Genomic DNA, 60,948 nt, shown 5'->3' on the forward strand with positions numbered 1-60,948 from the left:
ATTATGCACAGGCACGTGCACACCCCTCCAGCATGTCCAGAGCCTGCCTGGTGAACACCGGTGTGTGATTTGTGAGCTCCCAAAGTTTTGGCTTGCATCCATGCTGTGCTATATGTCCCCCCCATGGTGACATGTGCCTTCAGTACACTGGGTTCCTGCTCTGGCTTGTGTGCATTTAGAGACAGAGACAAATGATGGAGCCTGTGACAGTGTGGAGGAAAATAAATGAACCTTCAATCTGAGAAGAAGAAACTCCCCCCCAAAAAATAAAGAAAGAGGTGTTCCTGTCTTGGAATTAGGTGAAAACATTTATTCAGCAGCTATTTAGTTTCTTTTGCTCTTTCTTTGTCTACTCCACTAGCATGTTTTAAAGTTAATTACAATATTCAATAGCCTGTTGACAGCATGTCAGCAAGACTCTAGAAAGGACTCAGTAGAGGGTCTCTGGTCCATGCTAAGGCCAATTTTACAAGCGCTTCCCTTCTCTCCAGGGATAATAAAAGATCTTTCCTCCCTACACTGCTACTAGAGACAATACATTACAATTTTGCTTCACAACAGCAGTTCTGAGTCATCTCCATGCACAGAGGCTTTCCTTGTTGAATAGAGGAGGTTCATTAGCGTACACAGCAGCTACTCCAGTCCAGCCACCCAGGCTGTGGTGCTTAACACCCTCAATCATTTGATTTGCCTCTTCAGATCAAATTACTGGAACTCTACATTAATAAAACTAGTGCTCACCCTTGGGTGGATTCCTCATTTTCCTAAATCTTGTCTCTTTACATTCCAGATTCTGGCTGCTCTGAAAGCTATTACTTCCAATAATGGCCCCTTAGGGCAACTGACTGCTTTATTTAGTTCTCCTCTGCCGTCCTGAACTACGAGCAAAAGGGGTTTTAATCAATATCTCCCAGCTATGCTAAGCATGGTGTAAAAAGAGGTGCAGGGAGCAGCAGCCAGACACTAAGGTGTCGCATGTTAATTTGGGTGCAGGCAGACACATATTTGCTTACATCAAGACGTTGAGACATGAAGAAGTGGTGGATGAGTGAAATGGGAGAGAGCCCCCGTTCTTGGCCTGGGGCTCTCTCCCTTCCTGCTGCCCTTCCTTTTTTGCCAGGGTTTTTCCTTCATAATCTGACAATGAAACCTGTCTGTGTGAGTGAGTGAACAGCACCCCCACCACATGTCCCTTGCAAGGTGGTAGACAAGCAGCAGATGGAGGGAGCACAGAAGAAAACATATCTTCCTGGGGAAAAAGACTGGGGAATAAGAATTAAGGAAATCCCTCTAGCAATACTACAGATTCATAGTAGCCTTCACCAAAACCATCTGTTTTCATCTCTTCCTGATCCAGGCAAACCCCATGCTGAAGAGGCTTCAGCACAAGAACAAAGCACCAGCCACATTCGCATGCCTTTGCCCTTTCTCTCTGTCCTTTCCCTGCTGTACCAGACCTTAGTCCCAGCTCATGACGGCATATTTATGAAGGACACTGACCTACTCAATTCAACCCTTGAAAGACCTACGATACTGTTGTGCCAAACCACAACTAAAAGCAATCTTTGAAAAACAGATTTAAAAAAATCCCTCCCTAATCCTTCTGTCTTGGCAGAACTTAAAAACATGCTTTAATGCATGAGGAAGTCCTTAGGCATCTCCATGCATCCTATTTTTCTCCTAGCCACCAGCATGATGTTTAGAAACCTGTCTGTTTTGCACTGTGCAGCGTGAGGAGCCAGCTCTGAGACCTGGGACCGTGCTTTGCCATGGCCTTCCAGGAGCCTGGGGATGGTCCCTGGGTGTCACTCCCTGCAGAGACGGTACCTTGCACAGTTGTCATCTCCGCTCTTTGGGCCACGAGCTGACAAGTGCTGGTCACAGTGACACTAAAAGGGCTTTAACTCCTCCCCTGGCTTTACAAACTGCTGTGCCAGGTGAAAGTGAGCTTGAGAGAGGTGTCCAAAGCCAAGGTTTCCTTGGGTGCTATCAGATCTTCTACTGTGCAGAGATAAAGGACACTGCCAGCATGCCCTTCTCCCCATGGCTGGCTCTTGGTGTCTCCTCACTGTGTGTCAGACGAGTCTCACTGAAACTAAAGGCCATCCCGCCATGTGAAAGCGGTTTTTGAGAGAAGCAAATCAGGCTTGTTACCGTCCGCTGTCAGCCGGCAGCAATGGGCTGAGCTATTGATGATTCAGCTCTGCAGTTGCCGCTAGATCCTTTTCTTTGCTTGTTTTCCCAGGAGAGCCCCCTGGACGGAGTAGAACAAGCAATCACCCTTCATTGAACAATTGCACAAATGAGAGCTGTCAGCAACATCTCAGACCATTAAGGAACCCTGGCTGCCAATAGGCCTTTAAGAAACCCATGATTTATAATTTGCAACAGGAGCTACGCGCTCATTTTTTTCCCCTTGGGTGAAGGATCCAAAGCTAACAATGCTGTGTCCTTATCAGCCGCAACATTTGTTGGGGAGTGGTCCAAAAGTGACTGACGCAAAGCTCCGTTCTCTGAAGTGCTTTGTCCTATTCCCAGATGAAGTACGTTTGCATCCACTTAAATCCTTTGAGCTTTATCAATGGGTGTATATATAGATGTGAGTAAGAAAACAGTGATGGACACAGTAGTAAAAAAAAAAACAAACATAAGGCTCCTGCATTCCTTATTCCAAATTAATAGGTTACGTGGCAGGTGGCTAGCCATATTTGAGCTGTGCTATTAACTGTAATAACCATGTAAAGCATCCACTTCCCTAGCCACCATCCTAGAAGCAGGAGTGGATACCTACTATCAATTATCCAGTAATAGCAGAGATAGGAGGCTCCAGAGATGAACAGACCCTTTACAGATGAAGAACAGATGATTTGGCTCCACTGACAACCCAGACAAGAAATTCAGTAGTGCTTCCACCAGTAGGATAGAGGGAACTACAGCAGATGCATTAAATATGTGCCATTACTTTCCAGTCTTGGGTGTGTGGGTTTCTAAGCAAGATCACAGGTGCCAGTGCACCATTGGTCATGGCAGATGGCTACCAGGTATTACAGCTGCTCAGAGCAATAAGGAGTTCGGATTATTGAGCCTCTGCCTCAATCACCTGCAATGGCACCATCATCGCTGAAGTCAGAGGCCTTTTTATTTTAAATGGTTGCGTGTGGCTTGTTGCAGGATGAGCCCATTGCTCCTCAGTCTTGCTCAGCTGCATTGCTGGCAGGCAGACATTGCCCTTCGCATCCTCGCACCCTGCAGCTCTGCCAGAGCCTTGAGTCCCAGGGAGTTCTGTGACATGGGCAAATGGGTCATGGGTGGGAAGGTGCAAGATCATGGCTGCTGCTGTGCTGCTGGGCTGATAATGTGTCACCAGGGCTGAGGGGCTGGTGCCCCCTTGCTTGATACCACTGCGAGGCAGAGGCACCCTGGTCTCCAAGGCTATCCTGGGAGAAGGTTCAACAAGGCCAAGTGCCGGGTCCTGCACTTCGGCCACAACAACCCCATGCAGCACTACAGGCTTGGGGAAGAGTGGCTGGAAAGCTGCCTGTTGGAAAAGGACCTGGGGGTGCTGGTCGACAGCCGGCTGAACATGAGCCGGCAGTGTGCCCAGGCGGCCAAGAAGGCCAATGGCATCCTGGCCTGTATCAGAAATAGTGTGGCCAGCAGGAGCAGGGAAGTGATCGTGCCCCTGTACTCGGCCCTGGTGAGGCCGCACCTCGAATACTGTGTTCAGTTTTGGGCCCCTCACTACAAGAAGGACGTCGAGGTGCTGGAGCGTGTCCAGAGAAGGGCAACGAGGCTGGTGAGGGGTCTGGAGAACAAGTCTTATGAGGAGCGGCTGAGGGAACTGGGGTTGTTTAGCCTGGAGAAAAGGAGGCTGAGGGGAGACCTCATCGCTCTCTACAACTACCTGAAAGGAGGTTGTAGCGAGGTGGGTGTTGGTCTCTTCTCCCAAGTAACAAGCGATAGGACGAGAGGAAATGGCCTCAAGTTGCGCCAGGGGAGGTTTAGATTGGACATGAGGAAAAATGTCTTTACTGAAAGAGTGGTGAAACATTGGACCAGGCTGCCCAGGGAAGTGGTTGAGTCCCCATCCCTGGAGGTATTTAAAAGACGTGTAGATGAGGCACTTAGGGACATGGTTTAGGACATGGTGGTGTTGGGTTGATGGTTGGACTCGATGATCTTAGAGGTCTTTTCCAACCTCAATGATTCTATGATTCTATGATTCTAAGGTGAAGATGCTCTTTCCTTCTCCAGCTTTGCTGAAAATCAGTTCAGCAGGAGTTCAGGGAAAGTCCAGAACATGGAGGGAACCCCCTGCCTAGAAGGCAGCTTTCGAGACTACCAGGATTTTCCCTATTCTTCTGCTGCATAACTGATGGCAGTGGTGCCTTTCAGTCCTTTTTTCTGCCCCTGCTCCATGGCTGTCTCAGCGCCCTGGCTGTGTATTAGTCTGTGCACTGATACCGGCTTTGAAGTTGCAGTCGGTGGCAGAGGAGCAGGAAGCTGGGGATTAACGGGAACATTTCTTGGGAAGGGGATAATCACGTGCACATTGCACAGATCGGATAGCCCTCCTGCAAGCCAGAGCTACTAATGAGGTGTTTCCCCTGTGGTTGTTGAAGGGCCCATAACGAAGTTCCTGTCCTATTCCATTTCCCAGCACTGGTTATGACAATTGTCTGACAGAGGTCTTCTGTCAGAAATATTTTGTTTCTTGCCCTCCCCTGTGGCTGCCCTTCTTCATCCTGGGCACAGGCGGTGTGTTGAGTCCCCCACCTTCAAGCCCTGCATGGTTTCTGGGCTTAGCATACAGGATCTGCTCTGCAGCACAGCCTCTCCTGACCCTGTTCCAGTGCTGGGTCCCAGCACATCCACACTGACCCATCCCAGCCCTCCCACTCCCCTGGCCAAGGCTCACCCAGACACACTGCATGGCCACCTTTGCTGCTTGGCTACCTTTTTTTCTTGAAGGGTTGGACTATTTAATTTTAATTAGTATTTACATAATGAATAGCTAAGCAACGAGCTTGCTTTTCATTTAGGAACAAGGCCAGTGCTAAACAGCTATCGTACTTTTTATTTTGCTGAGTAATTATGTCAGTGGAAAGTAGGTGAGTAAAATGAAGATTTTGCCTTTATAGGATACGGAAGACACTGCGCATGGAGGGAAAATTGTTTGAAGGTGTTTTGGAGGTCACGTGGTAGCATTATATTCTTGGGTCTAATCTAAGGGTATCAATGGAAAGTGTGATTTGAAACAATACTCCAGGAAAAGGTCTGCATATGAAGAAATCCAGACCTCAGCAGGACTCTGCTCTAGTCCTGATAATGGACTTGAATGTGCAGGAGAGGGGCCTGAGAAGTGGCTATGAATGAGATGGTGCAGCCATGTAAAGGAGACGGTGGAGGGGCTTCAGACTCTGTGCTCAGCTGCACTTTTGCTTCTTGTTTTGCCTTTTTGGGTTCAATATGAGGCAACTGCTTCCTGACGTGGGCTCCCCTTTGAAAGATTTTAGCTTCAGAGAAGCAGCAACCAGGCATGAAAGAGCCAAGAACTGGGTCTCATGGGGCTGGGTCAGATGCCTTCATTCCTCCCCTCACAGCGAAGCTCCTGTGAACCAGGGTCTCCCACCTCTCCCACAAAAGCTGCTGACTTCATTCATAATGATAATAATAACACTGACTGTGAGGGTTGTTTAGTTAATGAGCTTCAAATTCTTGAGGGAAAAGAAAGGTTCAGTGACTTGGCTGGCAAAGTGAGTGATGGAGCCAGGACCCACAACCGCCTGGTCCCACACTCAGTCTGAAGGAGAAGGTTGTTACTCTTGGCACCAGAGACCAGCAAAAAGCAGCCGCTCTATATGCTCTGGACTGCTTTACCTGCTTCAATAAACCATCCACATCCACCCTGGCTGGGAAATACAACTGCTGAAGTCAAGCTGCTAGCAGGTGAAGGATAAGGGTGCTGTTTATTTTAGTTTAGTTTATTTAAAGCCTTATAATTACTTTTCACAGGGCTATATTTGTTGTTATTTATTTTGGACTTCAAGCAGGATTTTCCCTTTCAAAACTGCACCCACTTGGACTCGGCAGCTGCCTTAACTCATGCAATAGGAATGAACTGAGATTTACAAGGAAAGGGAATGCATACCTTCCTATAAAATGTTTCTGTCTTATCAGGGTCTATCAACCACAGTCACCCTAAAACTCTAAATTTGGAAAGGGACAAGGCTTTTTTCCAGGTGAAAAGTCTGGGATACGCTGCACGGGACAGTTATAGCTGGTGCAGTGGACATCAGACATGGCAATCCACCAGGTCTCCTCCACACCTCTGCTTTGCCTGTAAAATCACCCATGGTCTTTTAACTTTCAGTTCTTCTTTCCAAAGACAGTCTCTTTGGAAGCTATTTAAGTTGTTATGGAAACTGTTTAAAGGAGTGAGCTTCCTTCTCGAAAGGAAACCTTCACCTCAATCACCTATCATGTTTTTATGGGAGAAAGCCCTGTGCTGCATTCAGTTATTGGTGGCGACAGCTCCTGGCCCAGCTTAGTCTGCAGCTGAGTGTCAAAGCCATCCACAAAAGATGTGCCCCCAGTCCTAATGGGGACATTGTGCTTGGGTTGCTGTGACCTCCTCAGTCTGTTTTGTTCAGCTGCACAAATCATCAATGACAGGGACAACAGGTTGAGTGGGGAGCTGTGGTGACTCACAGAGAGGTTAAAAACTGTAATGAAAGCCCCTTATGCTCCTGCTGGGAAACACGTGGGCTCATCCCAAGCAAAGGAGGTGAGACAAGGGCAACACACACACCAGCTCTCTGCTGGCGTTGTGGTATGCTGGAGGAAAGTGCACAGGCCCTTCTAGCTGCCAGATCCCCAAGACTGTTTTATTTTAAGGATGAAGTAAATTCGTTTGACTGCATCTGCTTTTACAGCATCCCAAAAAAAATGTACAACTCCACAAGCTTCATGCCTGCTGCTCCTGTTTGGCTGCACAGCAGAGCTGCCAGTAACAGGCATGACCTTTTGGCAAGACCCTTCAAACCCTGACTCAGAGGGACCTGGCAGCAGTAGGGAGAAGAGCTCAGCATGATTTTCAGGGTAATGAGCATCTCGGCAGAGGAGCCAGGTGGGCTGCTAGAAACCCCACAGATGAAACTGCGGTGGCCTGGAGGGAGGACGTCTGCCCAATAAGAGGGCAATGGCATTTCTGCTTTCTCCCCTCCCTAATCCTTAACCCGGATCTACATTTACATCTAGCTCTGCATTTTGGAAATGCAGGATCTCCCTTGTTGCGCCACCTGCTCCTCCAGGTCTCTGGGACACCTCTCCCTGCTTTCCACTTCCATCAAAGGGTTACACACGTGATTATGAAACCAAATGGCTTTGACCTTTGAAGTGGGAAATCAATGGCTGGGCAGGGCTCAATACATTGCAGAAATATTTACGGGCACATCAGGAACATTGTATTAATTTCTTTCATTCTGGGGAGAAGGCAGCACGTTATGCTTGATTCATACATTAAGATCTTCATTATGACCCTTGGTTTACCTGCCCTGGCCTTCTGCTGTGCCCTGGGGAGCAGCTCAGCTGCAGTGTGGAAGTCAGAGACATTTTCAGGGAAAAATGTTTCTAGAACTGGAAATGTAAGTAAGTGCAGAAAACTCCAGCCAGGGGCGTCTAGTGGCATGGAGGTCCCCATGGACTCAAAGAGCTGGACACAGGTGACTGCGTGATAGGAGTGCAGGCACAGAGGTTGGGTTCCTGGAGAGCTACCCTGCTTTCTGTGCTGACTGCCAGGGCTGGACCATCGCTGCAGCAGCATCTCCAGGGATGCAATCAAAAAAGTCCTCAGGCTTCATGCACAACCTTTTTTTGATGCAAAAAGCTGAGCCTTTGATACTTTCCTGGTGAAGTGAGGGAGAACATGCCTGTTCTCTGGGGAATGGGGAGGAATTCTGGAGGATACAGGGTTCTCAAAACGTTGAGTCTGTGCCTCCATCGAAGAGGTTAATAACCTGAGTAGGAGAGAAAATCCAGGCTTGCAGGTTCTCTATGTACTTAGCTGGACTTGCAACCATTTTTTATCCCAAATGTTCTGCCGTGAGCTGGCAGAAGGGGCGAATCTGAGTTTGCCAAGGCTAATTTTAGCAAGAGACAGCCTTACACCATTTCCCTCAGGGCTAGCTACATTAAAGAAAAAAATCAACCACAGATTAAAATCACCCAATTACCATACTATAGCAAATAAAAACACTAGCCAGAGATGTAATCTCACGTGCTATTAAAATGCACTAACACACAAAACACCATTCACAGATACCATCTCCTAGATGAATGCCACACACAATAGACCATCTAAAAGCAATTACTTACATTGTTTAAGGAGTTACACACAGTATTTGTTCTGACATTCCAAAGTGGGCTGGGGTGGGTAAAGAGTCTGGGTCGTCATGAGACATGGTGCCTTGCACTTTCATGTGCTGCTCTGAATTTAGCCCGAGTTCATTAATAAGCAGAAAAAATGAGGACTCGTTGATATGTAGTAGGTGGGATATGTGATATGAGCTGCAAATGTGCTGCAAATTTCTCCCAGAGATAGGGGATAAGTTAAACGGGGTTCACGTCACATGCCATGACCAGGCTGAGAAGGGGCAAGCGATGTGCAAGCTATGGAGACTGAATTCTGCCTACCTTCTTCTGTTGTAGCCATCACCTTGATATCTTAGTGCTTACCAACCTTCTTACTGCTAGACATGGTCCCCAGTTAGGCAAATTTGTTGATGGTAACTAACAAAATAAGTATCTTTGCATGTTCTGGAGATGTTTGCGTCCAGGACTCTCAGTGTGATCATTTTCCTCAAATGCCTTCACTTCTAAAGGATCCTCCTGTCCCCCAGATCTTGCATAACACAACTACTGCTTTCTTTCAGGACATGGATTCACTTCCATGTCAGAAGCAAAATCTCTATGACAATTCCCACTGCAAATGTCCAGCCTCTGTATAAAACAGGAAGAATGATGCCTGCAGTCAGACTGAGGCATTACAAAGAAATGAGACAAGCCTGGGCTTACCTTAAGCCACTTCTGAATTGTGATTTCCTTTTTCTGGCAAGGTATTTAGGGAAACGATGGGACCATGTATGTTGTAATCACAGAGAAAAACAACCTTTTTAGCACTACCTTGTGAATTCTGCTCCAAAAGACCTGACAGACATTAGTGGATGTCCTGTTCAGATGCCTGTAGGAATAAGGATTAATTAATTCTGCCTCTTTGAGGGAAAACAGAAAATTAAGGGCACAATGACTGAAAAGGTCTATGTGATCTAGGAACCAAATGCCAAGGACTATAGTCTTTTCACCTTGTATGTCTTGACAATCAGGTCTGGAGCCACCTATGCAAATGTGAAGCACTTGCCCCAGGGCTCAGAAGACACTGAGCTCCACAGGGATTGCCTAGCTTTTGAAAGATTCCCACAGGATGGCCAGGCATCTGCTGGCCAGCATGGCAGACTTGACCTACCCATACTCTAGCCAGCCAGGGTGCCATAATCTCCAGCATGGGCTGTTCAAATCTGTCCAAGATCTTGGCATTGATGAAGCCCTTCCTTCTGTACCCTTACTGCTGCTGTTGGTCCTCCTGGCCACGCATACAGGGCAGAGCTACAGTCAGCCCCATCTCCACCTGGCCATCCTCGCCTTATGCATGTCTCAGCTCCCCAGCTGGCTCTGTCCTGCCAGGCACAGGGCATGCAGGCACCAGCTGTTGGTTTGGCCCCAGCACATGTCGGTGTACCTGCTTTCAGACCATGCAAGGGCCTTGCCCACAGTGGAAAAGGCAATTAAACTAAATTAAAATCCCTCGGGTTTGCACCAGATGCACACAGCAGCCGCCATGGCCATGCCACCCTGCAGCAGTGTGTTAGCATGTTTGAGTCACAAATCTTCCTCTAGCTCTTGAACCATCCCTCAGAGCTGAGGGAAAGCTTGGTCTGACCAGCAGCCACACAAGCTATTTTGGGTTTGATATGCAGCAGATTTGATAAGAAAGCTCTCAGGAAAAAACAAATTTCCTCTTGGACGCAGTAGAACTGGGCATATATTCCGGCACACAGAGTTCCCTTTCCTATAAGCTCATGAAGTAGCCTTCTAAAATTAGGAATGAGAGGTGAAGCCCTGGCCCCACTGCAAGCAGGGACCTCTATCCCCAGGACCAGGATTCACGTTCGGGGTACAGTAGACCCCCATCGATGGTGGAGAGGGGAAGAGAGTAGAGGGCCCTGTGCTTTCTGTGTTGTTTCCCTTGTGTGCCTCCTGAATACATGCCCATTATTTATGTGAGTCAGGGGTTTACATTGGGTCAGCATAGATGCCGTACAATTTGCCTCCTGCCTAATCATACTGAGGATTACCTGAGGAGCTCAGATCGCCTTGCAAAGGCGAGGGTAGGAAAGAGGCTGGAAGTGAGAAGCAAGGCACCTCAGCATTTGTGTTTGAATCAGACTTGTCTGCCTCACACTATGAGTGTGTAATTCAGCGTGGCTCCAGCCCAGGCTCCCGTGAAATACGGCTACATTTATGTAGCCTCATCTGCTCCATGGCCCCAGGTGCCCATTGCACCTGACTGGTGTCTCCTCTGATCTGCTGGGTGGGGGTAATGGAGCAGAAGCCACCTCGGTGCTGATGGTGCCTGGGGAACAGGGTGCATTTCGCACTCAAAAAACCTCCACTGTGTGGCAAACTCCCCTGTTGCAGCCTCACGCCACGGCTTCGCACCATGTGGGGAAACAAGATACTGGGCAGTGGACAAGAAAAGACTGCTGGCAGCATGGGCTCAGAGGTCATTGCCAGGGACAAGTTGAGAGGGAGGTGTGGGTTAGAGGCAGTGATCTCCTCTGCTTATGAAAATTATGTTCAACTATGGGAAAAACAGTAGTGAGAAGAAAACAAGTCTTGAAAACAATCTTTTATCTCTAACTATTATTCTGATGCTCTCTTCCGTTTCCTCTGCTGCCCTCATGTTGTATCATTTTGTAACCTGTATTCACCATCAGTATTGATTTACAGGCAAGCAGTTCAGTATTTGGCCCAGAGACAATGAATCTCTGGTGTTCAGCTGTTCCAGCCAGTGTCATGTTCCATATAAAGCACCTCAGTTTTCACTGGGGTCATTGCTCATATTCAGCAGTTTCCCTTTTCCTTGGTCCAGTCTAAAAAAAAAAAAAAAAGGACAATAACTGCTTCCCTACAAATGCCAGCACTTCAGAGATTAATAGCCATGATCTCCCACACTCAGCAGATGCCCTGGAGATGCACAGAGAGGACCAGAGGATCTTGCCCGCCTTGGTGCAAGATGAATGATATCCCCCGCGTTCAGTTTCCCTTCACACCTCCACGGTACCCTCACAGGAGTGGATGTGGGGACGGGCACTCTTTATGCGGTGGCACCTGTGAAAGTGTTAGGGATGCTCCCACGTCAGACCGGTGCTGTCTCAGGCACTTCTTGCCATCCTGCAGCCCCCAGAGTGGAGGAGAGCCCCTCCACAGCACTGTCCTTCTGTGCAGTGCTGGCTGGGCACGGTCCTCCAGGGTGCTGGGGCTGGGGACGGGTACCTGAGGGTGGAGGTGGCAGCATCTCCCCCGTGGAAAAGAAGCAGGAGTGTTTCTGTCCCTTGTGGTGTCCCTGCTGCAGGCTGGTGCCAAAGGGAGCCCTGGGCTCCTCCTTACTGCTGCAGGCTCGTGGAGCAAGGAGGCACCCCAGGGCTCCCACCAGGCCGTGCAGGGAGCTCCAAGAAAGAAACAAGCAAACAAAAAAATCACTTTATCACTCGAACCCTAATTTGTCATTGCACTGTTGTTCCAAACAAGCATAAACGAGTGATTAACGGGGAGCTGTGAGTCACGGGTGGCTCCCCCTGATGGTTTATAAAGCAAGAGAGGAAGAGAAATCAAGAGCCAGGAGGCTGCACTGCTGCTAGCACAGCTAGCCTGCCGACAGCTCCCTGACCCCTGCCAAGCGACTTTGAAGCAGGAGAATGAGGAAGCCAAAAGCCCCTAGAGGAAGGCAGAGGTGACCCACAGAAAGTGTCCCTGTCCCTCTTCCGCAGGCTGGTGAGCTGCCCCAGCACAGCACGCTGCTGCAGCACTGCCGAGTGCCCACTGACGGCAAAGCCAGGCACACGCACAAAAATGCAGCAGAAAAAAGGGGACAAGCAGAATGAAGCCCCTCCAAGCAGGTGCTGCCAGATTGTCCGAAGGGTGCCTGGCGTGGCTCAGGCCACGGTGGGCTGCTCACCTGCAGCAGGGGCTGGTGCTACTAGCAGCCATAGGAAGAGGAATGCTTCCGTGCTGTCTGCATGATGCTTCTGCTGCTCCACAGCCCTCCCCGCAGTGACATACCAGACAAATACTGTTGCTTATCAGTTCTCTGCAAGAAGACAATTTTACAGATTCCTCTCCCGCCAAACACTCTGTTGAAGACTGTCACTTCTGTGCGCTTGCCAAGGGCCTGATCTGCCCAGCTGTTTAATATCAGAGTGCTTCGTGCTTTCCAGCTTGTGATAAGCATCTGGGCAGGCAGGGTTAAAGCCAGCATCCCAGCTAGTCACAGTCCCGAGGAAGGTCTTGCCTGCCTGAAAGCCTGGCTGTTTTTTCCAATTATGTCAGTTGGGCTAATAAAAGTGATTACCTCTTTCTACCAACCCTACCTTTCTCATTGATCCCACAGGCCGTTCTTCAAATGTCACCCAGCAAGGAGAGAGCATACATCCAATTATAAAAAAAGATTAGCGTGATGACAAAGCAGCGGGGTCAGTGGTGCAGATGTGCTGCATGAAACAAATGAGACATGCCTAGTTTTGACACCCTCCAAGCCCAAGGAACCCAGAAGGGGGCATTTTGGGGTGGGCTGGGGCTCTCCCCAGCACTTTAGGCAGCGTAAGAAGTGCAAACTTAACTGTCTTCCTAACTGCTCCTCTGAGGTTTGGTATTATATTTGTTCAAATAAGAAGCCTTGAACATGCTGAAAAGCTAATAACTACTCAAAAGCACAGATAAAGGCCTGCAAATCTCAAAGGCAACTCAGACTTTGGGTGATGAAATTTATTTTTATGTGGGGCAAATTCCTGCCTTTATTTTGAACCTGTGGTCACTAGTCCCACTTGGTGCGGGTCACGGCTGCAATAGCCAAGGGCAGAAATCAGCTCAAGCCATGGGCCCACCCCGACACACCTCGCATAGGTGAACAAAGATTGCCAACACAAGCAAGAGCTGCAGAATCAAGGAAGAAAAATCAGCCTTTCTCTGCTTCCTCCACCATACCCTGTTAACTAAAGCAGAGGTTCAGGCTTCTCTGAACATAGTACAACAAAGACAAAATATTTAGATGTAAGCTGGGCTGGCTGATTTCTGCACCCTGGGCCAGAGAGACTTCCAGAGTCTTGAAGCAGGCTCTGGAAAGGGATGTAGGACTGTTACCAGGGACGTGCAGGACATACAGATGCCTTTGATAAAGCACTTGTATGAATCAGAGAACTTAGCTTTGACTCTTCCAGAGCTGGTGTTTCCCACCGAGTCCCCAAACCTGCTCTCCTCCTTTCAAGACTGAGTGCTTCATGCAAGGATGAACATTTGTATGTCTATTAGGATAGGGGACCTAGTGCTTTTTTAACGCTTCGATTTGGTGTCAGAGTATTCCCAGATGTTAGCCTAACCCACAGGAAACAGCACAGCAAACTTGCCAGGTTATTACCAGAAACTTACTTTGACCACATTCTAGACCTTTTTGATCAGCTCTTAAAAGGGGAACAGGGAGCTGGGACAACGTGTTGTTTCCACACCTCCTGCTTTTCCTTCCCTGTTCTGCTCTGCTCTCCCACTATTGCATCTCATCTGTACCTCTGCTTTTCCAGCAGTTTCTTGCCATGCTTCCTCTGCAAGGTGCGTGCTGCTGGCCCCCGGGCAGAGAGGGTGTGGGGGGCCCTGTGTGCATGGGAGCCGGGGAACGGATATTGCATCCAGCAAGTGCTAACTGAGCCTGCGTCTGTGTACGGACCAGATCCTCAGCTGGTGTGAAGTCTGTGAAAGCCAGTGGGGTGCTACAGACTCACACCGGCTGGTTACAGTTGTACGTCTTAGCACCCGTGTGAAACGTACGGCCCCATTTATCTCAACGGTGTGCAGTGGAAACTCTGGGTAATTAGCTAAGGTCATTAGCACTGCACACGTGGTTCCTCCAAATGCCCCTGCTTTCCAAAGGCTGCGCGTGTCTGCAGTGGGAAGGGGTGCCCTGTGGATCTTCTGTTCGCGTCTCTTCATTTTTAAAACCTCTGAAGTGTGCGGATGCAGAAGTGGAGTGTGAAAACAGCGTGGGGAAGCCACTAGTTGAGAAAGATCCCCGCCTAGAGAGAAACTTCATACCACTGAAACTGCATTTCATTTTATTTCCTGATTCCAGCACATCATTTGTCCCTCTGTTTTAAACCACAAAGCTTCCTCTACGTACACCTGGCTCTTCACTATAAATAGCCCGGGCGCAGCCGGGGCGCGACATGGACGCCTAGTGGGCCGCGGCGCGGGGCCGGCGGGGCGAAGGCTGATCCCCACCGCAGCCCAGCCACGGCAGCTGGTGCCTGGCCCTCGGCACCGCGGCACAGCTTTGCCATCCGGAAAAAACGAGGCAGAATCGTGAAGCCCCGTCAGACTCCAGCAGCTGATGTGTTTCAAACAAGATTTAACAGTAGTAACTGTTCAATTGCTAACGCAGGCGGGAGTCCTCCACTGCCTCTGCTGCAGGAGGGCCATGGTGCAGCACCCAACGAGAGACTGGGCAAAAGCCACTCTTTCTATTCTCCCTTTCTGCGGCATAAGGCAATTTTAGAACCACAACCTTCAGGCTTTGCTGTCACCTCCGCAAGCCCCCTGGGGCCTGCGGGCAGCGTGATGTCTCTCTGCAGGAGAGCAGCACAAGGCTGGGTGGTGTCAGTACAGAGCAATGGCCAGAAATGAAACTCCAGCAGCAGTGTTATCTCCCGTTAGGTTAAAAGGAAGTTTGCAGGATTCCTTAGTCCTTATTTAGCAAATTTGTTTGCTTTGGAGGGAAATACTTGTGATAGTGTCCGGGGCTAACCACATGCCTGGCTGCAGCATGGCAGTGCGCAGCAGTCGCACAGCCTCCCCGTCTGGCCGGCGCTCCTGGGACAGCTGGGGGGTGTCTGTGCCCTTGACCAGCTCCAGGGTTTCTGGGGTTGGGCTGCGGCTCCAGCACTCGGACGCACCCCACCACCCTGGCTGCCTGGGTGCTCACCGGGGTGCTGGGCTGGGGGTGAAGCCGCAGCAACGGTGCTGGGCTGGGGGCCGGGAGGGACAGAGACCTGGGTGACATCCTGGCGCAAAGTGTCACCGGTGAGGATGGGGGGTCTCGGGAAAGCCAAACCCGTGTCCAGCCAGGGACAAAGTCTCTGTGAGCACCAGAGTCCTCGGGGTTTTCCTGGTGCCATGTGTCCTGGGGACACCCCCGGGCAGGGAGCACACAGAGTGCACGGGTGGGGTGGGAGGTGTGGGGAAACCCCAGAGTGCACGTGGGGTGCGGGGTTACACGTGGGGCAGGGCGTGCAGGGACACGTGTGGCACTCGTAGGTGGAAGGCCGGGGGACGTTGCAGGGCAGGCAGCGCGTGTAGGGTGGAAAGCACAGGGACACCCTGGGACACAGGAGCACGCGTGGGCGGGGGGGGGGGCGGGCACACGGCGGGGCTGCAGCACGCACGGCCGGGAGGAGCGCGCGGGGTGGGGACACGCGTGGGGCAGGCGGTCGGGGCGAGGGGGGTGCGGGGGGGTGCGAGGTGCGCGCGGGGCGCGGCGCGGGCTGCCATTGGCTGCGGCGGGCTGATGTCACGGCGGGTGTTGCTATAAGCTCCGCGGCGCCTAACGGGCTGGGGTAGTCGGGCGGGCGCGCGGCCGCCGCGCGCGGGACCGGACGGGACGGGACGGGACGGGACGGGGCGGGGCGGGAGCGGAGCGGAACGGAGCGGTCCCAGGCGCGCGCAGCGGGAGCGCGCCCGCGCCCAGCCCGCCCCGCACCTGCCATCCCGTATGCGCGGCGCCCGGTGCAGCGGTGCCGCGGAGGAGCCCTAGGCAAAGCCAAGCCCCCGCCGCCTGCCCGGGGGGCTGCTGGGGGGCCATGGGGGTGGCGGGCGCCGAGCTGCCCGGCGGCAACGTCAGCGCCAACCAGAGCGCCGCCGACCCCACGCTGTCGCGGGACGTGTGGATGGTGGGCATGGGGATCCTGATGTCGGTGATCGTGCTGGCCATCGTCTTCGGCAACGTGCTGGTGATCACTGCCATCGCCCGGTTCCAGCGCCTGCAGACTGTCACCAACTACTTCATCACCTCGCTGGCCTGCGCTGACCTGGTGATGGGGCTGGCCGTGGTGCCCTTCGGCGCCAGCCACATCATCATGGAGATGTGGAAGTTTGGAAACTTCTGGTGTGAGTTCTGGACCTCCCTGGACGTACTCTGCGTCACGGCCAGCATTGAGACCCTCTGCGTCATTGCCGTGGACCGGTACTTCGCCATCACCTCCCCTTTCAAGTACCAGAGCCTGCTGACCAAGAGCAAGGCACGCGTGGTCATCCTCGTGGTGTGGGTGGTCTCTGCCCTCACCTCCTTCTTGCCCATCCAAATGCACTGGTACCGGGCAGACCGTGACGAGGCCATCCTGTGCTATGAGAAGGACACATGTTGCGACTTCTTCACCAACCAAGCCTATGCCATTGCCTCCTCCATCATCTCCTTCTACCTGCCACTCGTGGTCATGGTATTCGTGTATGCCAGGGTCTTCCAGGTGGCCAAGAAGCAGTTGCAGAAGATAGACAGGAGCGAGGGGAGGTTTCACACCCAGAACAAGGAGCAGGAGCAGAAAGGGGGAGCTGGGCACCGCCGTTCCTCCAAGTTCTTCTTGAAGGAACACAAGGCCCTCAAGACCCTGGGCATCATCATGGGCACCTTCACGCTGTGCTGGCTGCCCTTCTTCATCGTCAACATCGTGCACGTCATCCAGGACGACATCATACCCAAGTACGTGTACATCCTCTTGAACTGGCTGGGCTATGTCAACTCTGCCTTCAACCCTTTGATCTACTGCCGGAGCCCGGACTTCAGGTATGCCTTCCAGGAGCTCCTGTGCCTCCGCAGGTCCGCCCTGAAGATGTATGCCAACGGCTACTCAAACAGCAACGGCAAGAGCGACTACAACGAGGAGGACAACGGCTACCCCCTGGCATCGGATAAAACCTGCGAGCTGCTCTGCGAGGAGGGCTCCTTCCCGCACCCCGAGGACTTTTTGCACTGCAAAGGTACTGTGCCTAGCGGGTAGCTTCGAGACGCGATGGGCTCTGGCGTGGCACACATCGGTTATAAAGAGGAGCCTTTCTCTATAAGGAAAAACAAAACCCCCGGTAATAATAATAATGATCCTCTTCTAGAGCGCACCTAAAATCTAATGGCTGCAAGAAACCAAAACCTCAGCAAACCTTCTGCAAACAGGTGGGGGTTTGCCCCGGGCAGGGTCGGGCGGGCTGCTTGCAGTCTACCTGTTTAGGGGCACGACCGTGGGTCCCTTGAGCGGGGGGGTTGAATTTAAGGCTGTGCAGAAACCTCGTCCCCGGAGGAGCTTCCTGGCCGCGGCCGGTGTTGAACTACCTCATGACCTTACTGTTAGCGGCCGGCGGCTGCGGCGGGACCGCCGTGCGGGGCGGCGGGAGCGGGGTCGGGGCTGCAGCCGCCCGCCCCGGCGGCAGCACCGCCTGCGGAGCCGGGCGCCCCGCGGGATCTTGCCGGTTCCCTTCTCATAACCGAGCCGGTGGCCGTGGGACCCCTCCCCGGCCAGGGGGGCAGCCCCGGGCGGTGGTGCCGGTGTTGTCCAGCCCAGGGGACTGTGCGGAGATGGCACCCTGCGACAAAATCCCCGGGGAGGGGATGCTAGGAGCGGGGCTGAGCGCGGCTCGGTAGGGCTGTGTCGGGTCCGCGGCTATTGCCGTCAGTGGGACAGTTTAAACAACGCCCAGAAACAACAAATGCTTTTTTTGCCAAGTGCTATAGGACTTTCTGCTGAAAAAATAATAATAGAAATAAATGGACTGTTTGCCCAGACAGTGACTGTGGGACTCAGGAATGTGGCACTGGGAAGTTGGGTGAAATGCTGCTACAACTACAGACCATCCTTTTGTTGAGGCTCCAACCAAAGCATTTAAACTGCCCGGTTTGTTTAACTTCAAGCCTCGAATGACAGTGAGCCCGAGGCGGTGGGAGGGGAGGAGACGTTTCATTTTCTGTGGCGGAGTGGAAGCACGGCTCTGGCCGCGGGACGGCTGTAGGTCGGTTGGTTTGTTTGTTGAGGGTGTTTTTCCCCTTGCGGCAGGCTTTGCATTTTGTTCCCGGGTTGCAGGGGTTGGCGGGCGCGCAGGGCTGTCAGGGGGGCGGCAGACAGGGGCGGGCAGGTGTGGGCTGCGGGACGCCACGGGACGGGGACGGGGACGGGGACGGGGACGGCACTGCTGCCGAGGGCTTGCTCTCTCCAAGTCCCTAGCTCGAGGAAAGAGGCGATCGGGGTGGGAAGTGGAGCTCCCCCCGCCATTGCCTTCCCCAGCGGCTGCTGCGCGAAAGGGTAGACCCGAGGGGCGGGAGGATGTGCAAGTGCGGGGTTTTTTCAGAAACACTCGGGAGAGGCGGGGGGGAAACGGGGCTCACGGGACCCATCGGCGCTCCGTGGGGCCGTGGCGTCCCGCGAGGGAATGCTGGGGCACCGCGTGTGCGCGGGCTCTTCTCCCCCCCCGCAGTTCCACACACCTGCCCTGCACCTCGGGGGTTTTGCTTGCGCTGCTGCTGGGGACGTGTCGTGGTCAGTCTGGAGATCGGTGGGTCCCCGGTAGAGCTGGCTTTGCAGATCAGTGGGGTGATCAGCTACCCGGGGTGACCCAGAGCTGAGTCCCCTAGGGCTGTTACCCCCTGCTGCAGGCGGCAGAGGGGTTTGGGGCAGCGCTGCAAGGAAGCTGGGGAGGTCGGAGGCTGGGAGGGGGAATGGAGCAGGGTTTCCGGCTGCCGACACTTCTTTGCAGTCCACGTGTGGCCCTGGCTCTCACGGGTGCTCGAAAGGGGCAGCCCCAGGGAGCGATGGAGGGGAATCCCCTCTGGAACGGCAGTGTGGGGGCAGATATTGCCGCTGGTCTCTGCTGCTGCGGCTGCTGCAAGGTGCAGGGCAGCGACCAACTCTTCCTCGAGCTCTCACACCCCTCATGGTAAAGCTCCATGTGGCTTTTGTGGGGCTGGGGTATCCTTCTTTCTTTCCCAAAATGGTCCCCATCCTGCTTGGAGAGGGTGCTGGGAAGGAGGAACAGCTTTAAGAGCACTCTCCTCCTCTAGCCCTGTGACGGGTGCTGGCTCAGCTCCACTTGCCGCCTTTCCAGCTCCGGGACACCCTGGGTAGCTGGTCACCCCACTGATCTGCAAAGCCAGCTCTGCCGGGGACCCTGAGAGCCCTTCCCTCCTGCCTCTCGCTGGCTGCTTTGATGCCTGTGCCTGTCAGTGCCCTCACTTGCTGCCTTGGTGGGGTTGTCAGCAGTGCCTGAAGTCGTTTGAGCATGAGCCACTTGAGCAAAGGAAGGGTGCGATGGCATGGTGCGGTGTGAGAGGCCCTGGGTTGGCAAAAACATTTGCTCCTCAGATAAACATTAACAGGCTGTCCGAGCAGGAGGACACCCAGTGCGGGACCGGGACCGGCAGTCAGGTGCTGCTTGCTTCATATTGTACAAGGATTGAAATGCGAGAGGCCAGTGTGCTGTGGAGTCGGTGCAGGTACACACTCTTGGGCTAGAGATACACTTTAGGTTGGTGCGGGCCACAATTATTATGTAGCATTCAGGGGGAAGTGAAAATTAACCTTTTGATTTAGCAATTGATATCTCCTGTGCTGTTGTATCTCCTGCGTTTTTAATCTTGCCAGTCACTTGCCGTATTTTGCAACGCCCAGGGGCAGCATAGGTTAGCAGGTAGCAAGGGCACAGAGGGAGGAGGTGTCCCACAGTGATAGCCAGCTCCTGACGGGGGGTCAGGCCAGCCTCCAGCAGGCTCAGCAGCCAAACTACCACCGGCTTTGGGGCAGGAGCCTCTGGCACAAAGAAATCCAGTGTCCACACTTCAGTTGCTGTCTGTATTTTTACTATTATTATTTGCATTTCAGTAGCACATGTTGTGGACCAGGACTTTGTTGTCCAAATAATTGCTCTGATTGAGTGGCTGGCTATGTTCATACTTCAGATGTTGCGGCTGTATGTAGCCAAAGCTGAGAGACGAGCACGTGGCTAATGGCAGAAACACTACAGCATCCAGAGTACGTGGATGTGGAAGGGACAGGGGACGTTGGGCTGTTTGCACTGGGCGGTTGACCTCGGTACTCCAATGCTCAGCTACAGTGTTAGGAAACCTCAGGCTTGCAATGAAGTCTGAGTGTTGAAGAACTGATTTCTTTCCTCTAAGGCAACATTAGTAAAACTGGTGAAATACAAACTGCACAGTTCTGGGGACAGCTGGAATCGAAAGAGAGGAATATTGGAGGAAAAAATATTATAGCACCACCAAAGCCGAACCTGACAAACCTTTCCTGTTCCATGGTTGAAAAAGAAAAGCTGTGTAAAGGAATCCTTTGGCCTGTTAAAATATTTTATAATAAAAAGATAGTTTTATAGATACACGCTAGACTTTACAAAATGGAGCATTGACATCGGGACACTAGCTGCTTAAACTGTTTTTTAGGGTACTTAGGATTTTACATTAGGAGAGAGTTGGCTCAGGTTAAATACATCTGGTAAAACACACAGTGGTGACTTCATTTGAGGAAAATCACTGTGACAAAATACCAAATTCTTATTGCAAACAGAGCAGGCTACCTTCTGTGCTGCTGGTTTCTACCTTACGCCTCTGCCACAAAGTGGGTGGGATACTGTCCACCCCCCGGGCGTCAGTGTGTACAGCTAACTGTAGCTTTGCGGTACACTCACTGCTTTTAGCCACTTTGGGCAGATTGTTATTGCTTTTAAAGTCTTAGTCGAGACGAGCGTCACAAACGCAGCTTTTGTGTTGTTACAAAATACTGTCCTCCCCATAGGTTCTGCTTGTGATTCAGGCAGCTGTAGTGCCCACATCAGGGGCTGCCTTTGCTTTGTCCTCCAAAACATGCAGAGTATCGAGAGCTGCTGAGTTATGTCACTCCTTTGCCTCTTGGGAGCATTCCTGGAGAGCTTTTGCTTTCTGGGAAGCGCAGGCCTTGAAATATAACCTGCTGCTTGCTCCGGCACTGGGGAGGTGTGGAAGTATAAGGGGAGCTGGCGGAGGGGATGGGGTCTGGGTGCAGGTCCCCACTGGGAGCTTGACTCGAGCATCTCTTGAGGACTGGACGTTCCCAGAGTGCCTCATATCCCCAGTTGTTCAGCAATTCCTAACGCGCAGCATTGCCCCTCAGTGCATATCACGTTGTCATGGGGCATTGGGGTGGGCACACGGAGTTTGGCCTCGCCTGTGGAGCCAGGTCCACACGTGGTGGCCTCCCCTGTGGTTCAGGTGAAGGTGGGACCCTGGCCTAAGGACACTGCCAAGGCAGTGGGTACGGCAGAGAGTGAGGGAGGAGACTTAAGTTACCAAATGCAACCAAATGTTTGAAAATAGACCAGGGATTAGTAGTGTAGAAAGGAGAGCCCAGCTTCTCCGGAGAGGGAGCAGGCACACAACGTGCTCTTCAGCTCTCCCACGTCACAGCTGCTGGGCTTTTCAAAGGGCTTATTTATGTATTTATTTACTATAAGGGACATGTTTTTGCCGTAGAGGGGAGGGTATTGACAGGGCTGGCTAAGAGTAAACAGCAGGCTGCGATCTATCTCCCAGCATCTCTTGCTCTTCTGGTGTTACAATACTGCTGCCAGGAGTCTCAAACACCCACACTGGCTAAGGGAAGGGCTTTTGTCCCCCTCCCTTTGCCAGTCCTCTGCCTCTGAGTGTTTGTTTTCACTGGTATGATGAATCCATTTCCCAAGGAGATGGGTTTATGAGCATGTTCATTCCTCTGGCAGGAGGGAGGATGTCCTATCTTGCACGTTGCCTTCTCTGCTCTCTGTCAGCAGATAGAAAGTGCCATCCTTCTAAAAGCAGCAGGGAAGCAAAGGTTTCCTGACCGACCGTGGCAGTGCCTGGCTGTGTCCCTGGACAATGAGGATGGGAAGGGCGAGCCGGGGAAGGTGCCTGCTGGTCTGCTCACTAGCATCACCCCAGTCTTCCTCCTCCCCAGCTGCCTCTGCAGAAGCATCCAGCCCTGGTGAAGCACCTCGTACCTCGGCTGACCCACATCTTTTGCTAACTTGTAGGACAGTATCAGTGCCTGTGCTTCAGGTTTGCAGTGTGCGCGGTACCCAGGGTGGTTCTTCAGGTTCAGATGAGCAAAGGCTGTTTTGAAAAGTCACCCTGGCTTTGGATGTTGTTCTCGGCAGAGAGGTGATGTGACCCCAGGCTCCCTGAGACTAGTGTTTTGCAAGGATTAAGGTTCCTTTCATCACTGTTTTTACACTTGTGCTTGGTTTCTCAGGTCCATGAGTAGGACCACAGCCACTCTTTGGCATCTCCTCCCTGTGCAACAAAGTCTCTTTCAATGTGAAAGCTTGGCTCTTTCTGAGACTTGAACCCAGCAGCCTGAGCATTTCTTTCCCTTGTTATTTTTTTATTGGAGCTGTTTTGAAAGCGAGCATTAGTCCTAACCTTTCTTCCTAGGGGCAAAGAGAACATTTTGCAATGAATACACATCCCAGGCTGTGAGGACACCGTCATTTGGCAGCTGCGGTAGCTACACCCTCTTATCAGAGACATTCCTGTGGGGTGACCAGCTGCGTGGGGCACCCATGGGGACATGTAGGTGCTTTTTGTCATATTACAGAGTAGGGCAGCAATATTTCACCCAGTGCTGCCTCTCGGGAGATGCACTACAGCTGTTCCTCAAGGGCCCAAGCTGCAGCTGGTGGCACGGGCAGACCCTGTGGCACAACCGCTCCCTCTTGCACCCTTGGGCAGAAGGACTGAGGCTCGTGTTTGCTTGCCGCAGAACAAAGTACAGCCAGCTCAGTCGGGAGCACAGACGCTCCCTCGGGGTCTTAGTGACACAGCCTGGGTCTAGACAGAGCAGTGCACGCTCGAAACTGGAGTTTACACAGAACTTGGAAGGAGGTTATCTCTCTTGGTAAGTGTTGTAAGAGCAGGACACAACCCTGATTCACCTGGATTTGGCAGTGGGTATCTGCTGGAATTGCTGTGTGTAAGGGTGATGAATCAAGCGGAGTATTTCAGGGCGCATCAAGCCTCTACAAGTGTTCTTCATCGTGAAAAAAGTGGATTTGCTGCTTCTCCATGCATGCAATTTCAGTTTTTCTCCTGTTTTCTCAACCTCCCAATGGCAGGAGCATCAACTGAATTTCAGTGCAATATTGCCAGTGCCAGCGAGAGTGGATTGGGAGATATTTACTTGTTTACTGTCCTTGGTAAGGTCATTTTTGCACAAGTGCATATATATTTAGATATATGTATGTATATGTGTGTATATATATTTCCATTATCTATATACAGTGATACATAGATCTGTATATAAACAAGGAAATGTAAAGGTGTTTTGTTGTGTAAGGTAGATACATAGATGAAGATCTGTATGTTCAAAAGTTCGAGTATTTATTGCAGGTCCTATTGATTGACATTGTGTTTAAATAAAGAGTATTTATTGTATGCTTGTAGTCAAGTGTCCTTGCTTAAAGCTGTTTTGCTGGCTGTATTTCCCCCATACTCTCCAGGACTCTTCCAGTGAATCCTTCAGGGCTCGTTAAAAAACCCCACCTGAATAGCCTGGTGCTGGTGGGGAGGCACACGCAGCCTCCTCAAGTGGACGAGAATTTCATTAGTTTATGCGGCGCTTTGAGCCCCAGCAACGGTGAGGAAATTGCGGGTGCTCAGCACCTTGCCCTAAAAGGGCTTCTCTGGTTTTCACCTCTTATGTCAAGGGTTCACAGGCAAAGTGGTTTTTAAAAATCCACCTGCTCTTCTGCCTGTTTGGACTTGAAACAGTGGCAGTCTTGGATGGCTCCCGTGCTCCTGTGGCAGAGCAGGGCTGCTGCAGAAGCACGGACCAGTACAGCTGGGGGCTTTAATCCTCTGTTTGCTGGTCACCAGTGCCAGCATTCCCTGGGACTGGGAGGAAACACAGATGTCCAGTGCAGAGACCGTTGAGATGGGAAAGGTGAAACACTGCAAAATGTGTGCAGGGTTCGTCCGTAAAGCCCGGTGCTGTCTCTGCTCTGCTCCTGCCCAGAAGCAAGCCCCCACGCTGGCACTGCAGCAGGACTGAATAATGACTCTGCTCCATCTCAGCTGTCTTAGCAAGGTCTTACCTCACCCGGGATGAGCACCACAGACCTCAGAAGGGCTCCTTAGTCCTGGCTCAGCACAGTGCAAACACCGTGCTGAAGTGTTCGGCGCTTGGGCTGGTGTAATGGGGTGAACTGCCCTGCAGGAACAGGGGTGATGGGAGCACAGTGTGGTAGGTCACTTCTGTCTGTCCCAGGTTGTTTTATCTCCTAATTAGGATTGGAAAAGCTTCTCTGGGGGATCATTGGAAAAGTATCCCAGTCTCCTGGCCTGTTCTCTGTTACCTGTTGCCCAGCCCTGTTTTCCTGGTGCTCTTATTGCTTCAGCTGGGGGTGAAGAAAGAGCATGGTTCATGTCAAGCAGGATCCCAGCCCAGCGTGTTGCAATGACAAGTATTTTGCATTCTTTATGCCACTTAGGATGATGATGAAAGTCTTGGCAGCAGAGGCCAGTGTGTGCCCTGCACGTTTTGAGGCTTCTCCTTTCCAGAAACAACAGCGGGGAGTCATTGTGCAGCTTGGACAGGGAGGGATTATACCAGTCACTTCCAAAACACGGCAGATGTCCAAATTATAATAATTTATGGGTTTGTAGCTTTGTTGCTTTCAAGGGATAGAGAGCCCCAGCTAGAAATACAAGCTGTTGCTGACTGCAGGGGTCCTGAAGAGGGAATCAGAGTCAGACCTTCAGCATCTGGGGGGGGTGCCTCAGCTGCCATCCAGCTCCCCCCATCCCAGTTAAAACGGGACGTTCAGACAGGAGAACATTTCATATTCCATCTAATGGAAAGGTGCTTGATCCTAAGAGGTGCTTAGAGCCCAGTCCCTACTTCACAGCACCTTTGGTGATTGCCCTGAGGCTCCCAGCAGCCCCTCCTGGCTCTGGTCCTCCAGCGATGGCAAAGGAAAGGCATTAGGAAACCACAGCGGCTGCTGCCAGAACTACCTGCAGTCTCGCAGACATGACTTCATTGCAGGCGTAGGCAACAGGAGCAACGACAAGAGGATCTCTCACCAGCCCTGCGGACAGTGCTCCCCACCCGCACCATCTCCTTGGTGGCTCGGGCGGGGGGGGGGGTCAGGCTCCACCGCTGAGCTCCGCAGCCTCAGCCCAGTCCTGAGAAATGCATAAACAGCAAACAGCCTCTGAGAAGCCCCTGCCAAGTCCTTTCTCCCTCATGTAAATATTTTTTCCTCTTAAGTGTATGCGAGTGTGAAAAATCCCTCCTTATTTTTTTTTTTCTCTGTGGCTGAAGAAAATGCTTGTTCATCCCTGGGTGAGGACTGCTCTCATCTTGATATTTTGCAGCCATCAGCTTAAGCAAGGACCACACTGCTGAAAACATTTCTTATCACCCACAAAGCCTTACTGCTCTTCCTACCTCCCAAGCCCAGTGGCATCAGATCAAATGGTGCCTACCACGATGGGTGCCTGTCAGGCTGTTACACTCCTTAGTGGCTGTGGGATGGAGGTCCCATGGGCTGCAGCGTGTGGGCAGCAAATTGGTTTGTCAGCCTTGAAGAAGCCTTCGAAAACAGTGCAAAATATCCATGGGGTTGCAGGGTCCCTGCTCCAAAGCCTGAAATTCCTGTTCTGTTGTATTGGTGTCATGTCTGGAAATGAGTGGCAGTTTTTCCTGAGCAAAACTGGAGCAGAAGCCCTAGATAAGTTTCTGTAGGCCTGGCCCTGGAAGCAAACGGCTGGGTGAGAGAGATGCTGATTTTCCTATACATACTTAGAGAAAGGAAGTGTGTCTGCATGTAGCAGAGGTAGTGGAAGCCCTTATAAATCTATGTGCAGGGCAGCAGCGGGGAGGAGCTGCATAGGTACCTGTTCACTGGGGAATCTCCTCTCTGTTCAGATGTTTTCTTACTCTCCATTCACCTCACCTGGCTGTCCTGCTTGGGAATGGGTGGGATCAGGCGTAGGCTGTCACCCCCCTCTTCCAGCCCTCTGCTTGGGACCTCGGCCAAGGTCTGTGTCTTACCAAAATAAGACGACGTTGCTGGTGGTGGTTTCAGAGAGGGTGCAGCGTGTCAGCATGGTGGCCAGCCTCCCACAAGAGAACGATGCTGAGATAAATTCGCATCGGCCTTGACTGTAGGTCTTTTGTGATACCTCATTGTAACTCAGATACTACTGTGATACTCTGCCTCAACAGGAGTCTAGCTGAGCATGGGACCTTCTTTACAGAGACAAGTTAGGCTCAAAAGCTGGAGTGCAGAGCTGCTGAGTGTGAAGGGCTGTACAAACAGCTTTGTAGCTAAAGAAAAGGAGAAAGAAAGAGTTCCCTCGTGCTCAGATGAGAAACACCCTCGCAGCAGCCCAGCAATTCGTTATGGAGAGATGTTGACTTTCTAGGCTGGGTTTTAGGATGGTCTCCCAGGGAGATTTGCTGTACTGGGTCCTGTGATGCCTTTCCTGCCCCTGTGCCTTCCCAGGTGCCTTGCTAGGCTCTGTGTAAGTTAGCCCAGTTCAAGCAGGACCTCTTTCCACCCAGCTTGCTGTATATGAAAGATGTCTGTGCTGTAAACCATCAGGTCACAGATTTTCTGTTGGGATGTGTGTTACTCTGTTCCTGTGTTCTTGTTGAGCTGGACTGCAGTGCCAGATGCAGTGGTGTAAGCTGGAAGGTAACTCGTGAAATTGGTCGTGACAGGGACTCGGTCAACGCTCTGCATGATCTTGAAAGCCTGCTTGTAGCAGGGTCAGTGTCTGATTACAGAGGTCTTCGGTGTGGGAGGTGGGAGGGGAAGAGAGATGCTTTCATGATTGGGCTGGAGGGGTAGGTGTTACTCAGCATGACAGTTTTTTCTAGCACAGACATCAGAGCAGTGTCTTACCCTGGATGGCGTTTTGCTTTGGGTTGCGATGGGTGCTGGTAGGGACCCGCCTTTCACCAGGACCAGCCCTTTGAAGTGCTGTGGCTCAGAGACACCCCTCCCCTTGTCTTCTCCTGGCAAGCACAGGTTGTGCTCTTCTTCTTTTCAGCTTCGTGAAAGAGGAGTAATTTGTGAACTTGCCAGGGTTTTGCACAACTGAGATGTTAGCACACTCCCTGCCGTGGGAGATGGGGCCCTGAGCAATGTCAGTGGTGGTGGCGGTGGAGAGGCAATGAAGGCAAGCCCCACCCAAACCTGGAGGTCCTGCTGTCTCCAGCTGAGATACAAATATAGAGATACAGAGTATAAGTATATACAGTTATAGATATGGAAGCAGGGAAGGCACTAAGCTGGGGGCACAATCCACAGCTATTGGAGTTAATTCATATCGCACTGGCACCGCAGCTGAGGCAAAGGGGAGCTGTAGGGGGAAGACACATGGGAGGAAAAAGGGGGAGCAGAACCACAGAAAGACATTTTGTGACTGAGAACAAGAAGGCCGTTCCTCAGTAACTGCATAGCATGGTTTGTTCAGCTCATGTAAAAGCAGCCGTCCCTCTGAGGCTCCGTGCTGCAGAGAAAGACCCTTCTTAAAAGGGGATCCTCAGGGTACCTATTTATAGCATGGAAACCCCTCCAGGAGAGTCATCCAGCCCTGAATGAACAATTCCCTGTCCCGGCAGCAGAGCGATGTACAGGCTGTTCCTCCTGCAATCCCAGCCCCTCCTTCGCAGGCCCTCAGCTGGCATTTTCTAGCAGACTGTAAGGGACAGTTGTGGGCATCTCTCCCCAGAGCAGGAGGTGATGACACACTGGCTGCCGCCACGCCGGGCTGGCTGGGGCAGGAGGAGGCAGGGAGAGGGGCAGGGTGCCGGACTGCTCCGGCTGGGTTGCCCCTCGCTTGGCAGTGGGTGAGAGTCAAGTGATGGGAGGCGAGGGGTGTGTGCTGTTCCCAGAAAGGAAAGGTCAGGGCGCAGAGCCGTGGCGTGATTAGCCTCCGAGTCAGAGCCAGTGGCAGCAGGGCCAGGGCCGGGGGGGCTGTGATTACTAGGCATGACTTGTGGATGTTGGCCAGGAGAGACAGGAATGAATTGGAGAGGGGGAAAAGGATTTTTGGTCTGAAGTGAAGTGTGGGGCTGTGCAGAAGTGCTGGCTAGGGGCACAACAAGGTCTCCCTACCAGTGTCCCCCTGGACCTTAGAGGGACTGCAAGAGGGGGTGCTGGCATTGCATATGCTTGGGTTTGGTCTCAGGCTGGGCTGGCTCCAACCCTCCGTGCTGGGGGCAAGCCACCACTGAGCAGTACACTTGGACACACTTGTTTGGCTGCAGGATAGGATTTCAGTTTGCTACACTTCGATGGCAGAGCGTTGGGGATTTTCCTTTCTGACATGATTTGCAAAGCCAAAGGCTTATATCAAAGTCAGAGTGATTTCAGGGATGTTTTCTTTCTCTGCCTAATAATTCCCTTTAACATGCAAAACTCAGAAGGGGAAAGATAATGATAAAACTGGACAGTGCCAACTTTTTTAGCATAGGTTTGGACAACTGCAGCTTACTGAGGGCCTGTGTCTGTAAGGAGGCTTCCATCAACTCTGCCAATAAAGTCATAAATACAGTACAGACTGGTGATGAAAAACAGAGACAAAGAGAAGGACTCGAAGGAGAATGGTTGAAGGGACAGATGGAGGCAACCACAGAACAGAGGCAAAATGAAATATAGCCCAAGGAGAGTGTAAAAAGATGACAAAGAAACAAATAGAGATGAGAAATCGGTCCTAGGAGGGACAATGACTCGAGCACCAGCAGGAAACTCAAGGTGGAAAGCAAGAGGCTGGATCCCATGTGGAAGAGGAGGGAGAAACTGGGAAGGGATTGCAGGAGAAGAAACAGGGCTGAAAAATGCCATGACAGCAGGTTCTGCATTTCAGTGCAGGCAGCCTGACTGGTGCCTCTTCCCTCCTACGTTAGTAGTTTCCTTGTCTGCTTTCAGCCAGTATGAGTTTGATTTAGCAGATCTGGCAGGAGGAAGGCGGCAGGATGAAGGGAGAGGGGACAGTTTCTCAGTGATACAGAAATGCTGGGGAACCGTGGGTGAGAGAGGATGGCCATTAGAGAGGCAATGCATGCACAGTTTGTTCCCAGTGTCGGGGGAGTTGTCCAAGGCAAGTGGCCAGCCTCATTTATGCTCCCAGAGCAGGGAAGGTGAGTGTTGTTTTATTTTTAAAAGACGGTCTCCTCCGCCTTGCACCATGCCACCTCCTGCAGTGGGGTTCCAGTTTCAGGAAGAGCAGGGGAAGAATAACCTCAACCAAACTAAAAGATTCTGCTTTTACCTGTAAATGGCATGAAATATTTTTGTCTCAAATCATTACTCTTCCCTCCTGCCTGACAGAGCCAGTGCTGGAAGCCCTGGCCCCACAAGCAAGCACCTTGGGAAGATGACCCGGGCAGGGAGCAGGCAGGTGATGGGGCAGGTCTTGGCACAGGGCAGTAGGGCGGTGTTTAAACCCAAATCACCCGAGCGATGAGCACAGTGAGAGCACACCGTGCCAGGTAGCTTCAGACCCTGCCAGCTGAGACAGGTGGCTGTGCAGTGGGACCGCGCCGGGGAACCAGTGACAAATTGGAGCTGGAATTTTTCCACCCGAGGCAGAACAAGCACCCAATTCACCGGGAGGGCTAGCAAGAGAGAAAGGGAGGTGTTGTTTGAGCACTGCCTCAGCTGAGCATTTCAGAGGGAAGGCAGACTGCTCGGCAGACTCTCCTTTCCCTCGTCGCCAATGCCTTGTGCAGGGTTTGGTTTCTCCTGGGGATGGGAGATGCTGAGGAAGAGCTGGCTCATCGCAAGCAACTGGTATGCAAGGAAAAGCTCGCTGCATCTGCAAACTGCAAGTAAGGATTTTAGTAGCCCAAGTTAGGTGTTCAAATTATGCTATAGTGAGCAGAGCCCAGTCCCTGCTGATGACTGAATAAATCAGCTGAGACAGGGCATTCAGACCTAATGAAGGGATGTGGAGGGGGTTTGCACTGGAGAGGAATGAAAGAGACAACTGATCCTCCTGTCCAGTAAAATTCCAACAAATCCTGGCCCTGGGTGTCACCTTTTCATTCTGCCAGTCTCAGGGCCAGGGATCACAAGACAGCAATACCAAGCCGGTCCCTAGTCACGTCCCATCCTAGCCCAGCACTGGAGAAGGCACAGAGCATGTCACACCTGTGCTGTGCTGCTCAGGTATTCTCCTCTGCCAGCCAAAACTTTCAGCAGGCTCATTACAGCAACTTTATGGCTCCTTCGCGCTGCTGGAGTGGGAAGAAAAGCCAGGGACTTTGTCATGGGAGGAAACTTCTACTGCAAACCTGAGATGCTCCATAAACAGCTGGATTGTTTCTGTCTTTAGTGTTTATTTTCCTTCAGTGTAGGAAAAGTGCCACATCTCCACTGACGGGGCACTGCAGAGCAGTCCTGCACCGTGCTGGTGTCCCCTCGCAGTGGGAGCGGAGCAGGAGTAGGGATGTCCCTGGTGTTGTGCTCCTCACTCCAGCATTGCCCGCAGGATCAGACTGTCCTGTGCCTTGGTTTTGAATGGAGGTGTCCCTGCTCTGTACTGCATATTACAGTCTTGCTTCCAATATTTCTCTCTCCTGTCTCCCCTTCCAGCCAGTGCAAATGCAATGATAGTCATGAGGTGGCCTAAAGCTGACCTTGGGTTACCTATCCCTGCTAGAGCACTGGGACAAGCTGCGTGAGTTGGTGTGGGGGTGTGTGATAGAGAGAGAGGAAGATGACTATATAAGCCAAATAGCTGCAGATGCATTCAGGACCTCACTGTCATTTTAACTGCAGTGGCTTTCATGTGAATCACTGCAGTGGGTACGCTGTCACAGCTCACAGACAGCACAAAATTCTGTGGTTTGGTTTTAAACAAACAAGCAAATGAAGAAAGTTGTCATGATATCATGCTGTGTAGGCATTGCCTTGTGTCTCCTTGGGAGCGGTGGCTGTGCCTCTGCACTCCAGCTCTGCCCTGCAGTCTGCAGGATTTCCCAGCTCCAGAGCTAAACCACAATGCTGTTGCCCAGCACTGTCCCTGAGCCCCTGGCTGCTCCCAACTGCTTTCTTCTGTTTGTGCTTCGGTGCCTGTGTCTGTATCTTGCTCTCCTATTGCACACGACCTGCACCTCTGGCATCCCTGTCTGTGACCCCGCCAGCGTGCCTACCAGCCCTTCCCTTCCTGCCATCGGAGTTTGGAAAGGGGAAACCTTTCATCTCCTCCTCTCCTCCATCCTCAGCGGCCTCTGGCCTCTGCCAAGACTGTTCCTCCATCTCCTTGGGGCAGTGGGAGACCCCCAAGGACCCATGCTGGCAGAGCTGCCCCAACTGGGAGCAGAGAGCCGCATATCACATTCACTCCGCTGGGATCAGCACTGGAGCTCACATGGAGCTGGAGGTGGGGAGCCAGGATCTGGCAGCTGCTGGTCCAAACAGTGACCGCAGAGGGAAGTCTTGGCATAGGTGCTGTGTTTTGCCAACGCGATGCCTATGTGGGAGCCTGCATGGCTGGCGGACCAGAATACGTTACCTTTCCTGTGCTGGCAATGAGCTTTGCCCACTGCATCCTCTGAGCACAGGAGCGGTCTTTGCTGTTGGTGAAATGCCTCTCCAAACTCTCCCAACGTGTCAGGAGGGTGTTTCTTCGATCCCAGCAGGTGCTCTGATGGTGGAAAGGGGACAGACCCAGTTTCAGCCATGTAGCCAGAGCAAAGAGCCATCTCCAGCAGCCTGCTGCAGCTCTTTAGCTCTGCTCAGGGCTGCAGGGACAAAAAAATCTCTGGAGGTTTCAGAGTCAGGCACTCTCATCAGGCACCATGGCACCCACACCACCCTGTATGCTGTGTAGAAATGAAGTGAAGCTCACGGGGCTTCGTCCGGCACCCAGGAGCCCAGGACTGAGTTATTTCATGGCGAAATTAGAGTTTCCCAGCAGACTTCTGCTGGAGTCAAGGAAAAACGTGGCAATCTCTCCTTGCATTTTTTTAAGAAAGAGCTCGTATGGATGCTTGTGAGCATCCCTCAAAGGGCCACAAATCCAATGGCCAAGAAGAGTCCCTGCCAAATGCCTTACTTTTTAAATAAAAGCCATAGCTGGGGAGAGCAGCATCTCGATTTGGAAATTGGGGCAGACATGCTTGGGTAGTGCCTGCTTGTTCTCTGGCTGGCATTAGCTGGGGTTTTTAACTTCTGATGTCCATGAGTGCTGAAAGAATTAGAAGGTGGCTTAAAAAAAGCATTTTTTAATATGTTTTCTGTTAGGAGCCTCCACCTGTAGATAGAGGTGCCCAGAGAAAACCAGTGATGAGCAACAGATGAAGACAGCCTGATGTCCATATCTTAATACACCATCTTTATTTCCCGTATTTTCCATCCCTCCCCTTCTGGAGCTGGGGCATTTTAAGTTCTGCAACCAGGTTCTTTCCTGAAGCATCTTTTTCCTCCTCTTCCTTGTAGAAGATACCAAGATAAGCCTGTGCGTTTGGAAAGTCCCCCCCAATCCTTGGCACAAGGCAGGATTATATAAAGCAATAATTCACAATTTCCTCTCAGCCCCCAGGTTCCTTCCCGAGTTGTTGAAGCTTTGTGTAGAGCGATGATTTCCTCTAAAATGAACAGCAAGCTTGCTTCCTTCTTGGAGGCCGCTCTGTTCCCTGCCAAGGTGCAATTAGGGAGGGTGCGGAGCAGGCGTTTCTGTCATTCTGCAAGCACACGTGCCTTTGCAGTGAGCATGTCTGACAGGTGTGGAGACAAATCAGGACAGCCGTCTCCCTGCCCCGGCGCGGCAATGGCCTTGGCGATAAGCGGGAGATGCAGCTGCGAGGTGCGAGTGGGAAGATGGCGTTTTCCCAGGAGGACAGCCGCAGGAAGGGGTTGGGTACCTGGGTGGCACCAGGGATGCTGCTTGGGCTTTGGCATCAGCATTGCTCCCAGAAGTTTTGCTGCTCTTAGTTTGCTTTTTATTTATTATCTTGGGGGGTCTCCACAATAAAGACGTGGCAGCCAGCAGCTGTGGTTTGGAAGGGACGGGTCAGCATGGCTCACCTCTCCTGGTTTGTCCATCACGCACACTTGTCAGCGCGGCAAACGGGCCTGCGTTGCTGCAGCCACGCTATTTCCAGAGCCTGCGGTAACACGAGCGCGTGCCGTGTGGCTAGCGTCAGCGCCGCTTTGCTGAGATGGTTTTGCCATGAGCAGCTCCGGGGGACGTGCGGAGGGGCCTGCAGCTGCACCATGCCCCAAGGGCAGTCAGACCTCCTGCGGGGAGGTGGGAGCCCAGCAGGACTGGGACCTGGGCAGGACCCTGGCCGTATTAGGGGTGTAAACCTATCCATGGTCCAGATCTGGGCTGGAGTTGTCCTGCTATGCAAGGCACCCTTGGAGTAACATGGAGATGCCCCCAGTCTCCAGTGTCTGTAGCCGTCCCTGAAAAGCAGTCTGGGTTATATTACCACTGGGTAGAGATTGTGTTGTTACTGAAGCACATGCGACTCGGTAGTGCCGAAATGTTTGTTCAGGCTTTGTATGTAATTCCTCAAAACCTCAATCCTCTCTGAAGCACAAAGGCTTTTATGTGAGGTGCTTGTTGAGCCGCAGGAAGAAATACAGCATGAAAATACCACTCTGTTCCGCAGTGACAAACATCTACGATGCAGGACCCAGATTAGAAATGGAGAGCGCTGAGGTCTGCGCTCCGCTGCGGTAACTTGTCTCACATCTCGGTGCCTCGGTGCGGTTGCCTGCAAAATGGAGCCTGCCAGGTGCGCGGTGCCTGGGAGGGCAATGTCTCTGCAAGAGGTGTCCAGGAGTTTGGAGAGAAGATGCTTCACAACTGCCAGATATTGTCATTTCTTGGCTTCTGCAGCAGGAATCTGAACCTCAGCCTGATCCAGTTTCACTTAATGATTAAACCCTTTTGTTACCTAGAGTGCTGTCAGGATGTCTGTAAGACAACTGCCACTAGGTCACTACGCCTCACCACCGAGAGGGTGAGAGAACGGGGCTAGATCCCCAAAGGATAAGACACAGCCTTTGCACCAAGAGGGCAATCCTTGCCTAGTAGCAGTATAACGCCATTTTGTGTTATATTTATCAGTTAGTCTTGAGTCATCTTGCCTAATCTAAAAGTGACTGCATCCCCTGCAAAAACCTCCCATTTTCATTAACCCTAAGTACGTGTTAAATTTCCTTCCTTCAGCTGATGACAAAAAATGTTGTGTTTGCAGAGAACTTTCTTCCTTCCTCCCTGCTTCTTGCATGAGTCATCGGGGAATGCCACATTCTTCTGTGATACAAGAAGCAAGAAGCCAGTGCTAAGGAGGCAATTGCATCATGAACGTCAATGCAAATTGGGCCAGAGAAGTTGTCTAATGGGTACTTTTCTGTACACATGCTAATTACAGCATCAGCAAAGCCAGGTCCAAGCTATGGCTTTGCCTGAGGAAATCCCCAGTGATTTTAACCAGGAGTTCCAATTACTGTCTGTTGCAAGTAAATGACTAATAGAAACTAGACTTGTTAGGTCATCTTATGCATTTCTGGAGGATTCCTCCGCTATAGTGTAAACATAGGGATGGGTATATTGTGCTTAGAAGTCACCCGAAAGTTTTTCATGCTGTGTTTGCCCTGTACAGGACGATGGGATGCCCACCTCTTCCCTGGACAGAAGAGTCTGGGACACCCCAGAAGCACACGGTTTCCTATGCTGGTGTCCCCTCTGTTTTACCCCTTGGCTCATAGTTACTCTGTTTCGGTCCTTCCTCCTGAGCATCTCTGTTCAAGGAGGGCAGCAGAGGCACGACAGGCCCCTCCCCGCACTGCTCGTCCCATGCCTGTGCCGTGCCATGCCTCTCACTGCAGGCATCCTCATCCCCATCCACAGCTCCTACAAAGGACGGCAATGCAGATAACAAGCACTTTATTGTTAATAATAGAGACAATTTAGAGATGAGCTGCTGAGTGATTAAAGGGCTGGCTGGACTGGTTTTTGAGGTGAGAATAATAGAGCTGAATATATGTGTGCATCTCACCCGCTCCACCTTTTATCTTCTATACATGGAAGTTGTTAACATTTGACTTCCAGTAATTTATGAAAAGCGCAGTTGTGATTTCCACACGGACTCCCTCTGGATGGATTTCCGTGCCACAGAAACCACTCTTTCATTGCACATCACGGGTTCTTCATTGGCCACTTTGGCATGCAGTTGGAAACTCCTGTGATCCTGAGCCCTGCTCTGTCCTCTCACCATCGCAGTGAGCCCTTGTATCGCAGGGTCAGATGTGGAGGAATCAGACAACGTTACACAGCTGCTGGTCACTCTCTATAAGTAGTTGGAGGCCTTCAGATTTCAATGCTGCCATAACTATGCAACTGATTTAAAATACAATAAACTTGAAAGCCCTTCCACATCAGACCATCACAGGGCTGTAGATGAGCTGCTTGAACCCCTCGTAAATACCAGGGCTGTCATTCCTGCAGACGGACCATCCATTTTTAAACGGGGTTTCAGGTTACAGCTGGGCTTCACAGCACAGCCTGCGATTGCTGCAGGGTCATGATGCTGTGAGGTAAGATTTGGCCCTTCCTAAAGAGCAGGGAAATTACAGCAAATAAATCACTGAAATGAGAACGCGGTCTCCCTTTAACATTCTGCCCCTGCCATTTCTGCATGTTCCTGGAGAGGTTTTGCTGGGCTTTTGCTCTCCTTTGGTTAACTTCTGCAAGGGTTGTCTCACTTCCAGCCCCCTTTCTGGGGGCCAGGAGGACAGGTCTTGCTGTTGTATTGTGTGCAGCTGAGATTTGCACTGGAAAGGATGGGTTAGGCGATCCCAGCCTTCCTGGCTGAAAACTCAGCTGAAGACAGAACTAGCTGCTGATGAAGGAGGGCAAGGGTAGGGGCACTGGAGGAAGGGGTGCATCCATCAAGTGCAGCAGGTCACCATGACTGAAACCATGAGATCATCAACAAGCCGAGCTCCACCTCGCAGGGCAGTCTTTTTATATCTCCGTGGCAGATGCCAACCATTTGCTCACTCATTGAAGAAGGTGCTTGCCAGAGAGCAAAGCAGAAAAGCCCCTGAGGGCTGCTGTGGTGCAATTACCAACTCGAAGCCGGGCCCTGGGAAAACAGGCCTTCTTGCTGTGGTTGTATTTACCCAGGTGCAATGCTCGCTCCACCCATGGATTCCTGGCCATTGCCTTCATGCTGTTTGCGCTGCAGAACCGGGTCGCTGCCTGCTGCAGGGCTGTGTTGTGTCTGCCTGCGATACCATCAGTTGTGTGCAGCATCTCGGCGTGCCAGCCGCTGCTCGGGCGGCTGTCACTTTGCTTTGATGAAGGAAACCAAAGCGTAGTGTGAACTCAGCCGTGGTGAGGCTGAGCGTTTTCTGCACAGGTTTAGCCCTGTAAACCCTGGGAGTATTTATCAGCCCTGGCACAAACCTCTGTGCTCCACCCTTTGATGTGGGTGAGCAGGATAAGGGAAAAAGAATCAGTCTTACTCTCATCAAGTAACATCTACTCATCTATGATTACCCAAGGCAATTTTGAAAATGGGACGTCAGCTCCAGGGCTGCTTTTGAAAAAGTTACTGGAGATTTGTCACACAAGATAGAAATAAAGGATGGCCAGCGCTCCATCTCTCTCCCTGCCCACACAGTTATGTATTTCTAATATGGTTGCCACCGATTCAATGGGATGATAGAGCTGCGAGACTTCCCCAGGAGCAGTGTCTTTCAAACACCGATGATATAACCATGATTGCAGATAATTGCCACTTAGACTCTCCTTCAAGTTGTTTGTGTCACTCCAGCATACACAGAGTGAAATGAATGTGTTTCCTTTTAGGTTACTCGTGTGAGGTGAAAAATAGGTTCGTTCTTTATTAGATTAAGTACCATGCGGAGGGGACGGGAAGGAGTGCCGATAGATGCTGTACACTGAAGCCATGCATGTGGGCAGTTCAGAAATAGTCTATGGGGAGAATGGCCGAGGGGCATAACGTGCTGCTCAGTCTTCGAAATAAGACTTTCCTGCTTGTTCTTAGGTGGGAGACAGTGTCATGTGGGGACCCACTAGCCTCGGGTCCGGTTTCAGTGCTGTGCTCTGCAGTTCTGCACAGCTCTGCCACATTCACATCCTTTTCTGATGCCTCGTTGCTCTCTGGCTGGACGCGAGCAGGCCACTTACATTGCTGCTCAGGAGTATCCAGCCTTTAATCTTAGGAGACAGAGGTGAGAAACTGCTGCTGTGGAGAAAACAGGCTGAGAGCCCCCAGCATGGGGTAGAGCTGCTTTATGCTGTGCCCCATGCGGGTTAGGGATGTTCACGGGGAGGATGCCAGTTAAGAGAGGGTTAATGCCACCTCCACCTTCCCCAGAGCCACCGGTGTCCTGTGGGACAGTCACTGCGCAGCATGGCTATGGGGAAAGGGCTGTGACAGGGATGGCCATGCTGTTTATACTGCTTTTGTGTTATTGACGTACTCTGTTAGTCAGCGTCGCCGCTGCCACTGGAGGGGAAGGACTCGCCGTCTCCAGATGGTTTCTTTGTGCTGAATCACTTACACTTACGTAACTGCCTTTGCCCAAGCGTTAGCAAAAACCGTACGGGCCCGCAAGGTCTGCCTTAAGAAAACCTCAAAAACTGTGGCTTTTCTTTCTTCTCCCTCTTTCATTTGCTTTCCCCTGTTCTCTTTGCCTGCTCCCTTCTGAGCCGTTAATGTTCATGCCAGCGTCAAATTTTCAAGCTGCCATTGACTATCTCAAGGGGCACCAGAATATCTCTTACTTCCCAGTGGCAGCAGCAATACCTTGCCAGGTCAAATGTCAAAATTTAAGGCTCTAAAAAAGAAACCCTGACCTTTACGAGCCCTGTAACCATTCTTGAGAAGAGAAAGTGCTTCCTGTCCCACTGCAGCATTAACATTTCACCAGTTTCTCTTTCTACTTTGATTCCCATTCATCAGAGAAGCTTTTCTTTTGCCCTGTGCACCTGCCACAGTCTGGCTAAAAGGCAGCCTGAGCCCCTGAACAAACCCAGTCTGTCCTGGGCAGCCCCTGAAATATTTCCACATCTCTGGGTGCGGTCCCCCTCCAGCAGGATGGGAGCAGAAGAGAAACTGGTGACTTCTTCCTCCTTCCCTCCCAAGTAGTGATGCTTAAAAATACATCACCAAAGTCGTATTTCGGAACAGCTGCTTTTGAGCTGTCCCATGGCCTGGATCCTCTCGCCAAATACAAATTTGTGTAACACGACAGAGTGATTTGAAATTGCAAGAACTGAATTTCTCCCATAATCACCTCTCACAGGCAGCTGCTGCCCTGTCCCTTGTCCTCTTTGCCACGTCCCAATCCCAAGAAGTCAAGCAGGTAGATAATACATAGTTTTGGAGAATGAGTTCTTCTAAGGGAAAAGAAGGGATTTATTTGAATAAAGAATTTTATTTGTGGGTGAAATGGCATCCACTATGTCTCTGAGTCTAAACTAGTATCCGCATTACCTCGCTAGTCATGTTCATCATTAGTGTTAGCTCACACATTCATCAGGGGATGTCAGAGCTGCACAGAGAGTTGGCTGAAGATTGGAGATTTGGAAACCAGACTTATACCACTAGTGGCTCTGGCTTGCTAAGCGACCTTGGACAGATCATAACCCCTTATCTGCTGGGTGGGAGAGATAACGCTTCTTTCCCAACTGCTTCGAGATCAGCAGATGAAATGCACCATTTTGAAAATGAGGGAAATACTTCTGTGTTGATGTAAACAGGTAAATGCCTTCCCTTCCTCCTTCCTCCCAGCCGCCAGTGGGACCACGCTCCAACACCAGCCGTCGGCCACACACCACGGTGCCGGGGGCTGCAGGCAGGAGCACCTCCTTCCTTCTTGGGAGGGTCACAAGAGCCATTTCCTCTGTCTGGCCTCACTTCAGACCCTTTCTGGCATCTCGTGCGGTCGGCGCCTGATGCACGTCACACTCTGGCTTTAATCGAAGAAGCAGAAGAGCGGCGTGGAGGGCGGCTGGGCCGCAGGAGCATTGGAGGTGGACGGACACAACCCAGCCGTGTCCTTCCCCGGCGAGGCTCCACCAGGATCCGCTCCTCCCCGGCAGGAAAGGAAACCCCAGCGGCCGCCAGCTCCCGGCGTATGGAGCGGGCTGCGGTGGCTCAGCAGGGCACAGCAATTAGTAAGTGTGGTGGAAGTATCTCATTCAGCCTCCCTGCACTCTGTCTAGCCCCTGGGGCTAGCATGGGGATCGTAGGCTGCCTGAGCATAAGGGACTTGGTTGTAAACCATTTCCCACATCTGAGGCCGTTCCACTCGTGCCCTTGGGATCAGAGATCATCCGCACTGGAGCCTTGCATGGGAACAGCGCCTGTGAGAGAGACAGCCGCAGAGCTGCACGTGAGAGACGGAGGGAGGACGTCCTCTGTGTCTTGCACTCTCTTGCTGCCTCTTCCTGCCAGGAAGAGTCTCAGGAACAGCAGCAGCATCACAAAAGCTCACAGCAAAGCACAAACAGGGATGGAGATGGTAATGCCCAATTTCACCTGGCCTGAATTCCACCTGTGTCCCCATCCCTTGTTCAAGGCTGACAGCCATCCTGGAAATGCTTGGTTCAAGGAGGCAGAATTTAGGTTACAACAATCTGGGTAGCTGTGACTGTCAGTTATGGGTGTATGCATGTAGGAAATGCACCAAATTCCTCTAAAAAGAGAGGTTCTGTGCTCTGACCAACCACGGGACAGCTGGTTTGGATGTTTGCCACTGAATCAGAAGCAGAGTTCTGGACCTTATTCCCCATTCCCTTATCTCCAGCCAGCTCGCTGGTTGTGGATTGGGTCTCTGAATCTGGCTCAGTTCCTCTTTACTAGCAATGATATGCTAGGCATGGGAAAAGCTTATTCTTCCCACTTCATTCAGTAAAAAGGAAGCCTTTTACAGGGAAAAGGAGCAGATTTGCTTCTGCTTGTTACCTGTTGGACCCTTGCACCAATAGAGCATGGAGGTAGCCTTGAGGGACACTGAGATGGCTTCATGCAGCTTTGAGGAACACTGTGATGGCTTCATGATGGCTTCTGTTAAGCCACCTGGCCTTGACAGCTTTACTCCTAACTCCTTGTGTTTGCTCTTTCAAATCAGACCTTTTAAGAACAATTTAGCACTGGAGCATTGTGGTGGCTGCTGCCAACTCATGGAGTCCCTCAACAGAGCTGAGAAGGATCCTCCCGTGTAAGTGTCTCCCCATGTCACAAGGCAGCATGGAGAGGATATCCCTGCTTTTTGTGGTAGAAAACAGAACCCTGGTTGAGCACTCGGTGCGTTACCAGAGAGCTGCCCTGTGACGCTATTGGACTTTCTAAAATAAAAATTCTTTTGCATTTTCCCCTAACCCCAGGTTATTTTGCATAAAACAATTAAACAGACTACCCAAAATCCATTTACAAGGTTTCCCAGAAATCCTTGGAGCGTTTGAAGCAGTTGGAGGAAACCGGAGTTCAGACCTGAATTCCACAAGTGATGACACTAAGTCTGGAGAAGGATTTTCATTGCTTGAAGCCAAATGTCCACAAATGTTTCTTTCTTAAAACATAGGGATTTTTTTTAGCATGAAGCCCCTCCAGGCATTCACAGGCAAGCACTGAATGACCTGCTGATATGCTACTTCTGTCATTTGTCAGATCCCTGGCCCTTTCTTATCCAGAGGACCTGTCCTGGTTTCAGCTGGGATAGAGTTAATTTTCTTCCTAGTAGCTGGTATAGTGCTCTGTTTTGGATTTAGTTCAGTTGCCGCTGAGGTTAAAACACCACAGTACCATCGTTTGCTATTCTCATATATGGATTTGCATCTAAAAGCAGGGCAGGAAAGGCACCTGGGCTTAATCTCTGTCATAATGGCCCTTCAATTTGGCTCTCTTGATGGTGGTCCACCTCTGTCTCCTGGGGCTGGCAGCCTGTCACTTCAAATACTCCTGGGCCAGAAGGAAACCGGTGGAGCCTTGTGGAACAACTTGACCCTAAGTGGGATCCCACCTCATCAAACCTGAGAAACAACACTGCTGTGCTCTCTCGTCAGAGCGTCGACTGCCTTCAGCTTAGCAGCTTCCATCAAAGGCTGGTTCTTTTGATTGTTTATTTGCAAGTAGCCTACACAGCGACAAATCACAGTGTAGCAGGAAAATGGAGAACTTCTGAATTAATGGGGAAAAACACAGTTGTAAAGAAGTCAGTGGTAGGTCTCTGCTTGAGCTGGTAGTGCCCACATCGCCAACACCTTGCCATTCAAATGTCAGTGACACTTAACTGAAGGGTCCTCGCTGTTGCAATTCACTGGGAGCCTCAAGAGCCCTTAGGGAAACTGCTATTGGAATGCCCCTTTGCGCCAGCCTGGCAGCTAATGTGTTTCGACAGCCCCCTAAGCTCAGCATGCCGCAGAAACCAGGGCAGAAAACTGGCAGGGGAGAAAACTTCAGGGCAGAAACTAGGCATTTCACAGGAAAATTAGGAGGTAGCCTTTGCTACTTCACAGCTGGCTGGCGGGAAAGAAGAGATGGTGGTGTCTTCATGTATATCCTTTTTCATGTTGCACGACCTTCTGAGCCTGGCACACAGCACTGCTCCTACCTGCTGTAATTTCGCAGGATTGCAGAATAGTTGGGGCTGGCAGGGACCTCTGGAGATCATCCCGTCCAAACCCCCTGCTCAAAGCAGGGTCAGCGAGAGCAGGTTTCTCAGAGCTGTGCCCTTCGATTGTGGCAGGAGGGAAGCTGAAATCCCATCCCAGCACCTTCCTTCGATAGGGCGTGGAGTACAGAGGCAGGTGGAGGACTGAGGGCGCTGTTTGGGTATTCAGTTGTTGCTACAGGGAGAAGAATGTTCTGCTCATTGTTAACTTGTTTGCTTTGGTTTTAAGTCTGTATTAGTTGAAACAACTGCATAGGAAACTGGGTGTAAGCCCAGCTTAAGGACAAGTCTACATACACTATGTTGGCATCATACCAAGGAAAGGAAATTGCAGTGTGCCACAAACCGAGACAAAGCATTGCCTGCATTATCTGGCATGCAGGGCTCCAGTCATAACAGCACACTTATCTCTGTCATAATTTCAGGTTTGCAGAGCATTGAAAGGATGTGGGTTTTCGTGTAGTCATGAAATCATGTTTCTGTACCTTGAAAGCATAGTGAGATCCCACCTACAGGGTATTTTACATGTGTACATGCAGTAGCTCATGTTTCAGAGTTTTCGGAGTAAACCCTTTCCATTAAGGCTTCAGGAAGTATCTTCCCTTTCTACAGTCCTCCCACTTGCCCTGATAGTCACAGTTGCAATATTTGAGTAAAGTCTATCAACTGCAAAGAGTTGAGTGCACAAAAGCAGCACATGCCCTAGCGCATTGCACTATTGTCAGGAAAACACAGGGAGGGAAATCATTGTTTGCCAAAAAACATAAAACCCCAGAAAAGCATTACACAAGGCTCCCAACTGTCCGACAGTCAAGAGCTCCTGCTGGGGGATTGCAGGATTTTACAGTTTGATTTAATAGTTTCAAAGAGAATTGTTGCTTTGTTGGGAACCACCTTCAATCTGTTCAATGATTAAAAAAAAGCAAAGCAAACGATGTCCTTCCCACTTCCCCAAAATTCAAAAAAAGAAACAAACAACCCCCTCAGAAAAGCTGGGGCAAGCAAACAAGAGAGAAATAAGATAACACAGCTTTTAAAAGCCTGTCGCTTTGCAGCTGTTCACATTCTGGCTACTTTCCAGAGTTACTTTGATGATCCTCTGCCAGGAAAAAAAGAAGTCCTTCAAACCTAGAACTTGATGAGGACATTATTTCTCAGCAAAGTAAATGAAGATCCAGGTTTGGAATTTAGTGATGGGATTGCCATCTGCATCAACTTAAGAGCCAGTGATCTTCACCAAGACCCTGACAGATTCGAGTGATATCCTAGTGGTGGGAGATCTGTGTTCTTCAACTGGTGATAAAGGACAAAGAGGACTTAGGTCTTCAGAGAAGTTTGATACCACAACCAACAAGTGGAGATGTGAAGTTCAATTGGTGCCTGGCTAGTGGGGAGCAAGCTGGACGTGTGCTAAGAACTGACACTAACTGGGAAGTTGTGTCAAAGTTTGGCTTTGTTGCATTGGCTGCTGGATCCCTGTCCCATAGGAGAGCTCATGGGGAAGGAGTATAAAATAAGCACAGACTGGTGGAGGGGAGAATGACAGGGAAGAAATACTACCCCTGAGCTGATGGATGCATTATAAAGCCTTCAGAGGCACTGCCAGGCATTCTCAAGGCTGTGGCTTGTACGTAGGAGTCATGGATGAACTCTGTGGAGGAAAGATGCTGTGTCAGAGCCCTGCAACAAAACAAATAGCATCACCATGTGTCACCCAGAACATCACCTGGTACAGCCAAGTACAGAGGTGCCCTAAAGCACAGGTTTGGGTTACAGCAAACTAAAAGGGCTGAGATGTAATTTTTTCCTTTCTTAAATAAGTATGGTCATAAAGTAGCCTAACTCTGGGATGGGTATCTGGGGTTCCTTGTGCACTTACGTTACACCTCGGCTTCTTATCACACATTAACTGGTTCTTCTTTTACCTTGATCTGTGAAGAAGCAACTGATGGTTCATTTCATGTTGTTGTACTCTAGGATTCTTTTTACACCCTGCACTTTTAACATATGCTATTTAAAGGTTATAGGAAGAATTGTTGGCAAATGGTAGATGACAAGTTGCTGAAACATGATAAAATAGCAAGAGTTTCCAATGAGAGATTGAAGGGGTAGGAAAGGAAAGAAGGGAGAATCTGTAGACAATCTGTGCCAATCTTTACTAGGTTGGAAGATCCCTGTTTAGATGCAGAGACTGTGCAATGCAAGGCTGACAGACTGTCTTGTTTGCCTGGAGTGCAGGAAGGCTATAGAGTGACACCCCTCTGTGTCACTGTTTTGCTCTGCCCTCACTCCACCCTGAATCCGGTTGATGCTTAGGGGAAGAGCTGCTCAGCTGCCTTGCGATTAGCTACATTAGTCTGAGGACTGGGCGCCTAGAGGAGCCCATTTCTTTGGACGACTAGCTCAGATGGAGATTTCCACAGCGTGCATGTCTCAAATTAAGTGAACCAAATCTTCTAAGATTTGCAAAACCACTTAGCAAACCACTAAGACAATCTACAGCCTAGGGCCAGGGAGGGATTTTTTTTCCCTCTTCATCCTTTCCTTGACCCCCTGGGAAATGTCCCTTAGGGGGCATTTCAAAGTCCCACTGTGACTATGTGGGCAATAGTCGATTCCCATTGATTGAAAAGGTCATTTTTACTTTCTCAACAGATCTTCACCCTGCAGAATGGCTGCCCTTGAGCCTGGGATGTATTATGACTAATGACCAAAAGTGATTTCATCATTAGTCTTCCACCTCTTCTAGGGCTGTACTGAAACAAAATAAGGGAATGTAAATTAGTGATAGACAGCTGGCTACGTAGTTAGCAAGATGAATGCATGTGGCCTGTCGCCACACATCTCTTGCTTTGTGGGATGTGGGTGGTCCATCCCTCTCATCGTGTTTGTCTGGTGAGCAAATCCAAGCTTCCCACAGGTGAACAGGCACTGGTCAAGAACAGAGGCTGCAAGGTTTCTTCAGCTGACTTCTGTTTTGATTATGTTTTGACTTGTGAACCCTGAGGAATTCAGATCTCAGGGCAGAGGAAATGTTGGAAGAGGTCAGGCGAGCTGTGCTCCCTCTGTGTTACTCGGAGCAGCAAATAGCACACGTTCCAGGACAACATCTGATTTTCTGCTTTTACGAGGCAGATGTTTAGGATAAGTGATCTGCTGTTTATTTTAATTGCCATCTTCCAAACCTCCTTCCTACGTGCACGCACACATTCGGAGACCATAAATAAGGATTCTTCAGATTATGCCGTTATTTGGGTAGCTAGCCCTGTCTTCCATCAGTGCCTGGACAGGGCTGTATGCTGCAAACCCAGTTCCCTTTGCACATTGGTTTTACGGTGGTGTAAATCAATTAGGTCTAATTCCTTTCTCAATGACACTAGCATAAATTTGAAATTGCTCCACTGACGTCAGCGCTGTAATGGCAGTGTAAAGGAAAGTTAGACTTCCTTGACTTCAGAATGTCACTGCTGATTTACATCAGAACAAGAGCAAAAGTAGTTGGGCTCAGCATGTCCTAGCACTGTGTTACTGAACAGAAGGCCAGGGTTTGCTCTGGGATACGGTGGTGACGATGGAGAGCAACTCCATGGATTTTGCTGGCATTAAGTTGATGGAAATGAGTTGTACCTTCACCACAGTTTGAGTCTCAAAGAGCTCCATGTAGTAGGTCATTAATGAAAAGAAAGGATAAATCAATGCTCCTGTGTAAAGTGATTAGTCCATTGCCTGTCACTATTCCAGGAGAGTCATCTAGGGATGAATCTGACCATTTGGCTTATGTTGTGATGATGATGATGATGGAGAGCAAGGCAGCAGTACCCTCATATCTTGATGGACACCAGGCAGGTGTCCAGGGAGGAACTGGTGGTCCTAGCTGAAGGCAGAGGGGCACGGGGAGGAGCTGCCCTTGCAGCTGGTGCTAAGAGCTAGTCTGGAGGGGTGGGAATGCTGGCTGCACTTTTCTCCTCCGAGAGGACACAAGCAGTTGTTGTAGGCATTCTGTGCTGGCAGCATTCAGGGTGTTAATCCTTACTCACTTGTTTCTCTAGATTTTCCCACCTTGTCTCTAAAGGGCTAGAAGTGAAAGCCTGGCTGTAAAAGAGGCGCTGGCCCCTCTCTCTGCTCTGCTGTGGCTTCAGCCTGCAGACTGCAGGTTTAAGCAGAAGGAGACGAGAAGTGGATATTTCCTCTTGAAGCTGTAGGGCTTCCCAAACAGTCTTGCTGTTTAAAAAGACTTTGGCAAGGAGGGCCTGGATTTCTGGTGGCTGCTCTTCGGGAAGTTAGAGAGCCCAGTGGTCGCCTCGGAGTCCGTCAGCCTTGCTCCATTAAAGCCAGTGGAGACAAGCTGATTTACACTCCACTTCTGTTGGCATCTGGGCAATCTTTTAACTGTTTATAAGTTACTTTCTTTTTTAATAGCACGTTTGCTCTGAGTGGCTTGGTTTGCACATGGGGAAATGCAGCCATGTGTGGCAAACTGCTTTAAAGCCAGCAAGTCGAAACGGGGTCCACATGAACCACCAGGTAGCCTGGAGGTGCCGCAGAGCAGGACCATGGGTGTCCCAGGGAACTAAGCCCTCACATTCTTTCTTTTTTTAAAAAAGCTGAGGCCATGCTTTACCCATCTCTCAGCCTCCCCTATGCTGGCAGAGGTGGGAGGCAGCAGGAGAACCTCAGAAACCAGCAAAGAACTGCAGTTCTTCCTTTCCGCTTCTTATCCCAGGGTCCAGCCACAGCTATTACTGACAGACAGGAGAAATAAAACCGTTCTCCATGCTCCTGGCCCCCAGGAACCCTAGCTGGGTGCACAAAATGGTTCCCACATCCATGCTGTACAGCCATGGGGACGGATGGCTGCTCTGAGCTCCAGACACAGGTTTCGGCAGCTCAGGCTGAACTTGTGACCTGCAGCAGCTCGGAGGTACCTCGCTCAAACTCACCTCCTTGTCCTCACACTCGACTGGAAGGTGGCCCCGTGGAGATGAAATGAGAGCTAAAGGAGCATGGCCCCAGTTTTTCTACCTGTTTTGTTCTCACTAGTGGTGAATAACTCAGCCGATGCGTTCGCTGGCGGGGAGCGGCAGAGTTTACCAGTCGTGAAACAAAACTGTGATTATTGCCATAGAAACTGGAGCTTGAATGTGAAGCTCATCCAATGGGATAGCAGGAAGAGGACATTGGACTTCTGTCTCCTATCAAAACTCATGTGCGTGGCTTGGATTTGGAATACCAGAAAGTCACTATTATAATAATCACGTCATAAAACATCCAGATATCAAGAAACATTGACTTCTTTTGGGTTCCTAGGAAGAACAAAGTCAGGACCTCAGGGAGTGGCCTGTGCGGGATGAGGGTGGTTAGTAGCACCACTGCAAAGAGAAAGTTCTTTCCGATTAGGAAAGGAGACACTTAAATCACAGTGGCTGAGGGATGCAGAGTCAGAAACATAACCTTGCTCTGCTTCATGGCTCTCTTTCCTGAATGCAGACGTGCAATTTGTTTAGAGAATTCCCTCCTCCTTCCCATTTGAACTCTACAACAAGTGGCTTTGCCCTGGGAGCTTACAGCATGGTTCAAGTTTCCTTGTAAGCTTACAAGCTCCATCTATAGGATAGCTGAAGAAGAGCCCTTTGGCTTCAATCTGATGAAAAAGGGCAGAGAAGCCTCAGTCAGATATTCCAGTTTTGTTTTGGAAAAACTCCAGCATGCTTAGCATACTGCATTGCAGAAAGTCACTGATTCCATCGTCGTTACTTCGTATTTGGGTATAGCCTTCCTCCCTGGTTAAACTGTCAGTCCTCGGTCCCATGCTGCACGACTGTGGGGCTGTTGCCTGTGGAAATTGCTGGAGTTGTGGAGCTGCTGTTATTCCACATGGGCAATCTCGGGGATTTTCTAAAGAGCTCCTGATCTGCAAGATTTCTGGGCTACAGTTGTGATGCCTTTAGGTTCTGATAGCCCACAGTGCCACATGTACAAAACTAAACAGTAGCGATTAACATGTCCAAATCATCTAAATCCAGCTGATTTAGCAAATCAGTTTCTCTTTAGCTTGGTGTTTAATGATTACCAGCCCCAGCCCACACTTCACTGCACAGGCTGCACCAGCAGAAGTAATTGCAGTGCACAGGGGGTTTTTTAGGAGGAGGAAATGCAAAAGGTGAAAGACTTTTCCTTCTTTTGTGCAAAGCAGAACCCTTCTTGGCAATAAGGTGTGGTGCAGACTGGGACTGTGTGTTTCGGAAGGAAGGAAGGCAGGCAGGCAGGAAGGAAGGAAAGACACTTTGCAGGGCAGATGGAGTGTGAGTAGTCTTTTTAAAGAGATGCTGGCAGCTGACACTGTTGCAAATCATCTCTCATGTTGGAACTTCAGCTTTGATTTGCACAAGAAATACAACTTCATTCTGGATGCCCAAAATTCTTCTGAGAGAGGCATTGTGTTCCCAAAGAACAGATATGGTTTTTTCCTTTCTGCAGATCCATTCTGGTTTAAAATGCTGCTTTCTTCCCCTACCCCCAGACCATAATCTTTGACACGTACTTATTAAAATACCACTTTCAAATAAATAAAAGCGCAAGCATATCCAGTACTTGTTCCTTGCTCTATCTCAAGATTAATTTCCCATTTTTCCATCTAACATGTCTGTCATTCGGGTATCTCCACAATCAAGAAAAAGCCCTTTTCTTCCCTTTAGTAGATTCACAGATATTAAAACCAGAAGGAAATGTGTTCTCATCTCCTGGGCAGCTGACCTGAGAGTCTATGTAGAGATGCATCTGTTTATTCCGATTATTTCATGCAAAGAAGCTTTGCTTTTTGGTAGCTACTGCGGGAAAATCTTCACTTGGGTACTAAAGCACCCAGCTGTCCTGGGGGTGCAAACCCCTGCCGAATGCCTTGGTCGATCATCCCGCTCACACAGCTCAGGAGTGCAACGGCAGTGTAGAAACATCACTGAAAAACGTGGGGGCAGAAGCTCACCCACCTCGAGGAGGTGCAGCACTGGCACGTGGTGGCATGTATGGGCAGGGCACCACCGGGCATGGAGAGAGTGGGCTGCTCGTGGTGCCCGTTCATCCACTGGCTCCTTCGAGGGGGTGTTCAACAGCAGCTGGGGAGGGTGCCTGAAGGCTAAGATAAAGCTAATGGTCATGGTGTACACCAGTCAGGACCAGCGAGTCCTGGGGAAATGTAATCTCTCTTCTGGCTTCAGCATCTGAATCCCTCCTCTACCTCAAGCTCTACCATGCTAAACTGATTCTTTTTTTCTTTCTTTCTCTGTCCCACAGAGATCCCTGGGTGTCCAGGAATGGTTGAGAGCTGAATGGGCTGACCTCTCTTCCTCACCATCCTGAGCTCATGAGGGCTCTGAAGAGATTGAGTGGAGCACGGCCTTGCTTCTCTGAGCCTGGGGATCCTGTGGGAAGTGATTGGCAATGTGGCAAATGTCTTCATCCCAACCCATAGCCCATCGTGCATCACCTGAAGGAGAAGCTGATGAAGGATAACCAGAGGACCAGGAAAGGCTCTACTAGCCTCGGAGGACACAGATGGAGGACCGGCACTAAAAGAAGCACTTTGCAGGAGTCACTGCATACGAAACCGGCTCTGGAAAAAAGCTACAGGAGCCCTGTGAACTGAAGGAGGTGAACGTCCAAGTCACCACGAAAGGTGCAGAGGGGTTTCCCTGGCACAGCATCCTTGGAAAGCACTTTCAAAAGGGAAGGGGGTATCAGGACCATGTGGCCATCTCCAGTGGCTGGTTTGGAAGAGGCACAGCAAGGTCACTGCCTTACAGTCAGGTCAGGAGACCAGCAGGACGTGCTCACAGCTGCCTGTGACGTCCTGGCTGGGGCTCCAGACAAAACCAGAATCTGACCAAGTCTGAGCGAGAAGGAGTGTGGAAGATTGCTTTGACTTATTCTGTGCTTGTTTCTCCTTCTGGTGTCTTCTCTGTCTACCTCTTTTTTTCTCTAAGCCTACATGTACTGCATGTGGGGCCCAGACCCCCACAAACAAGCAGAAGTATTAGCACAGGGCAAATCCTACCCAGTGCACGACTGTGCTGCCCAGTGCAGTGCTGTTGCTAGATGGGGCTGACATTGCACAGTGCAGACGTAACGTGGCCTTCGTTTGCTCCTTATGCCAACAAATCTGCGACTGCAATGCCTGGACTTCAGACAGGAGAAAGGCTTGAACCTGGCAATCCTTTTACTTGCAAGTAGTCACATGCTAGCGTGACCAGCCACACTTGGGAGCCAAGTTTAACACCCAAGCCCGAAAACATTATAGAGCATCTGTCCCTCTCCTGTAGCTGTGGCAATGAGCATGCCGGCAGGCTGCATGCTCAGCTCCTGCATCTTGGATTGTAAAAAACTCATTAAGCAGAGGAAAAGACAGAGACGGAGGGAGTGACAGGGGCTCAGGCAGAAAATAGTAGGAAAAACTGATTCGAAACCATAGGAAAATGTACACCTCTTAATTGCAGGTGGCGTCCCAGCTGCAGACTGTCATGCCCAGCTGGGCAGCTGCAGGTCTCTGTTCAAGGAGCTGCTACTGGAGGCCTGGGCAAAACGTGCTGGTACCAAACTCTGCCAGAAGCCCCGTCTCAGACCTTCTCTCCTGGGCTTCCAGCTGCAAACCCCTTCCCTCATGTGCAATCGTATTTATTTATTTATTTTCTTGCTGCTTGATGCAAAGCTGCTAACAGAGCACCCTCCCCACAAACATCCGCAGCTGAGAGAGGTCGGAGAGAAGGAGTGTGTGCTGTGTGTCTGTGTGACGGGAGCAGGCAAAGGGGCAGGTGTATGCCTTGAGCGGGCCAGATCCGGGCATGCACACAGGCAGGAGGAAAAGGCTGCAATTAAACCAGAAATACTTTCCCTGGGGTGAGTGTGCAATTTTGATCTTTCAAGAATTAAGAACAGGCTGGGCAAACCTTTGTTGGGAAGGGCAGCAGGACAGCTGTAGGCTGCATAAGCTCTGCAGTGCCCCTCCAGCCAGATTTTCTCCGTGCAGCTGTGCTTGTGCAGGGTATGCGTCTCTGTGCAAGTTGCTTGCTCAGATCATGTCCTCCCAGCGCTCCCAGCTGTAATGAAGCAAACTTAGTATGCATACATCCTGGCTTTGGACACTTGCAGGGGGCCATATCCCCAGCCAGGCAAGTTCCCACCAGTGTGCTCACAGAGGTTTAATACCTGGCAGCCTTTTCTGCTCTGTCCAAAAGAGATATCCGTGTACAGACCCATTTAACACAGCCAGTCTGAGAGCGGCAGGCACGAGCCTCTCTAGACAATGCTGTAGCTGTGCTGTAACGGTTCATGCTCAGCCTTGGCTGTTCCTACCCATTTTGCTAAAAAAACTGGCACACCAGCAGCACCTGCTCGTGGTCAGGTATCCCATTTTATGGAAAGTCTGTGTGTCCCAGTGCAGAGGGGAACCGTTTCTCTGGGAGAGGGGGGCTCTCCCATGCCCTGCTGCTTTCCCACAGCTCCCACACTCAGGAGGGAGCCAGGGCACCCGGGCATCCCTTGGCAGGGCTCCCGGCTGCTCCAGGGGAGCCTGGCTTCTCCCATACCCTTTCCTCTGAGATGCCCCATCAAGGCTTTGTCCAAACCTGTTTGGCTGCTGAATGGAAATATTTCCCAACCAAAATCTGTTCCTCAGAAGATTCCTGGCTGGCTCTAGTCACTTAGTATGTACTGGAAACACTGCCCTTGGGATTAGTTTTCAGGTTAGAGACACGCATGTGATTGTTGTAGTTCTTTTTCTCACAGATCCTCTCATGTGCAAGAGCAGGTTGCAGTACGTGCAATGGATGCTCTTGCTCTGATAATTTGCCAGCATGGCCCAAAAGCAGTGACCTGCTTATTGCTGATTGCTTCCTTGCAGAGTTGTAAGAGTTGGAGATAGAAGAGATGTATTACAAATCCATCTGCCTATGACCCTTCAGGCTTGTTCCATATATTACATTTACTGGTGGTGTGCTGGGTCTATTTTTAAATGCCCTGACACCAGGGTTATTGTGCTGTCCTTTGGGAGATTGCTCTGTAGTACAAGTCAGGAGCTGCTGTTAGTATTCCACCTGCATTTCCTCCTGAAAACTTCATTCCATTATTCCTAGTGATGCTCTTCAAATTCCTGCTGCTCATTATGTCCCGGTCAGGCTCTACCACTTGACCTGCGCTCCTCTGTCCTCCTCCAAGAACCTTTCTGGCTCCCTGATCGCTGCCGCTCCCTGTCCTCCCTGTAGTTTGGCACAGAATGAGCCTGTTTGTTGTTTGTTAATTCAGCCATGCAGAGTTTGTCAGGGATCCATACCCACTGTACCCATCCGAGCAGCTGGGACCTCTGGCAATGCCCTGTCTCCCCAGCGGCTGTGGAGCTGGTCTCTCCCTCATTGCAAAGCATGTGGGGCGCACGAAAGGGGCAGACACAGAGATATGTCCGAAAGCGGACCAGCGTTGGCAATGAGCACTCATATCCTGCGGGGAACGAATGCCTGCTAGGGACAGTACACAACAAAGTCTCCATCTCAGCGAAGCCTGAGCTGAGCAATGGATGTGGGTGATGCTCCAGTATTGCCTGTGCAGCCGTACCGGGGATGAGTGGGGAGCAGAGGTCCGTGCCGTGGCAGGGAGCTGTGGTCTGTCCTGCCTGGAAGTCATATCCATGAGCTGGAGCCGCAGCTCCACACAGAGGGAGCCCCGTGCCCCATGAGCAGCACGGGGGCTCAGCAGGCTCGGTGCACGTGGAGCGCTTGCTTGGGGAGTCTTTGTGTGCAGCACTCGGCTGGAGCACCATTGTGATTGTAAGAGCTCTGTTCTTCTCACCGAACAAATTGTTCCTACAAATAAAGAATGAAAAGTCCTCCTCTTCCCACTCTTCTTTTTTATGCTATTCATCGAGCGGCGCCAGAGGAAGGGACTGCACCTGGATGGTGGGAGCAGAAAGCCGCTGTGCTCCTGCGGATGCCGGGGCAGCTCGTGGGGAGGTGCTGGGGCTACCTGGGGGAGAGGTTGAATGCCGGCAGAATAGCCAGGGGAAGTCAAAACACAAAGTGCACCAGAGCAGGTTGCAGGGCCTCTCCACGAAGCTTGCTGATGCTGATGGGTAACGGGTTGCAATACCTCCAGGCACTGTGGGAGTGGGGCTGTGGGACAAGGCTAGAGAGGAGCTGAGCAACAGCAAGGCACTCCGTGTAGGTACCAGTGCTGCAGGTGCTGTGGGGCAGAGCGGGAAGAGGACAGGTCAAAGAAACCAAGGAGGAGAAAAAAAGACAGATGAAAGAGGGTGCTGAGTCTCCCAAGGGTTTCACAGGATGACAACAGAGGAATCGGGAGTCTCCTACGTGGCAGTGTGTGGTCCTGAGGTCTGGTACTTCAGATCAGTGATAGAGCAGAAGGATCCTTAATTCCTCCTCTCAATCCCCAGCTGTTCTCCCTGGTGACGTGGGGCAGGGTAGCAGTGACAACATTACAGCTTTTCAGAACCAATTGTCGGGGGAAGAATTTGGTCCCTAAACAACGAAAGAATCAAAATGACACATTTTCAACAGAATTCATGATTAGACAATTAATCATCCCGATTTAAAACATTGGAGGGCCTGGAGTGCCCTAATACATAAGATGTTCAAGGCAGTGGTTGTGCTCTACGTCTGCCAGCAGCCTGTTCTCTGGCTGCCAGTGAGCACGGGGCTTTAGGCAGCATGCACACTGCAGGTCCACACAGCCTGGGGACCGGTCCTCTGGTGGGACCTGCATGCAGAGCTGCCAGGAGAATTTGGTAGGTCTTTTATCAAGGAACAGAGACAGCCTTGAAGTGCTGCATAACTGTATGCAGGTCTCCATGGTGCCATACCTCCACTTTTTAGTGTGGCTGCGAACCACAAAAACTCAGCATCTCATCCCTGCTTTCTAAGGACATTTCCAAAGCCACTTATGGCTCAGACACTAATGTGCCAGCCATATGCAGGCCCAAGTACCTACCCATCCACACTAAAGAGGCTTGTCTAACCTCTGCAGGCCTCCAGAAAGCTAACAGGATGGATTTTCTACATCTCCCAGACTTTGTATCTGGATTTACTGAGCTCTGGGGTCAGCCCTGGATTTTGGGACTGAATAAATTGTGAGCCTTATTTGCCAAGAGCACACACAACCCCACTGCCTCCAGACATCCTAGGATGTGTCCAAATATCTTTCTAAAGTTTCTAAAGCTTTAAAGCAATACGGAGAAAAGAGCTGTGAGGAGATTATTGCACCACATAACTGCAATAAACCCTTTCTTCATCCTTTCATGGTTAGAGGTATGAACATGAATTATGGCAACTTAAACCTCTTGAGAGCAGCATGTAAAATCGCTTTCTCAAATGGCTGGTAAAGAACCTCGTTAAGCTAAGATGTCAGTGCTCACAAATGCTGCTGTCTGAATGGGGCTATTTTACGAGTCAGTTTAATCCTTCCAGGAATCAAACGGCCCCTTTCCACCCACAATGAGCAGCAGATTCACTCTTTGCTCCTTGTTTTCTGACCTGTTTGTTCATTCAAGGCTCTGGCACCGTCACCTCTTGCAGCAGATGAGATGCCTCATAACTTGCAGATGTAAAAAGGTTAATAAAAAACTCCACATCTGGCTAGCTTTCACGCTACCTGGCAAATAGCAGAGGCTACGGAGAAGTCAGGGGCTTTTCATGTGCAGCCAGCAGCAAAACGGGAGGAAAGAAATGTTTGCTTGCTCCAGCTGCAACTTTTAGGGTTGTTTTGTTAGCTGCCACACAAGCAGGGCTCCCAGTCCCCAGCAAACCTTGTAGGACGCCTTCCTGCAGTGCCCTGTTGCTTCTGGGCATGGATTTTCCTGGAGGATGGAGGAGGATTGGGGGGACCATGCCCTCAAGGGTGGCTCAGTTCCCACACCGACCCAAGAGCCATGGTCCTTCCCAGCTGCAGCCACATCCCCTCGTTCAATGGTCCTCCATCTCTTAGCATCCTTTTAAAAATCACACAGCTGGGCATAAGCAGCAGGTACTTTCCCTGCCTTATATGCCTTCTGGAGGATGTGTCCCTTTCCCTGGTCATGTTTCCCTGGCCTGACACCACCCCGAAGGGTGCTGCTGCCATGGCACCGATATTATTCCTGAGCCTCTTCTGACAGCCCCACCAGCCCCAGCTGGTGCCGCTCTGCCTTCCTGAGGCAGAAGCTGATTTCTGGGTCTCCCAAACACATTTGCTTTCAATTCTATAGGCACAAATCCCGGTAAATGTTGCATTAAGTAACTTTGTACTGGTAATTTACCATAATTTTTATTATTATGGGAGAACATTTAAATCCCAGATGCTCTGTTTTGGTCTCCATGGAAATTGATAGAAGGGGTCACCTTTCGATTGCAGAATCCTGATGCTGAGGGGAATGGTTTTGACTCATCAGTTAGGAAAGTAATGGGGGCTGGGTTATTTGTCTGCTTTTCTTTTGTCTGTCAGTGAAATCCATAATGAAAATGTGAATCTGCACAGACCAGGCTGTCATGTGACAGTAGGAAACGAAAAACAGGAAGAAGGGGTGTTACAGAAATGGAAATTATGGTCATTAAAACACAAAAAATAACAGCAAAATTAATCCGGGCATTACAAACACCAGGCTGGTTTATCGATGCTGCTTCTCTAAAGACTGTTGTGACTGGAAGCTGAAAGAGTAGAGAAATATCTAATGCTGTTGTTAACCGTTAACTATTTTGCTGCTAGTCTTGACTGCAGCCTGCATGGGGAGCCCGTATTTTTAAGAGTTAATCCTCATTCAAAGCCCACCCAAGCCAATGGAAAGGCTATATGGGCATCCAGGGGTGCAGATGACTATTAACTGTGTTTGCAACAGCAATAGCAACCAGGCAACCGAAGCAGGGAGCTCCACGGCTCTGAGTATCGCACCAGCCGTGTGGGAAAGGGTCTGGTCCTGCAAAGCTCAAGATCTAAATAGGCAAGAGGGGCTAAGTAGGAGAATAAAAGACTGGCAGAGGAGACATGCCAGGGGTAGCAAACAGCATCTAAGTCTATACCCTGCTTAAGCAGAGGTCAGCTAAACATCAGGAAATTATGACTATCCTATGCTAGGTTAAACTGCCTGTCTAGACGGGCTATTTTTCTACCAAGATTACAAAAGCTCTCTGGAGTAGCTCAGCTGGAGACATCTGCATTCGGTCAGACAAATCCTGGCCACTCGCTCTGCTCTCTGCAGCCTTTTCAATGGCCCTGTATGGGTACAGTAATGGGGACCTGGCTCTACGGCAGAGGTGTATTTTGCCCCTGGTGCCAGCCTTCCCAGGGCAGGGAATACAGCAGTGCCCTGCTTTGTGGAACTGCACATTCCCATTTGCATCCCTGCACATGCCTGACTGCTGCGCAAGCCTGGCAGGAGCATCAGCTGCTGCTTCTTGCAAGAAACGTGCAAAAATTGTAGAACCAGAAAGCAATTGCACAATGAGCACCAAGCTTGCAAAGGCAGTTTTTTGGGAAGGTTCTGGTTTTTGTTAAAGGGAATATTTTTCATCTTTGAAAAATCATTTCAGATGTTTCTTTTTAAAAAACAAGTAAGTCACATCTCCATTGCCACATTCTTCCCCTTCCCCTTTCTAACGCTAAGCGGAGTGCACTGACCCCTGGACTGTTCCACTTTCTCCTACAGTTGGAGAAGTTTTGTGGTTTGGGGTTTTTTTAACCAACAAAGGGGGGGGGGAGGGGAAAAATGAGAACATCGTCAGCATCATCTAGACAAGTGCATTCAGGGACAAAGCAAATGAAGAGGAAATTAAATTTTTCAGTTTTCTTTTATCATCAAAACCAAAGCAAAATGAATGCGTCAATCCAAAATGAAGTTTGCCATGTTTCAGAGATCCCCTCTATGAAAGTGTAATCAGAAATGACGTTTTTTTTGAGAAAAAGATGGTATTGATGGAATCTAACTCTTTGATCCCCGAATTGTGGCTAACCAGAGTTAAATGGCACTTCCAGCTCTCCATCCTGTGGCTGTCGTTGAGTACTTCACGCTGGTCCTTGTGCAAACTCCAGATGGTTTTGGTAAACAGCCTGAGAATCCCACTTGGCAATCGAGCCCTCGTGCCGCACAGACATCCTGCGCCCCGTGGGAAGCCAGGCACAATGTGATTTTTGGCAGGACAGGTGGAAGAGGGGGAGCCCTTGCTTGTCCTCCTGTGCTGCCACCTGCACCCCAGCTTCTGATGCAACCCAGGTGCGCCTGGCAATGAGCCACGGGATAACAGCACGAGAAATTACACCACGTTTGCCAGTGGCCGGGGGGCTGGCGGGCTCTGAGCAGCCTGGTTGGCCACGACGGCTCCAGGACGGCACCTGTTGCTGTTGAGGCTGCACTCGGCGGGGGCTCGGTGCTATTTTTGGAGCGTGCTTGAGGGCAGGAAGGATTAGCATGCCCCAAATGCAGAAGAGCCAGGCTTGTTATGAACAGAGAGGGCTCAGATTTGCTCAGCAACAAGGTCTGCCTCAGTTGAGGGCAGGAAGGGCTAACCTGGACCTCCTCAGGCATGGAGGGAGCAGGTCTCGAGCAAGATGCTCAGAACTCACCACCAACAGCAATGGGGACAATAATGGCAAGTTTGCAGCAATCCTGGGATGGCTGAAAGGTGCCAGCCAGAGGCTAAAGCTTCTCTGTGCACACAATACTGAGCAAAGTGTCCTGCATCTACATCGGGCTGGGCTGCAAGAGAGAGACACGGCCCCTAGATGGGGGCTTGAAGGAGGGAAGCAAGAGGAAGAGATGCTTTTTCTAGGATCAGGGAGGTTGACTGAAAAGGGACAGTCGTTGCACAGAGCAGAAAACCAACAAAGGAACTTCACAGGGAGGATTTTCTTACTGATAGGAGCCAGATCATGTGGCGGCACCCATGGATGCCAGAGGAGCTCCAAAGCTGACACCCTTAATAAAGATACACCGGCAGGGCAAGTCCCTGGAAAGCTTTCAGAGAGTGTTGTTTTCATCCTGCTGTGAACAAACATGCCACTTCTTCTGCCACCTGGAGCCCTGACTCTGCCTGTAGCCTCCCCTCTCTTTTTGGGTCCTGCAGGGAGAGGGGACCATTAGCCCACAAGATGCTTGTGCCAGGTCCTGAAGCCTCATCAGTGCTTCTTTCCATGTGGATAGGGCAATCTCCACCTCTTGGCCCCCCAGCAGCTGAGGTATGTTTCTCCCAGCCAAAAGGATTGCTTAAAAAGGGATGGACAAAACATGGCACCAGTGAGATGAACAAAGGCAGTGGGGTTGAGCAAAGGAGACAAAGCAGGCACAGGGAGGCTGAAAGCAAAGCAGCTCTTCTGAGACAAATGCCCTGAAACCTCAGGGGAAGCCCATGGTTCTGGTTTTGCCCCATTTTCTTCCTCTTTGTAATTGATTCATAAGACATACTTGTGTAATGGATGCACACCCAGAAAAAATATTGGCCAGCATTCCTGCTACCCCTGAGCCCCGTAGCTCTGAAGCAATGCAGTGCTGACGGGGTGATAGAAGCAGCCAGGTTTATCTGCAAGATGCCGCTGCAAACATGTCATGGGAAAGATTTCAGCAGATGCAGCGCTGTGGAGTCACAACTGCCATGCTTCAACTTGGGCACACGGAGAAATCCAGGATACTTCTCAGGAACAAGAGAACAAGCCTGTCCCCAGAATAGAAATGAACACCCATTTCATTAGCTAAGACTTCCCTGTGCTTATTTAAGCATCGATTCCTGTGGTGGTTGCACGCTGTATAGCGCTGATTAACAGTTACAGAATGTACCAGAGCAGCATCGCCACGGCACAGCTGGGGACTGCGGAGCTGACCGGGGCGATGCCGTGTCAACCTGGTGGCTGCATCTCCAAGGTTACTTTTAATAGGAAACCACTTGCTGGGTAACTTTGAAGGAAGCAAACATGTTTTTAAGGTCTGTTTTTTTCTTTGCTGTGAATTCCCCTTAGCTCAGCACTCTATAGTTACCTGATGGAGCAACTGCCTGAGTGGTACCTCCCTTTCTAAGACTGTTTTGTCTTCTTGCTCTTCTCCTTCTAGTGGGGAATGCATTTCCTCAAAGCCCACCTACAACTCCATTTCTTTGCCACAGGCTGCAGAAGGAGCCTTCCGGCTCAGCGCTGATCCCTGCAGTCTTCTACATAGCTGGTGAGAAGAAACAGTGTCTCCGTCTATCCATGGGCACGTCTTCCAGGACGTTTCATGTCCCCTCCTGCCCATCCAACGACAGCTTAGGCACTCCTGGTCCCAAACTCCACACATTTGTCCTAAAAGCTGAAGAGGACCCATTTGGGGTTGATTTGTCCTGTCCGTTGGGAGGTTGAGCTTCCAGATTCAGCCAGAGGAGGGTATCAGAGAGCAATGCAAGGGGGGCTTTCCTCCATCAGCACGGCCTTTCTGCAGCCTTCCCACCTTCCCATGGCCAGGGAACCAGCCTGTTGTGTGCAGCCTAATGGCTCCCTGAATGAATTGGGATCAGCTTAAAATACAACGTGGCTCCCTGGGTTTGAATCCTGCTCTATTATTAACTTGGCTGAGGAACAGGAAAACCTTGTGCATTTGGCCAGGGCTTGCTTGCTTTTTGTATTCCCCATCTTCCTCTGGGACATCAGGTGCCACTATCAGGGACAGTATATTGGCCTCAATGCAAAGGTAGTGTCAAGTCCTCCTCTCCTACAAGCCATCCATGTCCAAAGAGGAGCTTCTGCACAGTGCCACAGCAGCACCGGAGTGGTTTCCTACCTTCCGCCGGGCAGGGATTCAGACTGTAGGAGCCTATATCCACAGAGGTTTGGGTGCCTGGAGGTCCCAGCAGCTCACTGAGTCCTCCCGGTCTGCCTGCAACACTGCTGCTGGCTATGCTAATATTGCATGGGGAACGTCGGCATTTCCAGAAAGTCCAATAAAATAATGGCCTCATCACTTTTCATTCCTTCGGTGCAGACTCTTTTGTGCCCACATGAATCCTAATGCGCTGATAGGGTATTAATGTGGGTGCCCTGGGTGTCCCTGAGGAACTGGCACTGATGCAGAGTGTTAATAGCCCATCTTAATTTCCACTGAGTTGTTGTTAGACGTGGAGCGCACTGACTTTGACACGCTCTGAGCAAGCTCTTCTTCCAGGCTGCGGTTTCTTGCTGCTGATGGTAGAGGCCGGCTGCAGCGGGGCAGAGAGCTGCGGTCCGGCGTGGAGCCTGGCACGGAGGGGATTGTGAGCATGCTGGCACTGCTCACTCCTGGAGCAGCAGATGCCTGACGGAGAGTCCCGAAGATGGGATTTGTACAGCCCCCTGTACACATTCAACATTTTCCCATCTCTACTAGCTTCCCCAGCGCTAATCCCCCTGCTTTGCTTAAATCAACCCATGGTGCCTTTACGTGCAGTCAGGCCAAAGGTCTGCTATCCCACCTGCCCGGGCAGGCAGTGCTCTCCGGAGCAGCACTGAGTATGGCCAACAATGCGGATCCCCATCCCCAGGCAGAAGAAGGGAGGTTCATCCCATGGCTGTTCAGCTCATGCTCTGTTTATGGTCTGAAACCCAGGGTCTGGCTCTCTGCTACAGCCTGACATGCTGAGCTTCCTCCCTCTGATCTGGGCAGGCAGCTACAACGTGAAAATGAGATAGCTTTAATTAACCTCAAAAAAAAGACAAACTATCTCTGGGGAAGGAGAGAAAAAAGAGAATTTACACTCTTGGTTACAGAACTGCTCCTACCAGCTCAGGGATGTCTGGGACAGCGAGGAGATGGGAAAAAAGATTTGAGAAGAAAGACTTCCAGAGAGACCGGGACTAGGAGATGAAACATTGAATAGAGTATATTTTATATGTAAAAAGCCTGCTGCTGCTGGAACCCAGGCTGTTAAT

The 60,948-nt window shown here is 50.7% G+C and overlaps 1 protein-coding gene across 2 annotated transcripts; it reads left to right on the top strand.

Moving 5' to 3' along the window:
• The first annotated feature begins 16,009 nt into the window (after nucleotides 1–16,009).
• Nucleotides 16,010–52,927, top strand: ADRB2 (adrenoceptor beta 2). Of its 2 annotated transcripts, none has more exons than XR_012996385.1 (2): nucleotides 16,010–17,454; nucleotides 49,348–49,365. XR_012996385.1 is itself a non-coding variant. In XM_076350514.1 (2 exons), the coding sequence occupies exons 1-2, from the start codon at nucleotides 16,179–16,181 to the stop codon at nucleotides 49,380–49,382; spliced, it is 1,209 nt and encodes a 402-aa protein (XP_076206629.1). In that variant the 5' UTR covers nucleotides 16,012–16,178; the 3' UTR covers nucleotides 49,383–52,927. The 2 variants fall into 2 exon arrangements, 1 of the variants encoding a protein (XP_076206629.1); XM_076350514.1 differs by having other exon boundaries at nucleotides 16,012–17,352; nucleotides 49,348–52,927.
• Nucleotides 52,928–60,948: the final 8,021 nt, after the last annotated feature.

The sequence above is a fragment of the Aptenodytes patagonicus genome, chromosome 12 (assembly GCF_965638725.1).
Source record: "Aptenodytes patagonicus chromosome 12, bAptPat1.pri.cur, whole genome shotgun sequence".
In the NCBI taxonomy this organism is placed as follows: domain Eukaryota; kingdom Metazoa; phylum Chordata; class Aves; order Sphenisciformes; family Spheniscidae; genus Aptenodytes; species Aptenodytes patagonicus.

Excerpts from the sequence above, each read along its gene's own strand:
- ADRB2 (XM_076350514.1), top strand. The coding sequence starts at position 16,179 with ATGGGGGTGGCGGGCGCCGAGCTGCCCGGCGGCAACGTCAGCGCCAAC. Across the intron at positions 17,353-49,347 it reads GGACTTTTTGCACTGCAAAG|AGATCCCTGGGTGTCCAGGA; the intron begins GTACTGTGCCTA and ends TCTGTCCCACAG.